At 37.5% G+C, this 71,284-nt stretch overlaps 3 protein-coding genes across 4 annotated transcripts in view; 1 reads left to right on the top strand and 2 right to left on the bottom strand.

Annotated features, from left to right (window-relative positions):
- The window catches only part of LOC139944250 (band 7 protein AGAP004871-like), a 6,649-nt gene extending 5,357 nt beyond the window's left edge, over positions 1-1,292 (bottom strand). Inside the window, exon 1 of the mRNA XM_071941227.1 lies at positions 1,073-1,292. Coding sequence (XP_071797328.1) covers positions 1,073-1,160 — 88 coding nt within the window. The 5' untranslated portion in view covers positions 1,161-1,292. The remainder of the gene's footprint in view (positions 1-1,072) is intronic.
- Positions 1,293-29,617: 28,325 nt separating this feature from the next.
- On the bottom strand, positions 29,618-53,378 carry LOC139944622 (eukaryotic translation initiation factor 3 subunit B-like). The gene is made up of 16 exons (XM_071941679.1): positions 53,189-53,378; positions 47,869-48,061; positions 46,503-46,622; positions 45,465-45,522; positions 42,888-43,016; positions 42,268-42,425; positions 41,607-41,738; positions 40,679-40,792; positions 39,739-39,952; positions 38,905-39,100; positions 38,582-38,660; positions 38,012-38,150; positions 36,728-36,853; positions 35,983-36,060; positions 34,584-34,692; positions 29,618-30,751 (listed from the first exon to the last, which is right to left on the bottom strand). Exons 1-16 carry the CDS (start codon positions 53,340-53,342, stop codon positions 30,648-30,650), a joined length of 2,103 nt encoding a protein of 700 aa, XP_071797780.1. The 5' UTR covers positions 53,343-53,378; the 3' UTR covers positions 29,618-30,647.
- Positions 53,379-54,226: 848 nt separating this feature from the next.
- Positions 54,227-64,784, top strand: LOC139944621 (serine hydroxymethyltransferase, cytosolic-like). Of its 2 annotated transcripts, none has more exons than XM_071941677.1 (8): positions 54,227-54,465; positions 57,726-57,964; positions 58,297-58,655; positions 59,654-59,866; positions 60,296-60,409; positions 60,808-60,930; positions 62,290-62,517; positions 63,030-64,784. In XM_071941677.1, the coding sequence occupies exons 1-8, from the start codon at positions 54,391-54,393 to the stop codon at positions 63,188-63,190; spliced, it is 1,512 nt and encodes a 503-aa protein (XP_071797778.1). In that variant the 5' UTR covers positions 54,227-54,390; the 3' UTR covers positions 63,191-64,784. The 2 variants fall into 2 exon arrangements, with proteins under 2 accessions (XP_071797778.1, XP_071797779.1); XM_071941678.1 differs by lacking the exon at positions 54,227-54,465 and adding an exon at positions 54,749-54,880.
- The last annotated feature ends 6,500 nt before the right edge of the window (positions 64,785-71,284 follow it).

The following is a 71,284-nucleotide window of genomic DNA, read 5'->3' as shown; positions in this document are numbered from 1 at the left end:
GGCATCCTTTGAATGTTCTTTGCAATGGACAGGGCACAAACGGCTCAAAAGCGAGGGATCGAGGGAATGAGGGAATTAAGATACATTATTATTTGTAGAAATATAAGTATCATTAGAGACTTTTATACAGTTATAGCGATATATATATTATAGGATTTGAGGCATTGCATGGTGAGGTACCAATGTACATATATATTTGGTTTGCGGTAACACCATGTGTGTATCTACTTGCCAGGTAGAGTTGTTCTTAGGGAGAACAGCAAGACAGTTCTCTAAGAACAACTCTACCTGGCAAGTAGATACACACATGGTGTTACCGCAAACCAAATGTACATTGATATATATATTAGTAACATGAATCTTTACAGCTATTTTTTTATTTCTCATGATATTTCTGTATAATAAAGAAAATCTCTATTGTAAAGTATTGCAAGCATACCCGGATCAGTTCGTGTCTCCCCCCTTTCTCCGTGTGCCCCAGTTTAAAATCTGGACTTTTGGGATGGTAATTTACCAAATTTAATTCATTTCATTATAATTAATAGGCCTAAATATAAAAAGGAATTTGACTCGAGAAAAACAACAAGCGAAAAATGGACCAGGAAGTGCCTCATAGAAGAAAACACGGGTTTAGCTGTACTGTACTTTATAGAGATATATTCGTCTGTAGTAAAGAGTTACTACAGATAATTTCAATATAACACGTTTAATAGAGACATTTCTCGTTTCAATGAAAGAAATATTAATATTTTCAATTCAAAAGTTCAGATTGTTAACAAAAACATACACAATGAGCTCGTCCTTGATCTTTGGTCGCTGTCCTTACGCTTTGCCCTCTCTCTGCATGGAGTGGAGAAAGGAATGTTATGTTTATTAATATTATGAGCGATGATTGACATACCTCGAGCTACGAATTCATTGAAAGTTGCCATTTAGTCTTAGAGAAAGACTGTGCTAGGGTCGAAACGTCAGGCTATAAATTGCATTTATATTATACCCGGTAGGACCTTTTGGTTGGTAAGGAACATTGTTTGCAACAGCTCATTCTATTCTTCTCAACAACTATACTTACCTGCCGTATGCAATCTATTTTTAGAGTCCTCCTCGCCTCTTCTCTCACTCGAACTCGAGTTTTCCATTTTGATGCTTTCCGATGCCATTATGTACAAGTATGTTCTTTGGTGTTCCAGTCCACACTTATGCCGTCCTGCTTCGATAACTTAACTGCTTGGAAAGCTACCAGTATGTGGCACTAAATACTACCAGACGGCTTGCCCTATGAATGCACGTAATCACATGTCAAATACCATTGCATTTGGTACTAATCATTTCCTGCGTATTTTATAAACACGCCCCCGTTCGTGACCCGCAAATCACGTCCACGACAAGTATTTTCCCAGTTGTAAACACTACGTTATCATTATAAGTAGGCATAGCCATAGAAAATGCTTTTTATATTATAACACGTATGATAATCTTTCAAGGCCTACCGCTAAAAAATATGTTTGGCGTATTGGTACAATCAAAGTTGCCGGTTTATCTTTTATTTCAACCATGGAGCTACCTCCATGCTTCTTCACGATTGCTGAAAGCTGTCTTTCTGGTCATGCTCGGGTAGACAAACGTTTAAAAATGTATGAACCATTGCAACTGTTTTCATGAGTGACCAAACTGCCGTAAAAAAACTACTTTTCTGCTGTTGTTTAAACCATGGAGACTTTTTTTGCTTCAAATATGGACCTATGCGTCGCAGTAGCGTAACAAGATCTTTTTTATGTGGGGGAAAAAGGGGGACAAAGACATACATTATTGGGTTGCAATTTGAAATTTTACCGATCGAATTCATTCGTGCATAAACATGACACTAACGGTCAAATAATAGTTAAAGCATAGAGCTTAAAGTTACTGTACATGTGAAAGTTTTTGCTAATTTTTCTTCAAAGTTGCAAAATAATTGATGAAAGAAAATACGTCCTTGCACAATTATTTATGTGCTTTCAGATGCCTAGAAAAGGGCTTTGGGCCTGAATTGTTTAAATATTTGAGTGAGAAAATACCTCTATCTAAAAAACTATGTTACTGCAGAGGAAGCCGTTTCTCACAGTGTTTTTTCCTTCTCCCCCCCCCCTACCAACAGCTCTCTATTTTTGTGCTAACAATTATTTTGAGTAATTACCAATAGTGTCCATACCTAGGACCATACCAAAATGTTAGGCCTGCAAGTTTATTACAACATGAACAATAACTTGACTTTCTCTACCTCTAAAATTGCCTTTTACAATAGCGTCGGCATCACTCTTGTAGGTCATCAAGGCTATGCTAATATAACTTCATTCCACTACGGTAATCAACATACGCTCGCTATCGTATTTATCTTCATACGTAACAAAGTGTGTACTTATAAATAAATTATTCACAAATTATCTTGACGTTGAAACTCCCGATAACTGCAAGAGTTCATGAATAACCAACAGGAACGAGAGAGAGATATGGGGAAGGGGGTAGGGTGGATTATCGGTGAGTGGTGTTGATACAAAACTCCATCAGTATTTGGTTTTCTACTTTCGTGATAAAAGCCACTTAAAACAGGGAGTAAATTTCTGCAGCATGAAATTAAAGTGGGGGACATGTAAACATAATTATCAAAATGAGCAAGGCTTTTAAAACATTAAGGGGGTCTGTATGTATACGTTTGGTATGTATACGTTTGGCCAATTTTTAAAAATAGGTCTTTTTGAGCCAGTTTTTTCGGTTTAAAAAACTGCAAGGGGTTAAACTTGTTCTTTTGACTGATTTGGGACCATTTTATTTTTCAGCCAATTTTTAAAAACGGGTCTTTTTGAGCCAGGATTATCGGTTTAAAAAATTGCAAGGGGTTAAACTTGCTCTTTAAACTGATTTTTAACCATTTTTTTTTTCGGCCAATTTTTAAAAATGGGTCTTTTTGAGCCAGGATTTTCGGTTTAAAAATCTGCAAGGGGTTAAACTTGCTCTTTAAACTGATTTTTAACCATTTTATTTTTCGGCCAATTTTTAAAAAAGGGTCTTTTTGAACCAGGGTTTTCGGTTTAAAAAACTGCAAGAGGTTAAACTTGTTCTTTTGACTGATTTGGGACCATTTTATTTTTCGGCCAATTTTTAAAAAAGGGGTCTTTTTGAGCCAGGATTTTCGGTTTAAAAAACTGAAAGGGGTTAATCTTGTTCTTTTGACTGATTTGAGACCATTTTATTTTTCGGCCAATTTTTAAAAATGGGTCTTTTTGAGCCAGGATTTTCGGTTTAAATAACTGCAAGGGCTTAAACTTGTTCTTTTGACTGATTTGGGACCATTTTATTTTTCAGCCAATTTTTAAAAATGGGTCTTTTTGAGCCAGGATTTTCGGTTTAAAAAACTGCAAGGGGTTAAACTTGTTCTTTTGACTGATTTGAGACCATTTTATTTTCCGGCCAATTTTAAAAAATTGGTCTTTTTGAGCCAAGATTTTCGGGTTAAAAAACTGCAACTTGTTTTTTTGACTGATTTGGGACCATTTTATTTTCGGCCAATTTTTAAAAACGGGTCTTTTTGAGCCAGGATTTTCGGTTTAAAAAACTGCAAGGGGTTAAACTTGCTCTTTAAACTGATTTTTAACCATTTTTTTTTCGGCCAATTTTAAAAACGGGTCTTTTTGAGCCAGGATTTTCGGTTTAAAAAACTGCAAGGGGTTAAACTTGTTCTTTTGACTGATTTGGGACCATTTTATTTTTCAGCCAATTTTTAAAAACGGGTCTTTTTGAGCCAGGATTATCGGTTTAGAAATTGCAAGGGGTTAAACTTGCTCTTTAAACTGATTTTTAACCATTTTTTTTTTCGGCCAATTTTTAAAAAAGGGTCTTTTTGAGCCAGGGTTTTCGGTTTAAAAAACTGCAAGAGGTTAAACTTGTTCTTTTGACTGATTTGGGACCATTTTATTTTTCGGCCAATTTTTAAAAAAGGGGTCTTTTTGAGCCAGGATTTTCGGTTTAAAAAACTGAAAGGGGTTAATCTTGTTCTTTTGACTGATTTTGGACCATTTTATTTTTCGGCCAATTTTAAAAAATGGGTCTTTTTGAGCCAGGATTTTCGGTTTAAAAAACTGCAAGGGGTTAAACTTGTTCTTTTGACTGATTTGAGACCATTTTATTTTTCGGCCAATTTTAAAAAATTGGTCTTTTTGAACCAAGATTTTCGGATTAAAAAACTGCAAGGGGTTAAACTTGTTTTTTGACTGATTTGGGACCATTTTATTTTTCCGCCAATTTTTAAAAACGGGTCTTTTTGAGCCAGGATTTTCGGTTTAAAAAACTGCAAGGGGTTAAACTTGCTCTTAAACTGATTTTTAACCATTTTATTTTTCGGCCAATTTTAAAAACGGGTCTTTTTGAGCCAGGATTTTCGGTTTAAAAAACTGCAAGGGGTTAAACTTGTTCTTTTGACTGATTTGGGACCATTTTATTTTTCAGCCAATTTTTAAAAACGGTCTTTTTGAGCCAGGATTTTTGGTTTAAAAATCTGCAAGGGGTTAAACTTGCTCTTTAAACTGATTTGGGACCATTTTATTTTCGGCAAATTTTTAAAAATGGGTCTTTTTGAGCCAGGATTTTCGGTTTAAATAACTGCAAGGGGTTAAACTTGTTCTTTTGACTGATTTGAGACCATTTTATTTTTCGGCCAATTTTAAAAAATTGGTCTTTTTGAGCCAAGATTTTCGGATTAAAAAACTGCAAGGGGTTAAACTTGTTTTCTGACTGATTTGGGACCATTTTATTTTTCGGCCAATTTTTAAAAATGGGTCTTTTCGAGCCAGGATTTTCGGTTTAAAACATTGCAAGGGGTTAAACTTGTTCTTTTGACTGATTTGGGACCATTTTATTTTTCGGCCAATTTTTAAAAAAGGGTCTTTTTGAGCCGGAAGTTTTGGTTAAAAAACTGCAAGGGGTTAAACTTGTACTTTTGACTGATTTGGGACCATTTTATTTTGAGGCCAATTTTTAAAAATGGGCTTTTTAAGCCAGGATTTTCGGTTTAAAAAACTACAAGGGGTTATACTTGTTTTTTGACTGATTTGGGACCGTTTTATTTTTCGGCCAATTTTTAAAAACGGGTCTTTTTGAGCCAGGATTTTCGGTTTAAAAAAATGCAAGGGGTTAAACTTGCTCTTTAAACTGATTTGGGACCATTTTATTTTTCGGCCAATTTTTAAAAACGGGTCTTTTTGAGCCAGGATTTTCAGTTTAAAAAACTGCAAGGGGTTAAACTTGTTCTTTTGAATGATTTGGAACCATTTTATTTTCGGCCAATTTTTAAAAATGGGTCTTTTTGAGCCAGGATTTTAGATTTAAAAAACTGCAAGAGGTTAAACTTGTTCTTTTAAATGATTTGGGACCATTTTATTTTTCGGCCAATTTTTAAAAACGGGTCTTTTTGAGCCAGGGTTTTCGGTTTAAAAAAATGCAAGGGGTTAAACTTGCTCTTTAAACTGATTTGGGACCATTTTATTTTTCGGCCAATTTTTAAAAACGGGTCTTTTTGAGCCGAATTTTCAGTTTAAAAAACTGCAAGGGGTTAAACTTGTTCTTTTGAATGATTTGGGACCATTTTATTTTCGGCCAATTTTTAAAAATGGGTCTTTTTGAGCCAGGATTTTCGATTTAAAAAACTGCAAGGGGTTAAACTTGTTCTTTTGAACGATTTGGGACCATTTTATTTCCGGCCAATTTTTAAAAATGGGTCTTTTTGAGCCAGGATTTTCGGTTGAAAAAACTACAAGGGGTTAAACTTGTTTTTTGACTGATTTGGGACCATTTTATTTTTTCGGCCAATTTTTAAAAACGGGTCTTTTTAAGCCAGGATTTTCGGTTTAAAAAACTGCAAGGGGTTAAACTTGTTCTTTTGACTTATTTGGGACCATTTTATTTTCCGGCCAATTTTTAAAAACGGGTCTTTTTAAGCCAGGATTTTCAGTTTAAAAAACTGCAAGGGGTTAAACTTGTTCTTTTGAATGATTTGGGACCATTTTATTTTCGGCCAATTTTTAAAAATGGGTCTTTTTGAGCCAGGATTTTCGATTTAAAAAACTGCAAGGGGTTAAACTTGTTCTTTTGAATGATTTGGGACCATTTTATTTTCCGGCCAATTTTTAAAAATGGGTCTTTTTGAGCCAGGATTTTCGGTTGAAAAAACTACAAGGGGTTAAACTTGTTTTTTGACTGATTTGGGACCATTTTATTTTTTCGGCCAATTTTTAAAAACGGGTCTTTTTAAGCCAGGATTTTCGGTTTAAAAAACTGCAAGGGGTTAAACTTGTTCTTTTGACTTATTTGGGACCATTTTATTTTTCGGCCAATTTTTAAAAATGGGTCTTTTTGGGCCAGGATTTAACGTTTAAAAAACTGCAAGGGGTTAAACTTATTCTTTTGACTGATTTGGGACCATTTTATTTTCCGGCCAATTTTTAAAAATGGGTCTTTTTGAGCCAGGAGTTTCGGTTAAAAAAACTGCAAGGGGTTAAACTTGTACTTTTGACTGATTTGGGACCATTTTATTTTTGGGCCAATTTTTTCAAATGGGTCTTTTTAAGCCAGGATTTTCGGTTTAAAAAACTAAAAGGGGTTAAACTTGTTTTTTGACTGATTTGGGACCATTTTATTTTTCGGCCAATTTTTAAAAACGGGTCTTTTTGAGCCAGGATTTTCGGTTTAAAAAATTGCAAGGGGTTAAACTTGCTCTTTAAACAGATTTTTAACCATTTTATTTTTCGGCTAATTTTTGAAAATGGGTCTTTTTGAGCCAGGATTTTCGGTTTAAAAAACTGCAAGGGGTTAAACTTGTTCTTATGACTGATTTGGGACCATTTTATTTTTCGGCCAATTTTTAAAAATGGGTCTTTTTGAGCCAGGATTTTCGGTTTAAAAAATTGCAAGGGGTTAAACTTGTTCTTTTGACTGATTTGAGACCATTTTATTCTTCGGCCAATTTTAAAAAAATTGTCTTTTTGAGCCAGGATTTTCGGTTTAAAAAACTACAAGGGGTTAAACTTGTTTTTTGACTGATTTGGGACCATTTTATTTTTCGGCCAATTTTTAAAAACGGGTCTTTTTGAGCCAGGATTTTCGGTTTAAAACATTGCAAGGGTTAAACTTGCTCTTTTGACTGATTTGGGACCATTTTATTTTTCGGTCATTTTTTAAAAATGGGTCTTTTTGAGCCAGGATTTTCGGTTTAAAAAACTGCAAGGGGTTAAACTTGTTCTTTTGAATGATTTGGGACCATTTTATTTTCGGCCAATTTTTAAAAATGGGTCTTTTTGAGCCAGGATTTTCGATTTAAAAAACTGCAAGGGGTTAAACTTGTTCTTTTGAATGATTTGGGACCATTTTATTTTTCGGTCATTTTTTAAAAATGGGTCTTTTTGAGCCAGGATTTTCGGTTTAAAAAACTGCAAGGGGTTAAACTTGTTCTTTTGAATGATTTGGGACCATTTTATTTTCGGCCAATTTTTAAAAATGGGTCTTTTTGAGCCAGGATTTTCGATTTAAAAAACTGCAAGGGGTTAAACTTGTTCTTTTGAATGATTTGGGACCATTTTATTTTTCGGCCAATTTTTAAAAATGGGTCTTTTTGGGCCAGGATTTAACGTTTAAAAAACTGCAAGGGGTTAAACTTATTCTTTTGACTGATTTGGGACCATTTTATTTTCCGGCCAATTTTTAAAAATGGGTCTTTTTCAGCCAGGAGTTTCGGTTAAAAAAACTGCAAGGGGTTAAACTTGTACTTTTGACTGATTTGGGACCATTTTATTTTTGGGCCAATTTTTTCAAATGGGTCTTTTTAAGCCAGGATTTTCGGTTTAAAAAATTGCAAGGGGTTAAACTTGCTCTTTAAACAGATTTTTAACCATTTTATTTTTCGGCTAATTTTTGAAAATGGGTCTTTTTGAGCCAGGATTTTCGGTTTAAAAAACTGCAAGGGGTTAAACTTATTCTTAAGACTGATTTGGGACCATTTTATTTTTCGGCCAATTTTTAAAAATGGGTCTTTTTGAGCCAGGATTTTCGGTTTAAAAAATTGCAAGGGGTTAAACTTGTTCTTTTGACTGATTTGAGACCATTTTATTCTTCGGCCAATTTTAAAAAAATTGTCTTTTTGAGCCAGGATTTTCGGTTTAAAAAACTACAAGGGGTTAAACTTGTTTTTTGACTGATTTGGGACCATTTTATTTTTCGGCCAATTTTTAAAAACGGGTCTTTTTGAGCCAGGATTTTCGGTTTAAAACATTGCAAGGGTTAAACTTGCTCTTTTGACTGATTTGGGACCATTTTATTTTCGGCCATTTTTTAAAAATGGGTCTTTTTGAGCCAGGATTTTCGGTTTAAAAAACTGCAAGGGGTTAAACTTGTTCTTTTGACTGATTTGGGACCATTTTATTTTTCGGCCAATTTTATAAAAATGGGTCTTTTTGAGCCAGGATTTTTGGTTTAAAAACTGCAAGGGGTTAAACTTGTTCTTTTGACTGATTTGGGACCATTTTATTTTTCGGACAATTTTGAAAAATGGGTCTTGTTCAGCCAGGATTTTCGGTTTAAAAAACTGCAAGGGGTTAAACTTGCTCTTTAAACTGATTTGGGACCATTTTATTTTTCGGCCAATTTTTAAAAACGGGTCTTTTTGAGCCAGGATTTTCGGTTTAAAAAATTGCAAGGGGTTAAACTTGCTCTTTAAACAGATTTTTAACCATTTTATTTTTCGGCTAATTTTTGAAAATGGGTCTTTTTGAGCCAGGATTTTCGGTTTAAAAAACTGCAAGGGGTTAAACTTGTTCTTATGACTGATTTGGGACCATTTTATTTTTCGGCCAATTTTTAAAAATGGGTCTTTTTGAGCCAGGATTTTCGGTTTAAAAAATTGCAAGGGGTTAAACTTGTTCTTTTGACTGATTTGAGACCATTTTATTCTTCGGCCAATTTTAAAAAAATTGTCTTTTTGAGCCAGGATTTTCGGTTTAAAAAACTACAAGGGGTTAAACTTGTTTTTTGACTGATTTGGGACCATTTTATTTTTCGGCCAATTTTTAAAAACGGGTCTTTTTGAGCCAGGATTTTCGGTTTAAAACATTGCAAGGGTTAAACTTGCTCTTTTGACTGATTTGGGACCATTTTATTTTTCGGTCATTTTTTAAAAATGGGTCTTTTTGAGCCAGGATTTTCGGTTTAAAAAACTGCAAGGGGTTAAACTTGTTCTTTTGAATGATTTGGGACCATTTTATTTTCGGCCAATTTTTAAAAATGGGTCTTTTTGAGCCAGGATTTTCGATTTAAAAAACTGCAAGGGGTTAAACTTGTTCTTTTGAATGATTTGGGACCATTTTATTTTTCGGTCATTTTTTAAAAATGGGTCTTTTTGAGCCAGGATTTTCGGTTTAAAAAACTGCAAGGGGTTAAACTTGTTCTTTTGAATGATTTGGGACCATTTTATTTTCGGCCAATTTTTAAAAATGGGTCTTTTTGAGCCAGGATTTTCGATTTAAAAAACTGCAAGGGGTTAAACTTGTTCTTTTGAATGATTTGGGACCATTTTATTTTTCGGCCAATTTTTAAAAATGGGTCTTTTTGGGCCAGGATTTAACGTTTAAAAAACTGCAAGGGGTTAAACTTATTCTTTTGACTGATTTGGGACCATTTTATTTTCCGGCCAATTTTTAAAAATGGGTCTTTTTCAGCCAGGAGTTTCGGTTAAAAAAACTGCAAGGGGTTAAACTTGTACTTTTGACTGATTTGGGACCATTTTATTTTTGGGCCAATTTTTTCAAATGGGTCTTTTTAAGCCAGGATTTTCGGTTTAAAAAATTGCAAGGGGTTAAACTTGCTCTTTAAACAGATTTTTAACCATTTTATTTTTCGGCTAATTTTTGAAAATGGGTCTTTTTGAGCCAGGATTTTCGGTTTAAAAAACTGCAAGGGGTTAAACTTATTCTTAAGACTGATTTGGGACCATTTTATTTTTCGGCCAATTTTTAAAAATGGGTCTTTTTGAGCCAGGATTTTCGGTTTAAAAAATTGCAAGGGGTTAAACTTGTTCTTTTGACTGATTTGAGACCATTTTATTCTTCGGCCAATTTTAAAAAAATTGTCTTTTTGAGCCAGGATTTTCGGTTTAAAAAACTACAAGGGGTTAAACTTGTTTTTTGACTGATTTGGGACCATTTTATTTTTCGGCCAATTTTTAAAAACGGGTCTTTTTGAGCCAGGATTTTCGGTTTAAAACATTGCAAGGGTTAAACTTGCTCTTTTGACTGATTTGGGACCATTTTATTTTCGGCCATTTTTTAAAAATGGGTCTTTTTGAGCCAGGATTTTCGGTTTAAAAAACTGCAAGGGGTTAAACTTGTTCTTTTGACTGATTTGGGACCATTTTATTTTTCGGCCAATTTTATAAAAATGGGTCTTTTTGAGCCAGGATTTTTGGTTTAAAAACTGCAAGGGGTTAAACTTGTTCTTTTGACTGATTTGGGACCATTTTATTTTTCGGACAATTTTGAAAAATGGGTCTTGTTCAGCCAGGATTTTCGGTTTAAAAAACTGCAAGGGGTTAAACTTGCTCTTTAAACTGATTTGGGACCATTTTATTTTTCGGCCAATTTTTAAAAACGGGTCTTTTTGAGCCAGGATTTTCAGTTTAAAAAACTGCAAGGGGTTAAACTTGCTCTTTAAACTGATTTGGGACCATTTTATTTTTCGGCCAATTTTTAAAAATGGGTCTTTTTGAGCCAGGAGTTTCGGTTAAAACAACTGCAAGGGGTTAAACTTGTTCTTTTGACTGATTTGGGACCATTTTATTTTTCGGCCAATTTTTTAAAATAGGTCTTTTTCAGCCAGGATTTTCGGTTTAAAAAACTGCAAGGGGTTAAACTTGTTCTTTTGACTGATTTAGGACCATTTTATTTTCCGGCCAATTTTTAAAAACGGGTCTTTTTAAGCTAGGATTTTCGGTTTAACAAACTGCAAGGGGTTAAACTTGTTCTTTTGACTGATTTGGGACCATTTTATTTTTCGGCCAATTTTTAAAAATGGGTCTTTTTGAGCCAGGATTTTCGGTTTAAAAAACTGCAAGGGGTTAAACTTGTTCTTTTGAATGATTTGGGACCATTTTGTTTTTTCGGCCAATTTTTTAAAATGGGTCTTTTTAAGCTAGGATTTTCGGTTTAAAAAACTGCAAGGGGTTAAACTTGTTCTTTTGACTGATTTGGGACCATTTTATTTTTCGGCCAATTTTTAAAAAAGGGGTCTTTTTGAGCCAGGATTTTCGGTTTAAAAAACTGAAAGGGGTTAATCTTGTTCTTTTGACTGATTTTGGACCATTTTATTTTTCGGCCAATTTTAAAAAATGGGTCTTTTTGAGCCAGGATTTTCGGTTTAAATAACTGCAAGGGGTTAAACTTGTTCTTTTGACTGATTTGAGACCATTTTATTTTTCGGCCAATTTTAAAAAATTGGTCTTTTTGAACCAAGATTTTCGGATTAAAAAACTGCAAGGGGTTAAACTTGTTTTTTGAATGATTTGGGACCATTTTATTTTTCCGCCAATTTTTAAAAACGGGTCTTTTTGAGCCAGGATTTTCGGTTTAAAAAACTGCAAGGGGTTAGACTTGCTCTTAAACTGATTTTTAACCATTTTATTTTTCGGCCAATTTTAAAAACGGGTCTTTTTGAGCCAGGATTTTCGGTTTAAAAAACTGCAAGGGGTTAAACTTGTTCTTTTGACTGATTTGGGACCATTTTATTTTTCAGCCAATTTTTAAAAACGGTCTTTTTGAGCCAGGATTTTTGGTTTAAAAATCTGCAAGGGGTTAAACTTGCTCTTTAAACTGATTTGGGACCATTTTATTTTCGGCAAATTTTTAAAAATGGGTCTTTTTGAGCCAGGATTTTCGGTTTAAATAACTGCAAGGGGTTAAACTTGTTCTTTTGACTGATTTGAGACCATTTTATTTTTCGGCCAATTTTAAAAAATTGGTCTTTTTGAGCCAAGATTTTCGGATTAAAAAACTGCAAGGGGTTAAACTTGTTTTCTGACTGATTTGGGACCATTTTATTTTTCGGCCAATTTTTAAAAATGGGTCTTTTCGAGCCAGGATTTTCGGTTTAAAACATTGCAAGGGGTTAAACTTGTTCTTTTGACTGATTTGGGACCATTTTATTTTTCGGCCAATTTTTAAAAAAGGGTCTTTTTGAGCCGGAAGTTTTGGTTAAAAAAACTGCAAGGGGTTAAACTTGTACTTTTGACTGATTTGGGACCATTTTATTTTGAGGCCAATTTTTAAAAATGGGCTTTTTAAGCCAGGATTTTCGGTTTAAAAAACTACAAGGGGTTATACTTGTTTTTTGACTGATTTGGGACCATTTTATTTTTCAGCCAATTTTTAAAAACGGGTCTTTTTGAGCCAGGATTTTCGGTTTAAAAAAATGCAAGGGGTTAAACTTGCTCTTTAAACTGATTTGGGACCATTTTATTTTTCGGCCAATTTTTAAAAACGGGTCTTTTTGAGCCAGGATTTTCAGTTTAAAAAACTGCAAGGGGTTAAACTTGTTCTTTTGAATGATTTGGAACCATTTTATTTTCGGCCAATTTTTAAAAATGGGTCTTTTTGAGCCAGGATTTTAGATTTAAAAAACTGCAAGAGGTTAAACTTGTTCTTTTAAATGATTTGGGACCATTTTATTTTTCGGCCAATTTTTAAAAACGGGTCTTTTTGAGCCAGGGTTTTCGGTTTAAAAAAATGCAAGGGGTTAAACTTGTTCTTTTGACTTATTTGGGACCATTTTATTTTTCGGCCAATTTTAAAAAATGGGTCTTTTTGAGCCAGGATTTTCGGTTTAAAAAACTGCAAGGGGTTAAAATTGTTCTTTTGACTGATTTGGGACCATTTTATTTTTCTGCCAATTTTTAAAAATGGGTCTTTTTGAGCCAGGATTTTCAGTTTAAAAAACTGCAAGGGGTTAAAATTGTTCTTTTGACTGATTTGGGACCATTTTATTTTTCGGTCAATTTTTTAAAATGGGTCTTTTTGAGCCAGGATTTTCAGTTTAAAAAACTGCAAGGGGTTAAACTTGTTCTTTTGAATGATTTGGGACCATTTTGTTTTTTCGGCCAATTTTTAAAAATGGGTCTTTTTGAGCCAGGATTTTCAGTTTAAAAAACTGTAAGGGGTTAAACTTGTTCTTTTGAATGATTTGGGACCATTTTATTTTTGGGCCAATTGTTTAAAATGGGTCTTTTTAAGCCAGGATTTTCGGTTTAAAAAACTACAAGGGGTTAAACTTGTTTTTGACTGATTTGGGACCATTTTATTTTTCGGCCAATTTTTAAAAACGGGTCTTTTTGAGCCAGGATTTTCAGTTTAAAAAACTGCAAGTGGTTAAACTTGCTCTTTAAACTGATTTGGGACCATTTTATTTTTCGGCCAATTTTTAAAAACGGGTCTTTTTAAGCTAGGATTTTTGGTTTAAAAAACTGCAAGGGGTTAAACTTGTTCTTTTGACTGATTTAGGACCATTTTTTTTTTCGGCCAATTTCTAAAAATGGGTCTTTTTGAGCCAGGATTTTGAGTTTAAAAAACTGCAAGGGGTTAAACTTGCTCTTTAAACTGATTTGGGACCATTTTATTTTTCGGCCAATTTTTAAAAATGGGTCTTTTTAAGCTAGGATTTTCGGTTTAAAAAACTGCAAGGGGTTAAACTTGTTCTTTTGACTGATTTAGGACCATTTTATTTTTCGGCCAATTTTTAAAAATGGGTCTTTTTGAGCCAGGATTTTCGGTTTAAACATTGCAAGGGGTTAAACTTGCTCTTTAAACTGATTTTTAACCATTTTATGTTTCGGCCAATTTTTTAAAATGGGTCTTTTTGAGCCAGGATTTTCGGTTTAAAAAACTGCAAGGGGTTAAACTTGTTCTTTTGACTGATTTAGGACCATTTTATTTTTCGGCCAATTTTAAAAAATGGGTCTTTTTGAGCCAGTAGTTTCGGTTAAAAAAACTGCAAGGGGTTAAACTTGTACTTTTGACTGATTTGGGACCATTTTATTTTTGGGCCAATTTTTTAAAATGGGTCTTTTTAAGCCAGGATTTTGGGTTTAAAAAACTACAAGGGGTTAAACTTGTTCTTTTGACTGATTTGGGACCATTTTATTTTTCGGCCAATTTTTAAAAATAGGTCTTTTTAAGCCAGGATTTTCGGTTTAAAAAACTGCAAGGGGTTAAACTTGTTCTTTTGACTGATTCAGGACCATTTTATTTTCCGGCCAATTTTTAAAAATGGGTCTTTTTAAGCTAGGATTTTCGGTTTAAAAAACTGCAAGGGGTTAAACTTGTTCTTTTGACTGATTTAGGACCATTTTATTTGTCGGCCAATTTTTAAAAATGGGTCTTTTTGAGCCAGGAGTTTCGGTTAAAAAAACTGCAAGGGGTTAAACTTGTTCTTTTGACTGATTTGGGACCATTTTATTTTTCGGCCAATTTTTAAAAATAGGTCTTTTTAAGCCAGGATTTTCGGTTTAAAAAACTGCAAGGGGTTAAACTTGTTCTTTTGAATGATTTGGGACCATTTTATTTTTGGGCCAATTGTTTAAAATGGGTCTTTTTAAGCTAGGATTTTCGGTTTAAAAAGCTGCAAGGGGTTAAACTTGTTCTTTTGACTGATTTAGGACCATTTTATTTTTCGGCCAATTTTTTAAAATGGGTCTTTTTGAGCCAGGATTTTCGGTTTAAAAAACTGCAAGGGGTTAAACTTGTTCTTTTGACTGATTTAGGACCATTTTATTTTTCGGCCAATTTTAAAAAATGGGTCTTTTTGAGCCAGTAGTTTCGGTTAAAAAAACTGCAAGGGGTTAAACTTGTACTTTTGACTGATTTGGGACCATTTTATTTTTGGGCCAATTTTTTAAAATGGGTCTTTTTAAGCCAGGATTTTGGGTTTAAAAAACTACAAGGGGTTAAACTTGTTCTTTTGACTGATTTGGGACCATTTTATTTTTCGGCCAATTTTTAAAAATAGGTCTTTTTAAGCCAGGATTTTCGGTTTAAAAAACTGCAAGGGGTTAAACTTGTTCTTTTGACTGATTCAGGACCATTTTATTTTCCGGCCAATTTTTAAAAATGGGTCTTTTTAAGCTAGAATTTTCGGTTTAAAAAACTGCAAGGTAATAAAATTGTTCTTTTGACTGATTTAGGACCATTTTATTTGTCGGCCAATTTTTAAAAATGGGTCTTTTTGAGCCAGGAGTTTCGGTTAAAAAAACTGCAAGGGGTTAAACTTGTTCTTTTGAATGATTTGGGACCATTTTATTTTTCGGCCAATTTTTAAAAATAGGTCTTTTTCAGCCAGGATTTTCGGTTTAAAAAACTGCAAGGGGTTAAACTTGTTCTTTTGAATGATTTGGGACCATTTTATTTTTGGGCCAATTGTTTAAAATGGGTCTTTTTAAGCTAGGATTTTCGGTTTAAAAAACTGCAAGGGGTTAAACTTGTTCTTTTGACTGATTTAGGACCATTTTATTTTTCGGCCAATTTTAAAAAATGGGTCTTTTTGAGCAAGGATTTTCGGTTTAAAAAACTGCAAGGGGTTAAAATTGTTGTTTTGACTGATTTGGGACCATTTTATGTTTCGGCCAATTTTTAAAAATGAGTCTTTTTGAGCCAGGATTTTCAGTTTAAAAATCTGCAAGGGGTTAAACTTGTTCTTTTGAATGATTTGGGACCATTTTGTTTTTTCGGCAAATTTTTAAAAATGGGTTTTTTTGAGCCAGGATTTTCAGTTTAAAAAACTGCAAGGGGTTAAACTTGTTCTTTTGAATGATTTGGGACCATTTTATTTTTGGGCCAATTGTTTAAAATGGGTCTTTTTAAGCCAGGATTTTCGGTTTAAAAAACTACAAGGGGTTAAACTTGTTTTTGACTGATTTGGGACCATTTTATTTTTCGGCCAATTTTTAAAAACGGGTCTTTTTGAGCCAGGATTTTCAGTTTAAAAAACTGCAAGGGGTTAAACTTGCTCTTTAAACTGATTTAGGACCATTTTATTTTTCGGCCAATTTTTAAAAATGGGTCTTTTTAAGCTAGGATTTTCGGTTTAAAAAACTGCAAGGGGTTAAACTTGTTCTTTTGACTGATTTAGGACCATTTTATTTTTCGGCCAATTTTTAAAAATGGGTCTTTTTGAGCCAGGATTTTCAGTTTAAAAAACTGCAAGGGGTTAAACTTGCTCTTTAAACTGATTTGGGACCATTTTATTTTTCGGCCAATTTTTAAAAATGGGTCTTTTTAAGCTAGGATTTTCGGTTTAAAAAACTGCAAGGGGTTAAACTTGTTCTTTTGACTGATTTGGGACCATTTTATTTGTCGGCCAATTTTTAAAAATGGGTCTTTTTGAGCCAGGAGTTTCGGTTAAAAAAACTGCAAGGGGTTAAACTTGTTCTTTTGACTGATTTGGGACCATTTTATTTTTCGGCCAATTTTTAAAAATAGGTCTTTTTAAGCCAGGATTTTCGGTTTAAAAAACTGCAAGGGGTTAAACTTGTTCTTTTGACTGATTAAGGACCATTTTATTTTCCGGCCAATTTTTAAAAATGGGTCTTTTTAAGCTAGGTTTTTTGGTTTAAAAAACTGCAAGGGGTTAAACTTGTTCTTTTGACTGATTTAGGACCATTTCATTTTTACGGCCAATTTTTAAAAATGGTTCTTTTTGAGCCAGGATTTTCGGTTTAAACATTGCAAGGGGTTAAACTTGCTCTTTAAACTGATTTTTAACCATTTTATGTTTCGGCCAATTTTTTAAAACGGGTCTTTTTGAGCCAGGATTTTCGGTTTAAAAAACTGCAAGGGGTTAAACTTGTTCTTTTGACTGACTTAGGACCATTTTATTTTTCGGCCAATTTTAAAAAAATGGGTCTTTTTGAGCCAGGAGTTTCGGTTAAAAAAACTGCAAGGGGTTAAACTTGTACTTTTGACTGATTTGGGACCATTTTATTTTTGGGCCAATTTTTTAAAATGGGTCTTTTTAAGCCAGGATTTTGGGTTTAAAAAACTACAAGGGGTTAAACTTGTTCTTTTGACTGATTTGGGACCATTTTATTTTTGGGCCAATTTTTTAAAATGGGTCTTTTTAAGCCAGGATTTTGGGTTTAAAAAACTACAAGGGGTTAAACTTGTTCTTTTGACTGATTTGGGACCATTTTATTTTTCGGCCAATTTTTAAAAATAGGTCTTTTTGAGCCAGGATTTTCGGTTTAAAAAACTGCAAGGGGTTAAACTTTCTCTTTAAACTGATTTTTAACCATTTTATTTTTCGGCCAATTTTTATAAAAAGGGTCTTTTTGTGCCAGGATTTTCGGTTTAAAAAACTGCAAGGGGTAAACTTGTTCTTTTGACTGATTTGGGACCATTTTATTTTTCGGCCAATTTTTTAAAAATGGGTCTTTTTGAGCCAGGATCTTTGGTTTAAAAACTGCAAGGGGTTAAACTTGTTCTTTTGACTGATTTGGGACCATTTTATTTTTCGGCCAATTTTTAAAAATGGGTCTTGTTGAGCCAGGATTTTCGGTTTAAAAAACTGCAAGGGGTTAAACTTGCTCTTTAAACTGATTTGGGACCATTTTATTTTTCGGCCAATTTTTAAAAACGGGTCTTTTTGAGCCGGTGTTTTCGGTTTAAAAAACTTCAAGGGGTTAAACTTGTTCTTTTGACTGATTTGGGACCATTTTATTTTTCGGCCAATTTTTAAAAATGGGTCTTTTTGAGCCAGGATTTTCGGTTTAAAAATCTGCAAGGGGTTAAACTTGCTCTTTAAACTGATTTCTATCCATTTTATTTTTCGGCCAATTTAAAAAAAAAGGTCTTTTTGAGCCAGGATTTTCGGTTTAAAAAACTGCAAGGGGTTAAACTTGTTCTTTTGACTGATTTGGGACCATTTTATTTTTCGGCCAATTTTTAAAAATGGGTCTTTTTGAGCCAGGAGTTTCGGTTTAAAAAACTGCAAGGGGTTAAAATTGTTCTTTTGACTGATTTGGGACCATTTTATTTTTCGGCCAATTTTTAAAAATAGGTCTTTTTAAGCCAGGATTTTCGGTTTAAAAAACTGCAAGGGGTTAAACTTGTTCTTATGACTGATTTGGGACCATTTTATTTTTCGGCCAATTCTTAAAAAAATTGTCTTTTTGAGCCAGGATTTTCGTTTTAACAAACTGCAAGGGGTTAAACTTGTTCTTTTGACTGATTTGAGACCATTTTATTTTTCGGCCAATTTAAAAGAATTGGTCTTTTTGAGCCAGGATTTTGGGTTTAAAAAACTGCAAGGGGTTAAAATTGTTCTTTTGACTGATTTGGGACCATTTTATTTTTCGGCCAATTTTTAAAAATGGGTCTTTTTGAGCCAGGATTTTCAGTTTAAAAAACTGCAAGGGGTTAAACTTGTTCTTTTGACTGATTTGGGACCATTTTATTTTTCGGCCAATTTTAAAAAACGGGTCTTTTTGAGCCAGGGTTTTCGGTTTAAAAAACTGCAAGGGGTTAAACTTGTTCTTTTGACTGATTTGGGACCATTTTATTTTTCGGCCAATTTTTAAAAATGGGTCTTTTTGAGCCAGGATTTTCGGTTTAAAAAACTGCAAGGGGTTAAACTTGTTCTTTTGACTGATTTGGGACCATTTTATTTTTCGGCCAATTTTTAAAAATGGGTCTTTTTGAGCCAGGATTTTCGGTTTAAAAAACTGCAAGGGGTTAAACTTGTTCTTTTGACTGATTTGGGACCATTTTATTTTCGGCCAAATTTTAAAAATGGGTCTTTTTGAGCCAGGATTTTCGGTTTAAAAAACTGCAAGGGGTTAAACTTGTTCTTTTGACTGATTTGGGACCATTTTATTTTTCGGCCAATTTTTAAAAATAGGTCTTTTTAAGCCAGGATTTTCGGTTTAAAAAACTGCAAGGGGTTAAACTTGTTCTTTTGACTGATTTAGGACCATTTTATTTTCCGGCCAATTTTTAAAAATGGGTCTTTTTAAGCCAGGGTTTTCGGTTTAAAAAATTGCAAGGGGTTAAACTTGCTCTTTAAACTGATTTGGGACCATTTTATTTTTCGGCCAATTTTTAAAAACGGGTCTTTTTGACCCAGGATTTTCGGTTTAAAACATTGCAAGGGGTTAAACTTGCTGTTTAAACTGATTTTTAACCATTTTATTTTTCGGCTAATTTTTAAAAATGGGTCTTTTTGAGCCAGTATTTTCGGTTTAAAAAACTGCAAGGGGTTAAACTTGTTCTTTTGAATGATTTGGGACCATTTTGTTTTCCGGCCAATTTTTAAAAATGGGTCTTTTTGAGCCAGGATTTTCGGTTTAAAAAACTGCAAGGGGTTAAACTTGTTCTTTTGACTGATTTGGGACCATTTTATTTTTCGGCCAATTTTTAAAAATGGGTCTTTTTGAGCCAGGATTTTCGGTTTAAAAAACTGCAAGGGGTTAAACTTGTTCTTTTGAATGATTTGGGACCGTTTTGTTTTTTCGGCCAATTTTTTAAAATGGGTCTTTTTAAGCTAGGATTTTCGGTTTAAAAAACTGCAAGGGGTTAAACTTGTTCTTTTGACTGATTTAGGACCATTTTATTTTTCGGCCAATTTTAAAAAATGGGTCTTTTTGAGCCAGGATTTTCGGTTTAAAAAACTGCAAGGGGTTAAAATTGGTCTTTTGACTGATTTGGGACCATTTTATTTTTCGGCCAATTTTTAAAAATGGGTCTTTTTGAGCCAGGATTTTCAGTTTAAAAAACTGCAAGGGGTTAAACTTGTTCTTTTGAATGATTTGGGACCATTTTGTTTTTTCGGCCAATTTTTGAAAAATGGGTCTTTTTGAGCCAGGATTTTCAGTTTAAAAAACTGCAAGGGGTTAAACTTGTTCTTTTGAATGATTTGGGACCATTTTATTTTTGGGCCAATTGTTTAAAATGGGTCTTTTTAAGCCAGGATTTTCGGTTTAAAAAACTACAAGGGGTTAAACTTGTTTTTTGACTGATTTGGGACCATTTTATTTTTCGGCCAATTTTTAAAAATGGGTCTTTTTGAGCCAGGATTTTCGGTTTAAAAAATTGCAAGGGGTTAAACTTGCTCTTTAAACTAATTTGGGACCATTTTATTTTTCGGCCAATTTTTAAAAACGGGTCTTTTTGAGCCAGGATTTTCGGTTTAAAAAACTGCAAGGGGTTAAACTTGTTCTTTTGACTGATTTGGGACCATTTTATTTTTCGGCCAATTTTTAAAAACGGGTCTTTTTGAGCCAGGGTTTTCTGTTTAAAAAACTGCAAGGTGTTAAACTTGTTCTTTTGACTGATTTGGGACCATTTTATTTTTCGGCCAATTTTTAAAAATGGGTCTTTTTGAGCCAGGGTTTTCGGTTTAAAAAATTGCAAGGGGTTAAACTTGCTCTTTAAACTGATTTGGGACCATTTTATTTTTTTCGGCCAATTTTAAAAACGGGTCTTTTTAAGCCAGGATTTTTGGTTTAAAAAACTGCAAGGGGTTAAACTTGTTCTTTTGACTGATTTAGGACCATTTTATTTATCGGCCAATTTTTAAAAATGGGTCTTTTTTAGCCAGGAGTTTCGGTTAAAAAAACTGCAAGGGGTTAAACTTGTACTTTTGACTGATTTGGGACCATTTTATTTTTGGGCCAAATTTTTAAAATGGGTCTTTTTAAGCCAGGATTTTCGGTTTAAAAAACTACAAGGGGTTAAACTTGTTTTTTGACTGATTTGGGACCATTTTATTTTTCGGCCAATTTTTAAAAACGGGTCTTTTTGAGCCAGGGTTTTCGGTTTAAAAAATTGCAAGGGGTTAAACTTGCTCTTTCAACTGATTTGGGACCATTTTATTTTTCGGCCAATTTTTAAAAACGGGTCTTTTTGAGCCAGGATTTTCGGTTTAAAACATTGCAAGGGGTTAAACTTTCTCTTTAAACAGATTTTTAACCATTTTATTTTTCGGCTAATTTTTGAAAATGGGTCTTTTTGAGCCAGGATTTTCGGTTTAAAAAACTGCAAGGGGTTAAACTTGTTCTCATGACTGATTTGGGACCATTTCATTTTTCGGCCAATTTTTAAAAATGGGTCTTTTTGAGCCAGGACTTTCGGTTTAAAAAATTGCAAGGGGTTAAACTTGTTCTTTTGACTGATTTGAGACCATTTTATTCTTCGGCCAATTTAAAAAAATTTGTCTTTTTGAGCCAGGATTTTCGGTTTAAAAAACTGCAAGGGGTTAAACTTGCTCTATAAACTGATTTTTAACCATTTTATTTTTCGGCCAATTTTTATAAAAAGGGTCTTTTTGTGCCAGGATTTTCGGTTTAAAAAACTGCAAGGGGTAAACTTGTTCTTTTGACTGATTTGGGACCATTTTATTTTTCGGCCAATTTTTTAAAAATGGGTCTTTTTGAGCCAGGATCTTTGGTTTAAAAACTGCAAGGGGTTAAACTTGTTCTTTTGACTGATTTGGGACCATTTTATTTTTCGGCCAATTTTTAAAAATGGGTCTTGTTGAGCCAGGATTTTCGGTTTAAAAAACTGCAAGGGGTTAAAATTGCTCTTTAAACTGATTTGGGACCATTTTATTTTTCGGCCAATTTTTAAAAACGGGTCTTTTTGAGCCGGTGTTTTCGGTTTAAAAAACTGCAAGGGGTTAAACTTGTTCTTTTGACTGATTTGGGACCATTTTATTTTTCGGCCAATTTTTAAAAATGGGTCTTGTTGAGCCAGGATTTTCGGTTTAAAAATCTGCAAGGGGTTAAACTTGCTCTTTAAACTGATTTCTATCCATTTTATTTTTCGGCCAATTTAAAAAAAAAGGTCTTTTTGAGCCAGGATTTTCGGTTTAAAAAACTGCAAGGGGTTAAACTTGTTCTTTTGACTGATTTGGGACCATTTTATTTTTCGGCCAATTTTTAAAAATGGGTCTTTTTGAGCCAGGAGTTTCGGTTTAAAAAACTGCAAGGGGTTAAAATTGTTCTTTTGACTGATTTGGGACCATTTTATTTTTCGGCCAATTTTTAAAAATAGGTCTTTTTAAGCCAGGATTTTCGTTTAAAAAACTGCAAGGGGTTAAACTTGTTCTTTTGACTGATTTTGGACCATTTTATTTTTCGGCCAATTTTTAAAAATGGATCTTTTTGAGCCACGATTTGCGGTTTAAAAAACTGCAAGGGGTTAAACTTGTTCTTTTGACTGATTTTTAACCATTTTATTTTTCGGCCAATTTTTAAAAATGGGTCTTTTTAAGCTAGGATTTTCGGTTTAAAAAACTGCAAGGGGTTAAACTTGTTCTTATGACTGATTTGGGACCATTTTATTTTTCGGCCAATTCTTAAAAAAATTGTCTTTTTGAGCCAGGATTTTCGTTTTAACAAACTGCAAGGGGTTAAACTTGTTCTTTTGACTGATTTGAGACCATTTTATTTTTCGGCCAATTTAAAAGAATTGGCCTATTTGAGCCAGGATTTTGGGTTTAAAAAACTGCAAGGGGTTAAAATTGTTCTTTTGACTGATTTGGGACCATTTTATTTTTCGGCCAATTTTTAAAAATGGGTCTTTTTGAGCCAGGATTTTCAGTTTAAAAAACTGCAAGGGGTTAAACTTGTTCTTTTGACTGATTTGGGACCATTTTATTTTTCGGCCAATTTTAAAAAACGGGTCTTTTTGAGCCAGGGTTTTCGGTTTAAAAAACTGCAAGGGGTTAAACTTGTTCTTTTGACTGATTTGGGACCATTTTATTTTTCGGCCAATTTTTAAAAATGGGTCTTTTTGAGCCAGGATTTTCAGTTTAAAAAACTGCAAGGGGTTAAACTTGTTCTTTTGAATGATTTGGGACCATTTTGTTTTTTCGGCCAATTTTTGAAAAATGGGTCTTTTTGAGCCAGGATTTTCAGTTTAAAAAACTGCAAGGGGTTAAACTTGTTCTTTTGAATGATTTGGGACCATTTTATTTTTGGGCCAATTGTTTAAAATGGGTCTTTTTAAGCCAGGATTTTCGGTTTAAAAAACTACAAGGGGTTAAACTTGTTTTTTGACTGATTTGGGACCATTTTATTTTTCGGCCAATTTTTAAAAATGGGTCTTTTTGAGCCAGGATTTTCGGTTTAAAAAATTGCAAGGGGTTAAACTTGCTCTTTAAACTAATTTGGGACCATTTTATTTTTCGGCCAATTTTTAAAAACGGGTCTTTTTGAGCCAGGATTTTCGGTTTAAAAAACTGCAAGGGGTTAAACTTGTTCTTTTGACTGATTTGGGACCATTTTATTTTTCGGCCAATTTTTAAAAACGGGTCTTTTTGAGCCAGGGTTTTCTGTTTAAAAAACTGCAAGGTGTTAAACTTGTTCTTTTGACTGATTTGGGACCATTTTATTTTTCGGCCAATTTTTAAAAATGGGTCTTTTTGAGCCAGGGTTTTCGGTTTAAAAAATTGCAAGGGGTTAAACTTGCTCTTTAAACTGATTTGGGACCATTTTATTTTTTTCGGCCAATTTTAAAAACGGGTCTTTTTAAGCCAGGATTTTTGGTTTAAAAAACTGCAAGGGGTTAAACTTGTTCTTTTGACTGATTTAGGACCATTTTATTTATCGGCCAATTTTTAAAAATGGGTCTTTTTTAGCCAGGAGTTTCGGTTAAAAAAACTGCAAGGGGTTAAACTTGTACTTTTGACTGATTTGGGACCATTTTATTTTTGGGCCAAATTTTTAAAATGGGTCTTTTTAAGCCAGGATTTTCGGTTTAAAAAACTACAAGGGGTTAAACTTGTTTTTTGACTGATTTGGGACCATTTTATTTTTCGGCCAATTTTTAAAAACGGGTCTTTTTGAGCCAGGGTTTTCGGTTTAAAAAATTGCAAGGGGTTAAACTTGCTCTTTCAACTGATTTGGGACCATTTTATTTTTCGGCCAATTTTTAAAAACGGGTCTTTTTGAGCCAGGATTTTCGGTTTAAAACATTGCAAGGGGTTAAACTTTCTCTTTAAACAGATTTTTAACCATTTTATTTTTCGGCTAATTTTTGAAAATGGGTCTTTTTGAGCCAGGATTTTCGGTTTAAAAAACTGCAAGGGGTTAAACTTGTTCTCATGACTGATTTGGGACCATTTCATTTTTCGGCCAATTTTTAAAAATGGGTCTTTTTGAGCCAGGACTTTCGGTTTAAAAAATTGCAAGGGGTTAAACTTGTTCTTTTGACTGATTTGAGACCATTTTATTCTTCGGCCAATTTAAAAAAATTTGTCTTTTTGAGCCAGGATTTTCGGTTTAAAAAACTGCAAGGGGTTAAACTTGCTCTATAAACTGATTTTTAACCATTTTATTTTTCGGCCAATTTTTATAAAAAGGGTCTTTTTGTGCCAGGATTTTCGGTTTAAAAAACTGCAAGGGGTAAACTTGTTCTTTTGACTGATTTGGGACCATTTTATTTTTCGGCCAATTTTTTAAAAATGGGTCTTTTTGAGCCAGGATCTTTGGTTTAAAAACTGCAAGGGGTTAAACTTGTTCTTTTGACTGATTTGGGACCATTTTATTTTTCGGCCAATTTTTAAAAATGGGTCTTGTTGAGCCAGGATTTTCGGTTTAAAAAACTGCAAGGGGTTAAAATTGCTCTTTAAACTGATTTGGGACCATTTTATTTTTCGGCCAATTTTTAAAAACGGGTCTTTTTGAGCCGGTGTTTTCGGTTTAAAAAACTGCAAGGGGTTAAACTTGTTCTTTTGACTGATTTGGGACCATTTTATTTTTCGGCCAATTTTTAAAAATGGGTCTTGTTGAGCCAGGATTTTCGGTTTAAAAATCTGCAAGGGGTTAAACTTGCTCTTTAAACTGATTTCTATCCATTTTATTTTTCGGCCAATTTAAAAAAAAAGGTCTTTTTGAGCCAGGATTTTCGGTTTAAAAAACTGCAAGGGGTTAAACTTGTTCTTTTGACTGATTTGGGACCATTTTATTTTTCGGCCAATTTTTAAAAATGGGTCTTTTTGAGCCAGGAGTTTCGGTTTAAAAAACTGCAAGGGGTTAAAATTGTTCTTTTGACTGATTTGGGACCATTTTATTTTTCGGCCAATTTTTAAAAATAGGTCTTTTTAAGCCAGGATTTTCGTTTAAAAAACTGCAAGGGGTTAAACTTGTTCTTTTGACTGATTTTGGACCATTTTATTTTTCGGCCAATTTTTAAAAATGGATCTTTTTGAGCCACGATTTGCGGTTTAAAAAACTGCAAGGGGTTAAACTTGTTCTTTTGACTGATTTTTAACCATTTTATTTTTCGGCCAATTTTTAAAAATGGGTCTTTTTAAGCTAGGATTTTCGGTTTAAAAAACTGCAAGGGGTTAAACTTGTTCTTATGACTGATTTGGGACCATTTTATTTTTCGGCCAATTCTTAAAAAAATTGTCTTTTTGAGCCAGGATTTTCGTTTTAACAAACTGCAAGGGGTTAAACTTGTTCTTTTGACTGATTTGAGACCATTTTATTTTTCGGCCAATTTAAAAGAATTGGCCTATTTGAGCCAGGATTTTGGGTTTAAAAAACTGCAAGGGGTTAAAATTGTTCTTTTGACTGATTTGGGACCATTTTATTTTTCGGCCAATTTTTAAAAATGGGTCTTTTTGAGCCAGGATTTTCAGTTTAAAAAACTGCAAGGGGTTAAACTTGTTCTTTTGACTGATTTGGGACCATTTTATTTTTCGGCCAATTTTAAAAAACGGGTCTTTTTGAGCCAGGGTTTTCGGTTTAAAAAACTGCAAGGGGTTAAACTTGTTCTTTTGACTGATTTGGGACCATTTTATTTTTCGGCCAATTTTTAAAAATGGGTCTTTTTGAGCCAGGATTTTCGGTTTAAAAAACTGCAACGGGTTAAACTTGTTCTTTTGACTGATTTGGGACCATTTTATTTTTCGGCCAATTTTTAAAAATGGGTCTTTTTGAGCCAGGATTTTCGGTTTAAAAAACTGCAAGGGGTTAAACTTGTTCTTTTGACTGATTTGGGACCATTTTATTTTCGGCCAAATTTTAAAAATGGGTCTTTTTGAGCCAGGATTTTCGGTTTAAAAAACTGCAAGGGGTTAAACTTGTTCTTTTGACTGATTTGAGACCATTTTATTTTTCGGCCAATTCTTAAAAAAATTGTCTTTTTGAGCCAGGATTTTCGGTTTAAAAAACTGCAAGGGGTTAAACTTGTTCTTTTGACTTATTTGGGACCATTATATTTTTCGGCCAATTTTTAAAAATGGGTCTCTTTGGGCCAGGATTTTCGGTTTAAAAAACTGCAAGGGGTTAAACTTGTTCTTTTGACTGATTTGGGACCATTTTATTTTTCGGCCAATTTTGAAAAATGGGTCTTTTTGAGCCAGGATTTACGGTTTAAAAAACTGCAAGGGGTTAAACTTATTCTTTTGACTGATTTGGGACAATTTTATTTTTCGGCCAATTTTTAAAAATGGGTCTTTTTGAGCCAGGATTTTCGGTTTAAAAAACTGCAAGAGTTAAACTTGTTCTTTTGACTGATTTGGGACCATTTTATTTTTCGGCCAATTTTTAAAAATGGGTCTTTTTGAGCCAGGATTTTGGGTTTAAAAAACTGCAAGGGGTTAAACTTGTTCTTTTGACTGATTTGGGACCATTTTATTTTTCGGCCAATTTTAGAAAATTGGTCTTTTTGAGCCAGGACTTTCGGTTTAAAAAACTGCAAGGGGTTAAACTTTTTTTTTTAACTGATTTGGGACCATTTTATTTTTCGGCCAATTTTTAAAAACGGGTCTTTTTGAGCCAGGATTTTCGGTTGAACAAACTGCAAGGGGTTAAACTTGCTCTTTAAACTGATTTTTAACCATTTTATTTTTCGGCTAATTTTTTAAAAAGGGTCTTTTTGAGCCAGGATTTGCGGTTAAAAAATCTGCAAGGGGTTAAACTTGTTCTTTTGACTGATTTGGGACCATTTTATTTTTCGGCCAATTTTAAAAAATGGGTCTTTTTGAGCCAGGATTTTCGGTTTAAAAAACTGCAAGGGGTTAAACTTGTTCTTTTGACTGATTTGGGACCATTTTATTTTTCGGCCAATTTTTAAAAATGGGTCTTTTTGAGCCAGGATTTTCGGTTTAAAAAACTGCAAGGGGTTAAACTTGTTCTTTTGACTGATTTGGGACCATTTTATTTTTCGGCCATTTTTTAAAAATGGGTCTTTTTGAGCCAGGATTTTCGGTTTAAAAAACTGCAAGGGGTTAAACTTGTTCTTTTGACTGATTTGGGACCATTTTATTTTTCGGCCAATTTTTAAAAATGGGTCTTTTTGAGCCAGGATTTTCGGTTTAAAAAACTGCAAGGGGTTAAACTTGTTCTTTTGACTGATTTGGGACCATTTTATTTTTCGGCCAATTTTTAAAAATGGGTCTTTTTGAGCCAGGATTTTCGGTTTAAAAAACTGCAAGGGGTTAAACTTGTTCTTATGACTGATTTGGGACCATTTTATTTTCCGGCCAATTTTTAAAAAAATTGTCTTTTTGAGCCAGGATTTTCGGTTTAACAAACTGCAAGGGGTTAAACTTGTTCTTTTGACTGATTTGAGACCATTTTATTTTTCGGCCAATTTAAAAAAATTTGTCTTTTTGAGCCAGGATTTTCGGTTTAAAAAACTGCAAGGGGTTAAAATTGTTCTTTTGACTGATTTGGGACCATTTTATTTTTCGGCCAATTTTGAAAAATGGGTCTTTTTGAGCCAGGATTTACGGTTTAAAAAACTGCAAGGGGTTAAACTTGTTCTTTTGACTGATTTGGGACCATTTTATTTTTCGGCCAATTTTTAAAAATGGGTCTTTTTGAGCCAGGATTTTCGGTTTAAAAAACTGCAAGAGGTTAAACTTGTTCTTTTGACTGATTTGGGACCATTTTATTTTTCGGCCAATTTTTAAAAATGGGTCTTTTTGAGCCAGGATTTTGGGTTTAAAAAACTGCAAGGGGTTAAACTTGTTCTTTTGACTGATTTGGGACCATTTTATTTTTCGGCCAATTTTAGAAAATTGGTCTTTTTGAGCCAGGACTTTCGGTTTAAAAAACTGCAAGGGGTTAAACTTTTTTTTTTAACTGATTTGGGACCATTTTATTTTTCGGCCAATTTTTAAAAACGGGTCTTTTTGAGCCAGGATTTTCGGTTGAACAAACTGCAAGGGGTTAAACTTGCTCTTTAAACTGATTTTTAACCATTTTATTTTTCGGCTAATTTTTTAAAAAGGGTCTTTTTGAGCTAGGATTTGCGGTTAAAAAATCTGCAAGGGGTTAAACTTGTTCTTTTGACTGATTTGGGACCATTTTATTTTTCGGCCAATTTTTAAAAATGGGTCTTTTTGAGCCAGGATTTTCGGTTTAAAAAACTGCAAGGGGTTAATTATGTTCGTTTGACGGCTTTTGCTGGGCAGTGGTTTAGCTTTAGCATGGAGCATAGAGTAAGGACCAGTTGCATGGAGGCAGCCCCATGGAGTTTATAAGGAGCGGGACGTCATGGCGACTGGCTTTGGTCTCAAGGGCAAGTAATTATGCCATTAGGGTGGTTCCATCAGTCCCTTTCAAAGGGCAAACAAAAGTTAAGTTTAAAGGAAAACAACACCATCATTCGAGAGGGAAACCTGGAATTGATAAAGGTAGGCCCACTCTATCCATGCACACTGCTGACTAACCATGGGCTTGGTTATAAGAGTTGTCAACATTGCAAATCCCCGAGTGAATTGTCTTGTGAATAAAGCTTTGTTTCTTCTTCTCACGTGTGCAGCAACGTATGCAACAACGAAACAAAACAAATGTCAAATATAGTCGATGTCTTTAACAGTCAATCCTTCCCCATGGGGTTCTTATTCGTCTATTACAACAATCGGGTCGCAGTAAGGTGCTTCTGACTTTTAGCAATTTACGTTTAAAACAGTTAAGATCAATCCCATCTCTTTGTAAAATTGGACCGTATTTCTTTTCCTGAGCACTATATTTCTATTTAAGACTCTTTAAAGAACCTCAACCCAATGAGGATACTTTGGGAAGCAATTTCGCCATCAAGTACCTTTTCAATTGTACACAGGATGGTTCCGAAAAAGCGCACTTTAGAGAAATGGAACACACCATGAATCATGCATGATCTGAACATACCTGGTATTAAACGCAGTGGACACGTTTGTGAGTCTCACTTGGTGGAGGGTGTATTCCAACACTATGCATTGAATAACAAGTCTGTGAAAATCGACTCACTTAGTCATCAAGCAAGAGACTAATGAAAGACAAAACACCCTTGTGGCAAAAATAGGTATTTTTAGGTATTCTTTCAAATGCCTAAAAGACACACAATTTTGTTCATAAATTTGAGTGAGAAATGACCTCTTTCTCAAAAACTCTATAGAGGTAGCCCTTTCTCACAATGTTTGCTCGTTACCAAGCCGGTTAGCAACTACTTTGAGTAATTACCAAGTGTCCAGTACCTTTAGTAAGCGGCTCAATGAAATTAGGCCATGAAGCCACAGACACACATTTAACTTCAGTTAAAGAATGTGATTCCTTTACAAAATGTTTGTCTACTTCTACTAAGAGGTATTTTATTGAGGATCAAGACAACCTGAAGGGAGAGGGATATATTCCATAGAAAGAAGTCAGTTCATATCCATGAGGTAAAACTTGACAACACAAGAGCATCAACAATCTGAAACAGGCACTGTAGCTTTCCACAACCTTTGAAACCGGCTTCGTGAAGATCTGGGTTCCCCCTCTGTTAAAAAAGACTCTTCCATTGGAATTCAAAGACAAAATATCCCTGGGTCCCTGAACTTTTGAAGAACTTAAAAATGGTGTTCCAAGTCCTGAGAAACGACATTTTGGGTTCGGCTTTAAGTTATCGATGCCTTTATACTTCGGCATGATTTCAAAATCCGATTCAATTAATTTCAAAATTGTATATGACCCAACTTTTCGATGTCTAAAAGCAAGTTTCAATTTTAACAAGAAAAAGGAATAGTTTAGTCTAGTATTTAGATATGTATGCTATTAAATATCCTAAGGAAGTTAGCTACTTGTAGTGACCCTATCAAAAAGGGTAAAATTGTGTCCTTAAAATTTACTTTCTATTAAGCCAAAGAATAACAGTCAGACTCGGAGCTCAACCTCAACAATAATGCAGAGATTGCGCGTGACTTTTAAGGCTAGTACAATTAAAGATTAATATTAAACAAACTTCAATAAAATCGATCTTACTTTTCAAGCAAAAGAGCTTATCCGAATTCCCCTTAAATGCTTATCCCTTCAATATGATGACGTACATATACGAAAGTTACTACCACAGACGACTTTCAAAAAGCAATCCAGAGGCAAATGGTTACGTCTCTCCGAACCAAAAGCCACACAAAACAACAAAAGAGCGAATAATAATAATCCAACACGATAAAATTTATGTCCCTCTGCCGCAAAAACAAATCTCTCGTCGGTTTGCAGATGAGCAAGAAGAAATTGTTCAAAGTAGTAGCGAGAATGGATGGAAAATCTCCGCCACTAGAGGGAGACAGAGAGAGATTTAAACGGGTACGTGTCTCGGAAGGCGGCCTGAGGATTACTCGTATTCGAATTCGTTGACTTCAAGGATTTCTTCACTTACAAAGAACTCGACCACCTCTTCCTCTTCCTCGCTAGCATATATGTTGTCCGTGTCTACCCCTGGTGGGAAATAAAATAGAAAAACGGAATTGACGTCAGAGCTTAATTATATGTTTCAAGGTTGTAGCTACCACGGTCGGAGCCGGTCGGCTATCACCGGCCCCAGCTTTTGCCGACCGGGATCCAACAAAAAATATCAAACTCCGACCGGCATAAATTTATGTAAAACTGTTTTAAATGCCATTGAAATAAGTAAAAAATAAAGAAAACAATCATGTAAAACTCCTAATTAGATGTGTATTTTATTTCTGTAAAAACAATCAAAACAATTTTCTCTCCAAAACCGCGATCTTCTCCGTGATTGTTGCTTAAAAATAAGCCGCTTGAATGCTGCGAGTTCATGGAGTACTAAAAAAAGCACGCACAATCTCCGGCGTGCGTGGTGTATCCATGATGCACAAAACCACATGGTAATACTCACACGGTCGCCCACTGGTTCATGCAGCATGCACAGCACATAACACACACAGTCCGAAGTCCATCTTAACCAAGATTCCGCACGCTGTGATTGGCCATTGATGGCTGTTAATAAATCCATATTCATGATCTTCTTGGCTAGCCTTCTTCACAACACACGCTCACGAACGGAGTAAAGAATTGGCGAACGTTGCGCATCACGCCTGCAGACTGTATGCACAATGCACAGCCTTGGAGGAATTCTAGTAACATGGACAACTTCTGCCAACAGAGGGCGTTGCGGGCCAAAGTTCATTGAATTATTTCTCAATGTGTGTTGTTGACCGATCGTTGATTCACGAAGATTTTGTTGCAAACAGAGATCAGAACATGTTCAAAACAAACAATTCTCAAACAACAAGTTCATTCAAATGGTTGTTGATAGTTTAGGGCATAAATTAAGAGATAAAGTCGTCCAATTTTAGGGACTTCACTTCCGTGTTTTTTATATTTTTTTGGTACCATACAAAAGTGAAAAAACCTGCGGGCGATCAAGAATTTTGGTTGACTCGCCCGGCGGGCGGTTGAAAACAAAGTTATTCTGATGGGCGGACAATGTTGGTGGAGTCGTCGAAGTTGCATTACATTTTTATTTAGAATGTTATTAAGATGATTTTCCTGTCTATTAATACTTGTTGAAAAAAAAACCGAAATGACAAGAATCAATTTTTGAGTTTATTGAATGCACTTCGTTGAGAAATTGTCAATGAATACAACTCAGTGAAATATGGCTTTTCTATTTTACTAATGTGCTCCTTTTTGAAATGGAATAGTCTAGATTTTGCGACAGTGATCGGACATGTGTCCCGTCATCCTGTGTTTCTGAACTTGTCTCTCCACTCTGCATTGCCTTCTGAATGAATATATGCAACTGCAAGCTTTTCAATTGATAAACAGAATATTAATTTTATTTATTTTACCCTCACATTTTACTTTAAAGCCATCATCAGGCATGAGAATGGGTGATGATAAAAAAAAAGGAAAAAATTCAGTTGATTGGAAATGTCAATATTCCATCATTTTTGTGTGCGAAGCAATATTCCATCATTTTTGTAAGTCCCTTACGGCCGGGGTCCAGGGCCCGCTTAAGGGCCCTGGGAGCTCTGGCTATTTTAGAAGCTCTGTGGTGGTCTCTAATGCATTTCTGGCACCTATTTTTCCAGGTAGAAGTGAGCTACTTTTGTGTGATTTTTCCTTTTTTATTTTTTTATAATAGGTTTAAGGGAAAATAAAATGTAAAGCTCACACAATTCAAACAATTTTGGGTTCGCCTGCGATTTTATTACAATTCCGGAAAAAGAAAGGAACAAAAAAAAAAAAAAAATTATCCCTTATTTCTGCTCTTGAAAATGCTTTTTTTCTCACCAACAACCATTTTTATAGGTTCTTGATTTGAAATTCGGTTGCGTAAAAGAAATTCTTTTGCAGTTAAATGTTTGTGATTTTAACGATCCGTCGGCGACGCACATTTTAAAATATATATAGGCCTATATACTTGGCGAGAGCGATGTGTTTTTGAGAAAGAGGTTGTTATTCAGCATAGGGTATAACTGGAACGAGGTTGAGATTAGACCCCAACATAGAAATAGAACCAATGAAGAAAGCACGTCGTCCGGACGCACAGTGTGTTCGCTGGTTCCCAATATATCTGTCGCTGTTGTGAGGCAATAACAGGTACCAGTTTCCCATGGCCTGCCGGCGATCTCAGATTCGTGCCGCGCCGCTCATTGGTTCGTGTACAAACCTGCACGTACACAGTACACATGGTGCAAACACGTGCATTGTTTTTTTCAGTAGACTTTCAAAAGTCTCCACACGTGTTATCTTTGCTGCAGCAGCAAGCGCATTACACGCAAACATTATTGAACCGTACCACTATAAACGAACCAAGGAATGCGGCAAGTTTATACATCGGTCGCTGCTGCTCCATTATGCATGCGCGATGCCAGGAAGACCACAAGCCGTAAACTGAGCCAGTTGCTGGACGGCAATTTATTGTTTAGGTGCCGTTTTTTCATGAACGCCGTACGTGTGGATCCGCGATAAGAACAATTACAAAGGTAAACTGGACATTGTCTGACTAAAGAAGAGGGATTAGAGAAATCCAAATGTATACCCCCCAAAACCTACCCCCCGAATTTTATAGCAAATTCACATTGAACTCGGAGACCACATATTTTGAAGTGAAAAATCCGGAATTCCGGAAAAATCCGGAAGATTCTCATGCCTGCATCATACACTTTCGGTAAACAGTATTGTCCAAGTCCCACACTTCGTGTATCACAACTTATATATAAAATAACAATCCTGTGGAAATTTAGGCTCAATCGGACATCGGAGTCGGGAGAAAATAACGGGAAAACCCACTCCTGTTTTCGCGCCTTTCGCCGTGTCATGACATGTGTTTATAACAAATCCGTAATTCTCGTTAACGAGAATTTATATTGTTTTACTGTTTTCTCAAAAAGTAAAGCATTTCATGGACTAATATTTCAAGAGAAGTCTTTCACCATTACCTTCTGTAAACCCTGTAAATTATTTGTAAATCTGTGAACTTTTTTTTTTCTGTACCGAAAGGGTCCAATGGCTTTAAAACTTAATAAGTATTTATTTTCTCTGGCTCCCTGGACATGTTTTTTCCTTTGACAATGGCTATGTCAAGGCACAAATAGGCAAGAGAGAGCCTGGGCGGGAACCCATCAAAGCTTAAACAAAACCTAAAAATCTTCAGCTTCCAAAGACGCTGCCCTGTTGATCCCACCGGGTTGTGAGGCGCTACGCTGCCCCTACATGTACACCCACCCTCTCGACCATGCTCTCGACAAAATTAGCCGGCATCCAATTTGCCCTAGCTACAACCTTGATATGTTTATCGAGTATAAGCCTGGGCGACTAGTGTCAAAGTCACGATTATTGATTGCTTAGTCGAGTGGTGACTACCGTTACTCAACAACTTGGTTAATCGTGCCGCTACGACCACGTCAAAATCAGACTAATTGACATAATCCATTTCGCTTCAAAGTTGCGACTTTTGATTGCTAAGTCAACTACTCGATACAATCCTGCCATCACAACTACTACAAAAATACCTGCAACTAACTGTTTGGTGAACCACTTGTAACGCTCACGACTATTCACAAGATAGTTTACGTACAAGACACAATCAGACATCAGTCAAACAATCCTTTCAGTGTGAATTGTACTATACAGCGCCCGTGGCAAACAATAATATGCCAAATATGCCATGCACTGTTTCCTTGTGACTTGGAATATATGCCCAAACATTCAAAAGTTTGCTATTTATGTACAAACTGGGTCACATCAAGTGCGGATACTGGTCTTTTGAAACTCAGGAAGGTAGTAAATGCATTCTTACCGTCTCGTAGCTCCATACGTATGTGCCTGTTTTGTTCGTAGCGTTCCTTCTGGGCTTGGCGGAACTGGCTAAACTCATCCAGCATCTGCTGGCGTTTCTCTATCAACTCCTGTTGGCAGAATTGTAACAATAGTTTTATACACTTATTTATTTCATTTTAATATTTAATTTATTTATTTATTTAATTTTATAATTATTTTGTTAAGCGCTTGCCTCCATTTTATGGAATGGACACAATATAAATGAATAAATTATGAATATTATTATTTATCAGGTAGATAGAAAGTACAACAATGAACACTAATTAAGTAAAACCATTTAAAATAGGGCAATGAGCAATTAAAACACTGATTAAGGAAAAAGAAAAAGCTGGAGCCCAAAGGAATGCCTTTAAAGAAACACAGTTCCTGTCTAGAGGCTCCAGCTGGTCCTAAAGAGCACAACAAATTGAAATAAAATATATATAAATATACAAACAGCAACAACAAAAACAATACAATACAAATAGGTATACAAAATACATATACAATGGCATACAATAAAAGTTGAGTGCATTTCCAAGACCAGTCTCAATGAAACATTATCATCAAATTTAAGCAAGAGTTCACCACTATTGGCAAACCAGACGAACACAATACATGCAAAACATTGGATAATAAAAGCATTTGTATCATTTGTGCACTTCTGGATGAGGTTCTTATTTCATCCCTAACAAAATCTCTGTTTATGATTGGTTTAGAATGAGTTACATGACATGTCTTATTTGTTTTACTGGAAAGCCACACAAGCACATCTCACTTGTAAGCAAGCTTTACCCATTAAACAAAATTTACTACATCCATAGCAACTTTAATATATTTATATTTATTTCAAAAAAGCACATTAATTAGATTAAAACATTTTAAAACACAGCAATGAACAATTTAAATACAGGAAGGAAAAAGAAACAGCTGGAGCCTGAAGGATTGCCTAAAAGATCCAAAAAGTTCCTGTCTAGAGGCTCTCCTCTCCAGCCGATCCCAAATAGAACAATAAAATAGAATAATGGAAGTATAAAAATATTAAAGTATTCTAGCAGCAATAAAAGCAAAAACGTATACAAAATATACATACAAAGGCTTTCAAGAAAGTGTACTACACCCATACCAACCAGGGCACACAGTGTGTCTAGGTCCACAGTGTAAAAAACTGTATACATAACGTCCACAGACTATTTCTTGTTCCTTTTGGGGAATGATTTACTTCTTTTAAACAAAATTGTAGTGCTCTCGAGAAAATCGTGAAAGCCGAAAAAACACAATGAGAACTCACAACTCTGGTTACAGAACAGAATCATTTTGCTAATGATTTCACAGCCACTACTGCGTCTGGTATGACAGTGTCTATAGGATGGACTTACCTTGGAGGCCTTGGAATGGCTCATACGATCCTTCAATTCAAACTGCTTGTTGTACGTCTTCATGTTCTTCTTAATGTCCTAGAGGTAGAAGATAAGAATAAGAATTAGAACCTTACCGCTGGCAGCCATATTGTCCTCTTTATCAAACAATGTTACCAAATTGAGGTTCTGATGACAAAAAAGGTCTGGCCCCATTTTGGTTGGATAAAGAGTAATCACTATTGCTGATTGCACATAGGGGACCTGACGAAGATGGTGGCAGCAGGATAAAGGTAAATATTGGACAATAAATTACAATTTTTCTATGTTTTGTCTTTAAGCTTACACCAAGGTGTATAAAGCACTCTGGAAAAACCCCGCAGGCACATCACTCGGGTGGGATTCAAACCCACAACATTTGCATTGCTTAAGCAGATGTCAATTTTTCTGATGCATCCAAGGGCAAACAAATCAGAAAACAGACTTAGTTAGGATGCATATCATATTGAATTACTAGTTCTTATAAAGCGCATTTTACTAGTTCTTATAAAGCGCATTTTAAATAACCTTATCAATGTGCTTTACATTAGTGCCCTGGTAATTGGGAAAATAACATCCCTTTAATCTTTCTCAGCTCCCTGGGGAGTATACAGCCCGGGCTGCAGTAAGGCCTTTTCATACATAAAATCAACCCCTACCCTCGCAGGTACCCATTTGTACCCCTGGCAGGGTAGGACTTGTAACGGGTCCTGATAGCAACATTTACCTTGATTTGTTTGTCTTTAAGCAGCGATGGTGGACAAGGACGCCAGAGCAGCTGACAGAAGCGATCCCGGTTACATTTTTGCAGCAGACGACCCTGGAAGCTCCACACCCAGTAGGCGTTGTCGACCTGCAAACCCAAAAAGCAGATATCTAATGTTATGTTGCTCTCTTAAAGGCACTGTCCAGTGTTGGTAATTACTCAAAATAATTGTTAGCATAAAAGCTTACTTGGTAAAAAGCAATGGAGAGCTGTTGATAGTAGAAAACATTGTGAGAAACGGCTCCCACTGAAGTAACATAGTTTTCAAGAAGGAAGTAATTTTCCACTAAAATATTTTAATTTGATTTCGAGGCCTCAGATTAAGATTTTGAGGTCCCGAAACCAAGCATCTGAAAGCACACAGCTTCGTGTGACAGGGATGTTTTTTTCCCATTGTTATCTCTCAACTTTGACGACCAATTGAGTTCAAATTTTCACAGGTTTGTTATTCTGTGCATGTGTTGAGATACACCAAGTGAAAAGACTGGTCTTTGACAATTACCAAAGGTGTCCATTGTCTATAAGCTCATAAACAAAACAATGATAATACAAAAGAGGACTGAAGTATTCACATATTTAGGTAAACAGAGGTGTGCAACTCAATACATGGGAAAATTATGAAAAGCTCTACTAAAGGTTTTGTGAACGAATTGCTAACAATAAAGTCAATATACGGAATCATGTTCACTGGTTCCAGCACTGACTTAAAGGCAGTGGACACTATTGGTAATTACTCAAAAGTATTATTAGCATAAAACCTTGCTTGGTGACGACTAATGGGGAGAAGTTGATGGAATAAATCATTGTGAGAAACGGCTCCCTCTGAAGAGCCATAGTTATCGAGAAAGAAGTAATTTTCCACGAATTTGATTTAGAGACCTCAGATTTAGAACTTGAGGTCTCGAAATCGACCATCTAATCGCACACAACTTCGTGTGACAAGGGTGTTTTTTCTTTCGTTATTATCTCGCAACTTCGATGACCAATTGAGCTCAAATTTTCACAGGTTTGTTATTTTATGCACATGTTGAGATACACCAACTGTGAAGGCTAGTCTTTGACAATTACCAATAGTGTCCACTGCCTCAAGTGCCCTGAATATGATGACCATTTTGGTGAAAACCTTTAAAGAACAAGGGTTTATGCTGCAATTCTTTAAAAATAAGTTGCACATAAGTTGATAATACTTATGAACAATATGTGGAGGGGGCGTTTAGTATTTCTATAAATAAATTGAACCCTGACCTTGTGACTCCACCAGCTGACCCCTGTGACTACGTAGCGTCCAGTGGGATCCCACTCTACGTCTGTGGCCATGAAATGCTCAGTCATATTCATGACGGTCATGTCTGCAGCATCGATGAACTCAAAGGTGCCGTTCATACTGCACAAACAAATATATAAACAGAAAATTAGGAACATCTTAGCTTTCAAATTCAATGAAATACAGTCGTTAACAAATGGTAGTAATGGTTCTCTTTAAAAACCTTTAAAAAACCAGCGCGTTGTAACTTTTGTAAAGGCCCTATCATTGTTTAATTTGACATCGGCTACTATGGGCATTTTGATACAAAAACATGGCCGCTTCGGTCTTTAAAAAGTTGTGTATTGACCGGACTGAGTTGCGACATTAAGGGAACATTTTTTGGCGTCATCTGGTTGCTGGACACCGGTCCAAATATAGCAAAATTTAATCAGAAGTTGCCACAACTGTTTCAATAAACAGCTCTGGGTTAACATGGACACAAGCAAGAAAATGTTTGTCTCTGGAGTTCATCTGTTTGAGGTAAAAGGAAACCAACATTATCTACATACCTTCTTAGACCAGCAAGCACCACAAACTGACCGGTAGGAGCCCAGAAGATGGTGTTGGCCTGTTTTCTTTCCAGGCACTCTGTCAAAGAAAATAAAAAAATACTTGATAACCCTCATACTATGTGCGTTTATGAAGAATGAAGAAACCACTGAGTTCTCTGAAATTATTGTTTAGAGCACAAGAGCTGATCAACTTGGTCATACAGTGAATATTTTAACAGACTATTCAAGTTATTTAATCACCGCTTTTGTGATTTATACAAGGGCAAACAAATCAGAAATCAGACTAAAGTAGGAAGAATTTAATGTCTGTGAAAACTTACTGACGAGTTCCACCTTCCCCTTCTCGTGTATCTTGTAGAAACTCGCGGATATGCGCGGGGATTCCCCGTGGAGGCAGCAGAATCGGGAGCCAGTGGGTTCCCAGGCGAATGCAGTAATGGTCTCTTTGACCTCGACCTGATCCACAGGGATCTGCTTCTCTCTCATACGAAAAAGCTCAAAGTTCCACAGTGACACCTGGAGGATGGAATAACAAAATAACAAATATATCGATAAATATTTTGCAGTAACACCACGTGTATATCTACTTGCGGTACAGTTTGTTCTTTAGAGAACTGTCTTGCTATATATTCTACTACCGCGGAGTAGGTTTTCGGATTTGTATCTTGGGAGACTCCTAAGTTCTGAAAATAACTGATCTGCTTTTTAACTACTACCTGGGAAAAGGTAGCAAATCAGCCAGGACTACAAGTACTACTTATAGAGGATGGTTATTTACTTCACTACCGCAGAGAGAGTTTTTAATTGGTCTCAACAATTTGGCTAGCTTGCTCTAGTTATCGCCAGGAGACTGTAATAGATTTGTGGTTTGAAGGTAATATACAGGAATAATGGACCCCTCGTTCAATGTGCAGCGCACTCACACGCGCCTATCCTGTTCGCCATTGTGCGAGTCAGAACTGTGCACAAACATGCACAAAAGATTTTTCCTCCAAAAAGATGGAAATGTTTAACGCGCAATGTTCAGTCTATCTCCCCAGTGTACCCTTCTCCACATCCATTTTACATTCTAAAGGTTACTCTTTAGTGTGTAATTAACTGAATTTGTAGAGAGAAATGAAACAATACCCATGAAAGATTTTGATAGTCCTGACCTTTTTATTCTTGTTGGAGTAGCGGTCCACCTTGACGCAGAGGTAGTCTCCCTGTTTCTGCCAATGGATCTTGCAGTCAGCGACGTTGAACAACGTCTTGGCTCGGAGCTCCTTGCGGGAGGGGATTTCAACCAGGGTGACCCTAGCCGGGCTTTCGCTCACCTCCGGTACCCAATAAGCCAGGATGTTGTCGGCTGGGGACCAGGCAAAATCCCTGTGGATGGAAACATGGGTTAACATGGTGTTACATTGTAGCTAGATAGACGACTCTTTAGAGACACTGTTACAAGTAGGACTAGTTACAAATTTAACCCATCCGGGGGTGGGTTTCACAAGACTAGTCTTATCCCAAGTTAGGACAAGTTACTTAGGACTAGCCATATGTTTTTTATATCTCCTAGGACTAGTCCTAACCTAACTCTTTGTGAAATAGACCCTTGGCCTAATAGGTTGCTCCAGTAAGGACAAATCAGCTTTTCCTTACTCATGTCAATAAGAGAACTGTACGTGAGTATTGTCTCGACAATATGGGGGAAGCGAGAGTGAATCTCATGATTGTGGGTAAATAATCTTTGAGGGCAGCAAATATAAACTGGTAATTTTTGACAGTTCGAGCATAACTCGTTTCTAAAGTTTCTGTTTGTAAACGCTATTGCCACCTAATAAACTTGGACGGATTCAACATTCGAATGACTCGCCATGTATTTGGCTGAAACTACTGGAGACTGTTATTGTACCTTACTTTAAAATGTCTAAATATCTGCGCAACATTGACAAAAACCCCAGTTCATATCCCTTTCATTCAGAGTCCTTTGTTTTGGAAAGCGGGACCACATCAATCAAAACAAACACAAAAGTCTCAATTTGGATCGCATAAAAGCTTCCTAGTTGGAAATGAAGCTGCACAACCCATCTCTCTTGCGTGTGACCCTTGACCTACCTGATATCCGTTATCTTCATACTCTTCTTCTCCAGTAATCCAAAAGATGGCGTTTCATAGATGCTTAGCATGTCCGTAGATTGCTTAGCGAAGTACTTGCCGTCATGACTCCACCTGGAGCGCACAATCAGACAAATATAAAATGGAATTTAAAAGAAGTAAAACTTTAAAATTTTAACAGATTTTTAAAACTGGGCCCATGTTTTTGTTACACCCTTTTGTGATGTTGGACACAAATGGTCATCCCTGATCCATGTGCCATTACAGGTTAAACTTGCATAGTTGTGTATCCATTTTTAAATCAAATTTATGGTAAAAATTGATTGAGTATTAGATAGTTATTTTTCTTTAGTCAAGGAATTTATAAAACTGTTATAGACTGTGCAAGTCTCACATGAGCTCAAATTTGGTTAGGGCCACTTTGATCCCCTGTATATGGCTTCAAGGAAACTCGCGCATACCCTTAAAAGCCATGTTGATAACATTAATGGTCAAATAGTAGGAGGGTTAAAAAAAAGGTATTTACACACAAGGACACATTCTGCATGGCACCTAGACTTAATTCCCAAATTCTTAAAAGAAACGGGCCAGTGAGTCTGAGCCCTCCTTATTCTAGGCCTGTAACCTACAAAACATAACAACTCAGGAGAGTTACAGACTCTGTGCATCACCAGAAAGACAACATAATTTGGGCCATTTCTTTCTCCATCGGTGATTGCTTATTCTTATTTCAAGAAAATTTAAAGGCTCAAAGAGTTTTTTTTAAACAGAGACAGAACCAAACTTCAGTGATCTGGAGGACTATGTTGAAAATGTGTGAAGGATGTCAGTAAATTGTGGTTTTTCTTTTGCAATTTTTGTTCATACCAATTATCTGAATGGTTGGTTGAGGAAAAAAACTGAGAAATTCCATTCATGCATTACTCACTTGAATATCGGCCAGTGTGCTGCATTCTCACAGTGGAAACCTCTCTTCTTCTTGCCAGTGAGTACATCCCATATAATAATGGCTTGAGGCTCGTCTCTCATGTCAATCAGTGGGCTGAATGTCACAAGGTATCTGAAAACAAAAAAACATATTAACATATAGTACAGGAATCGGAAAGGAGAATCATTTGCTCTGTGAAATATTCCCCTTTGAAATGAAGTCATTCTACAGCTGACTTCAAACAATGTGTTTACCTACTTTTTAGCATTGTTTGTCACAATTTTTTTTCGGACTCACACAATATTAGGATGTATTTTCACCATTGCATCAAAATTTTAAGAAGCCATTCGACCAGGGGGTAACATCATGGCTGTGCTTTCCAGAAGCAGAGAATCATTGATACAGAAGCAGGACAATTCACGCTTATGTCAAGTGTATTTCACAGATAAGCAGGGAATATTAAGGCAGTGTGCCTGCATACTCAACTTTTCTTGTCATTCTTTACAGAAATTCGTTTGCCCCGTAAGCACAGAATGGTGATCATTGCACAGAATTTGACGGTAAGCAGACCCATGAAATGTTGCCCAGCTGGCCATTGAACCAGGCCAGCGGGGCCAGCAGACCATTTATAAAGGACAGTTTACCTGGACACACGACTTACCTCTCACAGGGGGAGAAATCAATCAGCTGAACGCCGGGGTGAAGAAACTTCTTGATCTGCTCAAACTTTGGTCCTCCCCACAGGGCAATACCCCTCTGGTGGAAGGTGGAGAGGTAGGTGCCTTGAGGTGACCACCTTACATACGTCTCTGTCCAATGCTAGAAATAAATAAATAATAATAACAATAATGGAAACTCTTAACGCGCTCATGGTGTTGCTTTACAATAAACGCCCTAAAAGCAATTAGGCCTGTGCTGGGCAATCAGATATCAGGGTACACAAAAAAAGGCGTCAATATCCGAATCCATTTTATTGGTTCCATTACCCGAAACATGAGGGGAACTTTTCAAAATCGTAAGAGTCAGTGAGAGGATTTAAAAAAAAATTCATAAACATTCTAGATGAATAATAAAAAGGGTAAACATAACTTAGTTCTTTTATATCTTGACCTTTATGGCGCTAAAATGAAGAATGAGCTCCGAAAATGCTGGCAAACAAACGCAAAGAACTTACTGCCCACAGGTTTTCCAGTTTTGTACAGCACTGCACGTTTGAAATATAAAAAAAAAACAGCTCAGTGAAACAACTTGAAAAACAAGTCTTTGATGATGTTCTCTTACCTTTCGCTCTTCCACAAGAGTGGCATCTGTGGAGGAGTTTGCAAAGATGGAGGTCTTCTCCCCACCGTCAAAGATGACGCTGTACTGGTCATTGCAGTCTTGCTCCTGCAGCCAGGACCTCATGTTGCCCTACAAGAGCATCAAGTCAAATTAAGAAGGTAATGAAAGGGACTGGACACATTTGGTAATTATCAAAGACCAGTATTCTCACTTGTTGTATCCCAACATGTGCATACAGGGGTTGCCCTTAACTTTTTTTTCAACTGGCCAGCAGGACCAGTTGGCTTGATTTTTCACTGGTCCGCCAGGTTTTTGACTGGTCCGTCAAATTTTTTTATATGTTTTTTTAACTAAAAAAATACTGTTGTATACCAACTGCTCGATTTTTAATCGCCGCTATTTCAAAATTCAACATGAATTGCAACGTCAACTTAACTGCACTGGAAGCCATACTTTATTTATGTGTACCAAGTTATTGTGTTCGTAAGGGGGCTCACTAATTTGAGAGTATTTTTTCTTTAAAAAAAGTAATAATAATCTTATTAAAATTAATTTAAAAACAGGTCAAATTATTTGTGAGAGCAAATTGGAAAATTTAACATGATCTTTATTTAGGTAATTTTTTAGTCTACGGTTTATTGTAAGCATTGGACATCGAAGTATTCTCAAGTACGAAGAACATTTGTATGAATTTGTTTTTATTGTTTTACTTAACAAAAAAAACCACTTTAAAACCGACTGTTAAAAATATTAACTTTTTATGTATTGCCTTCAAATCTACAGTGGGGAGGGTTTACGTGCGATCGCTTAAGTTATTTTATCATGTATAAACATTGCCTGTTTGTACTTTTAATATTAAGTATTCATAAACACAATACATCGTACCGACAACCGAAGTTCCCAAAATCTTCCCACTTTCGTCCAGAAAAAAAACAACAAAAAGTAGACATCAAAATAGTTGCAACATCCATGGAGAAGCATACGGCGTTTTACGGTATTTTTTTAATTATGTGTACGGAATGGTCGGTGCCGTTGTCTGTTTTGTGAAGAAAAAATTCATTTAAAAGCAGCAAAAACAACTGCGCCTTTGTTAAACCATGGAGGTGTTGCATTCGAGAACCCAAGTATTTCTTGAAATTTGAACCTGCAAAAAAAAACAACGAAGCAACCGCGCATTATATTTGACCAATAAAACCATGGAGCAAAACTAGATCGCCCACCGATCGCCCGCAAAAAAAAACAAGCCCCAAATAACAAAAAAAATTAAGCAAAATCAGGACGGAAGAACCATACTAATCCCAATTAAATACTCCTTTTTGCTCATCAAGAGTATCCTAACTTTGTAATTTTTGTTCAATGAAGCCTCACCGTCTCGCTCGTTTTTCGTAAACACGCTAGACTCTTTTCCCCACACGGAAATCTGCTCCGTTGACGACGACGACCATGCTGCTGCTGACAGAATGTGTTTTGCTTTGTGGTCTTTTGTCAAGGCGATTGAAGCTAGTTTTGTAAGCTATCGCGTACTTTCACCAATAGAGGGCGTCTATTCTCACACTATCGAATATTCTGAAACGCCCTCTAGCGATCAATGTTTCTTACACTTTTTGGCACACGTGAACTAATACGAAGACTACAAGCATTTACGTTGCATGATGGGATTTTGCGCTGTGTGTACATGTGTATGTGTTATCGTGGGAAGTTTGCCAGCGTTCAGCGGCACTTCGGGTGATTTTTTTACGTTTTATCCAAACCTTGAGTGAATGTTTTTATGTTTTATTCGAGCCTAAAAACATTTAAATAATAGTCATAGTTCTGTAGTACCGCTGCCGATATTTTTGACTGGTCAGCCGGACCAGTTGGCAAGGTGTTTCAGCTGGTCCGCCGCGATTTCTACTGGCATTTGGCCAGCGGACCAGCGTTAAGGTCGAACCCTGGCATACAATAACAAGCCATTTCCACAACTCTAATACTACTGATGCAAAGAGGCATCGACTTAGCTCATGAGATGACCAGACTCGACTTTCTGTCCCAGAGCTAGAAGGAAGGCTGGGGATAACTCATTCGCCATGGCATGCCCCGCATCTCTGGAATGAGCTTCCTGCCAGTCTGAGAAAAGTGATTTCAATGCCTGTATTCAAAAGTCTCCTGAAGATATTCCTGTTCCACAACCAATCCTTATTAGTTTGTTTTGTAATCCTCGTCTCCTGTACAGCGCTCTGTTCTTAGTATAGCGCTATACATGTATTATTATAATTTATGATTACCATTGAAAACAAACACATCTAATTGACTCAAAAGCAAAATTGTCCGTTTCATTAACTATGGCCTTTTTGTAGAACAACGAAAAAGGTCAACTTTCAGAAACAGATAGGTGTGGTCAAATTGGCGCTGACTATCCAAAAGAACAATGAAGAGTCATAAAGCCAAACCACACCTCATTGTTCTACCACAATTGTAACACGAGAAGTTGCTATGAAATGAAGCACTTCTGCTGACTGAAATGTGGATATAAGGATAATCTTTGCTGACTGTTCAATAAAAATAATCAACACCATTCAGAAGATAAAATTTACTCACAAAGTCTTTGTAAGGCTCAGGCTTAGGTGGCTCCCATTTATCCTCAATCTGGGCATACCTAACGACAACAAAAAAATCACAATTTTCACATAGTTAATAGTGGCAGGTGCAAATATTTTGCCTTGGACAGTCCCAGTACAACAAAATAACACAAAATGAGTGGTTGGATTTTGATGGGTTGCAGAAGGTTAGGGTTTGTGTGAAGGTTGTGGGTGTGGCTTAAGGGTTCCTCGCAAATCCGGTTGGGGCACTGTGTCCTTTACATGATCGCCGTTGTTTTCCCTCAAATAAGTCCCTGGGTTTCCCTCACACATCTTAAAAACAATTATGGTCACGCCCCTTGCTCAATGGCACAAGTGTCATGAGCAGGATTTGTATCCACACTCTGCTGCTGACAACACCAAAGCTTGGATGCGGTAACCACGACTGCTCGGACACGACACGCCACAGGCTCTTTGATGGACAATTTGTCTGTGAGATATGTTGGAGCTGAGGCCTTGAGGCAACAGAACTGAGCAGCAACACGTTAAATATGAATTTGTGATTGTAACAGTATCAAAAAAATTCTCTGTAAATCACTGGGCCACTAAAACAGTGTAGAGTGTCATGGCCGAGTGGTTAAGAGCATCGAACTCAAGTTCTGGTGCATTTTCACCGGATTGTGGGTTCGAATCCCGGTCGTGACACTTGTGTCTTTGAGCAAGATACTTTACTATAATTGCTTCTCTTCACCCAGGGGAATAAATGGGTACCTGCGAGGGTAGAGGTTGATATTGTGAATGAAAAAGCCTTTGGAGCGATATAACTGTTGCCCAGGTTGTATACTCCCAAGGGAGCTGAGAAACATTAAAAAGGGATGTTATTGGCCCTATGACCGGGGCACTAATGTAAAGCGCTTAGAGAATTAAGTATTAGTTATTAGGCGCTATATAAATCGAAAGTTATTTATTATTATTATAAAACAGAAAACAAAAACACTGAAAACAATGTTAAATAACCAAATCTATTAAAATTAAAGTTTAATCAAAGCAAACTTACTTGTCTATATCTGAGAACAGGTTGACCGAGAACATGTGAGTCTTATCCAACCGGTATCCGTTCATCTGCTTAGCGGCTTCCATTGCGTTCGCCGGTGAGGAAAATTCCAAAAATATGAACCTGAAAAGAATGACAAGTCAAAAATATTTAAAATAATGACTTGAAAAAGAAGGAAAAAAACCATTCCTCTTCAGGCCTGATGCTTCCAATTGTGAAAGGTCAATGGGCACTGAGATATTTTCTCCTCGGTAAAAGGCACCTGAATCTGGAAGTTGTAAAGTTTCTGTATTATAAGAACATTTCAAGGGACACCAAGGCAATGACCAGGAGCCATGGAGGGCAGCAATCAGAACTGTGTGCTTTGTTTTTGAAAGGGCAAGGGCACCAAGATATTTTCTCTTTGGGAAAGGGAAATCTATGAGGAAACTGTGAATTTTGATTGGCGTCTTCCAAGGGCACCAAGGCAATGACCAGGTGGCATTGAGACAGTCGTCTGCGATGCCTCTGTGAAGTAACAGGCCTGGCCCTCATGAGGTATAAGGCCTGCCTCTACTTGTCTTTAAGAACATATGCTGATGCTGGTTCTTCAAAGAGGAACATGAGGAATGAATAGCAAAAGTTTTTCCCATTTGCTACAAGATTGTACAAAGATGATTTTTTTGGTTCAGGAATTTGTTTTTTAAATAGACCTTAACTTTCCCATAAAATCTAGCACACCGTTCACTGCTGTTGGACACAATGTAAGCACACTTAGTGCAATTATTGATTTGTATTATTCAGTTTGATCTTTGTTCCTCGATGGCTATTTGTGTTAACGAAAACCGATTAAGATAATTAAATTGAGAGCTAACATCGTTTGTGATTTAAAAAAATATATTTACAGCTGTTAGCAAATAAATGACAAACCAAACCACACCATCTAGCTGTTTGAACTACTCAAAATGATGATCTTAACATGAATAATTCACCTATACAAACTAAAGATGGTATTTATGATGCGATGGTCAAAACATATACACGCTCTCTAAAATGTATGTTGTGCAGTACACTAAAATACCTTTTAAAAACTTGACTTTATTCATAATTTGAACAAAGCTCAAACATTGTGAACAAACTCTAATAGGCATAGAACGATTGAAGTGTGCTTTGTCACAACATACAGGCCGCCCTGGCTGTAGTTAAAATGTTGAGACAACATAGCTGCTACAACTTGAATACTTACATTTTTTACAATATAAAAATATGGCGTATTGAAAACGTGGAAACCTCAAAAAACTTAAATTATTCTAAGGAAACCACTGTCTTGATGTGTGTTTGAGCTTTGCTCTGACTTTAAACTTCCAACTTTCAACCGTTGTTGACTTACCCCTTGGTGAGGCCATTTTCATCTGGGTAATGCTCGGTGATGATTTCACCAAACTTGCTGAAGATTCGTCGGATGACGTTCTTGAGTTTTGGCAGTCGGTCTTGACCGACATTTGGGATGTTGTCAACAACGATGACCGAGTCGCTGCCGATGGCTCGTTGAGGGCGCTGCTTCAGGATATCCCCGAGAAGTTCTAAGAACAAAAATTTTTGAGAAATTACTTAAATTTTTTAAATACAGGCGTTCTGATCAATAAAAACTGTATTTATAGACCTTTCTTTTGCAATCACAGCCGAGTTTTTGCCAACCCAGGTTGGAAAATTAGGAAAAGCAATAAATGCGAATCAAAAACAGATCACTACTGTTCGTAAAAATGTAAAAAAAACATTGAATACAAACAACTAATTAGGTCTATTGAAGGTATTTTATTACACTGGAAAAGTTGGCAGAAATCGTGACTTTGGTTAAAACATCTATTGAAATGATTGAGTGTTTTACTAATATTCAGTTGACCATCTTTGCCAACCAAGGCGATTTGTTTATCAACAAAAGAAAGGTCTTTAATCCGAGTTGTTAATGGAAGCTTGAATTTAGTAAACTTTTAGGTCCAATTAATCAATTTGTCCAAGAGTCAATCCTTTTTGTACACAATTCCGATACACAGGTCAGCACCATAATTTACAGAAAACTTCAAATAAATTTGAGAGCCTCTCAACTAGGGCCAAACAAAATAAATGTTGTGTTTACGGTAACCCGACCGACCTGAATTTTTTGCGGCCGAATTGCCGACCTCAAAACATTTTTCTAAATATTTTGTGAGTTGGTAAAATTTAAAATGAGAATTTTAACATGTTGCCTCACTTTAAAACTGTTTATTACGACTTACCAGTGTAATAATGCATTTTTGCAAAAATCATGGCGATATCAAAACTTGTGCACCCGGCCCACGCCTAGCCTAGCTTACTGTACTGCCACAATTTTTTCTGTGAAAGGTGCACGCGCCACCCGATGCCCGGCCCCGACGCACCCGCTGTGTTCACAGCGTACTTCGGGGCGATCCAATGTCACACGAAACGAAATTGGGCCCCTGGCAGCCGGCCGCACATTGGACACCACAACAAAACACGGTACAACAGTACAGTACAGCTAGCTGTCAGTGGTACATCACTAAACGAAATTGGGCCCCTGGCAGCCGGCCGCATATTGGACACCACAACAAAACATGGTGTAGCTGTCAGTGGTGTACAGCACGTGGGTGACCGGCCGCGTACGTTTACAACACGTTTTACACTACGGACAGACTGCGAATGAAAACTGCATCAAAACATGGCGTCGACGTCAGGCAGTTCTTCGTGCGGTAACATGAACAAATTGTTTAGCTTGAAAACAGAAAAGTGCCTCCATCAGCCAGCCAAGTTGAAGCTGGTAAACATCGATGTCAGCAAGACATTTCTCAATATTTTCGAAGATCACCATGGGCCAAACTTTTATCACGTTTGTGCTCACAACACACATTCAGATCAGATCAGGCTGACATTCAAAATAATAAGTTTGACCCTCAAAAGTGTTTATTCATTTTGCTATATTATTTTGGGGAAAATGTGAGTTGTGAGTTTCGGCTCTGTTGTTAATGTTATGGTACACCTTGCACCACTGAGCCTACTGAGTGACATCATTTTCACCCAGCAACCCGGAGGTTCGTCAGTCTGGGTAAAGTGCAAGTAAGTGTACAACAATGGAATGAAAAATGTGAACAAAATAACCACACCTCAAATTGAAAGTTGGTAAAACTGATGTCAGCATTTAAAACATGGCCCTGATTTAATGGTAAGATAAAAAAGTTTCCTTGTAACTTCTAAAGCGCTTGCAACTTGACCTATGTTATGTTTTTTCTAAAACAACTTATAAACTTTTATATTCTACCACTTTCCAACATGAGGGTTTATAACTTGATGAGTCGAACAAGGTTAGTATAATTCATGGTAACGGGTTTAAAATATTAACAAATAACTCAAAATTCAAGAACTTAAAAATAAAAATAAAATTACAAAATAAAATTATTTTCCTACCTACCTACCTGGAATTTTTTAGGGCCGTTACCGTAAACACAACATTTATTTTGTTTGGCCTAGTTTCCATTTATTGTTTTGTTTTGTGCTTACTTTGAGAAAAAAAAAAGGTAAATCGTGAAAAGAAACAAACTTTTGGCAACAATAAATTTATTATTTCTGTAATTTTTTGCTTATCGTCCAAAAAGGCATTGTGGTGAGGCGCACAAAGTTCCCATTTCATTCCCACTATGCCTGAACATTGTGCGAAATCAACCAACCATTACTTGCTACACCCTAGTCTTTTGCAAATAAATGAAACTAGTTTGTGATTGTGTTTAACTTTACAATAATGTGCTTTGAAGTTTTACATTTTTTAATTACTTTATTCACTGGTTTAATGTATATTCTTACAATTTCTTCTAGCTTTTTAAGATTCTTGTTTAATTAATTAATAGTATATATAAGTTTCACAATAACTAATTGACTTGTAGCAGGTAGGCCTGCCATAATTATAATTGCATTTATATTAAAAAAGAGAGAGGTTTTTCCCAGCATTGTTTTCAAATAAGGGCCTACATCTTCCGAAATCACATTAATTACAAAATTTGAATCAGACAAAAATATGTCAAGACTTGGGATAGCAGAAAATTACACTGTCAGCAGACACAGTAGCACAGCACAGTAACGTCAATGATTTTTGTCAGTGTCGTCATTCAGTAAATAGCATTGTTAGAGGTAGTGTGATATTTACATTTCCTATTCTGGCCTCACACAATAAAAGAGGTTTTTCAAATTAATGTTACTTCAACCTGTCATACTGTCCGAGCTTCCAATTACTCCTGTAGGTCAATAAAACTCTCTTCTTCTAATTTTTGGACATTGAGTGCGCGTTAAGGGATAGGGCGGCAAGCTTAACAGTGCAAGGGGTCTTACATTTTAACAATCTTTTTACCTCAGTCTGCGACCAGAAGAGCCTGCATGTTTGTTGTCTATTGAAACGCATAACTAATTAACGAAAGCACCTATGACAGTGGAGTTTGCACCATTGAATTTCTCCTCAGAAGAACTTTAATTTGATGTAAAACTGAAATTTATTTTGAAATAACATTTTTGTTATTGTCAATGCTAGGCCTACAGTAGACCCAGTAACTGGGGCGCTGTACTCCTTTTCAACAATTTTTGACTTTATCTGTCGTACTAGCGCCCCAGGGAATGGCACAGAATTTTAACGAATACCCAGTTTTTCGCGACACCCAGCCACAAAAAATGCCTCAAAATGACAAAAAGACCAAACAAACTAGCTCAAAAATCGCCTACTCTATTCTCGATACGTCTAGGATGTAACATCAGGCATTTAATTGTACTCACGATCATTTTTTAAACTCCAAATCGATGATTTTTAACTCCGCATCGTGGAGCGATTGACAAGTCTGCGATTTTCGGATGTGTATGGTAACGAAACATGGCGTCGCGTTGTGGGTGGATGTCCATCAACGGCTGTTTAATGCTACACTTGTTACAGGCGTTGCATCGAATGCTATACATTGTACACGGGGATGGGTACAGGCGCTGCAGCTAGCGAGTGCCCACGTGCGTTCAATCATGGTCAACGTAACTTACACGGTGCCGGGTTGTTGGAAAATTATCAGAAAGGGGGTGAAAGGTTCTCAGAAAGGGAATATTGTCTGAAAGAGGGGATTTTTCTGGTCTGAAGTCTGCTGGATGAGGCTGGATGGTTCTGGATGAAGTCTGCTGGTCTGGATTTTTCTGGTCATCGCCCCCCCCCCCCAAAAAAAAAAAAGGAAAAAAAAAAAAAGGGGAAAAAAGATGATAAATAAATAAAAAAAAAATTCTACAGTGACACTGGCAGCACTAAACATTATAAGAAGCAATTTAACCGTGCACAAAAATCGTAGGCCTAGATGAAGTACAGCGGTTTTTATTTATTTATCATATTTTTCCCCCTTTTTTTTTTTTTTTTCTTTTTTTTGGGGGGGCGATGACCAGAAAAATCCCCTCTTTCAGACAATATTCCCTTTCTGAGAACCTTTCACCCCCTTTCTGATATTTTTCCAACAATCCGGCACCGTGTAAGTTACGTTGCCCATGATTGAACGCACGTGGGCACTCGCTAGCTGCAGCGCCTGTACCCATCCCCGTGTACAATGTATAGCATTCGCTGCAACGCCTGTAACAAGTGTAGCATTAAACAGCCGTTGATGGACATCCACCCACAACGCGACGCCATGTTTCGTTACCATACACATCCGAAAATCGCAGACTTGTCAATCGCTCCCGATGCGGAGTTAAAAATCATCGATTTGGAGTTTAAAAAATGATCGTGAGTACAATTAAGTGCCTGATGTTACATCCTAGACGTATCGAGAATAGAGTAGGCGATTTTTGAGCTAGTTTGTTTGGTCTTTTTGTCATTTTGAGGCATTTTTTGTGGCTGGGTGTCGCGAAAAACTGGGTATTCGTTAAAATTCTGTGCCATTCCCTGGGGCGCTGGTGCGACAGATAAAGTCAAAAATTGTTGAAAAGGAGTACAGCGCCCCAGTTACTGGGTCTAGGCCTACAGTATGAATTTGATGAGGGATGTCTGTCGATCATCTCATCAGTTCATCATGTTCATGTGTTTTTTTAAGGTTTGAATTAAATTCATTCACTGGGGGGAAAGACGGCCAAGTTTCAGCCAAAAAAGCCTGCTCCTACGCTCACAAAAGGCTAAAAAAATTGATAACTTTCCGTACAGCGCCACCACTTTTTCACTAATTTTTACAATAAGGGATATCTCATTGAGGTAATTTAGATACTATAATTATTATAAAAAGTGGTAGCGCCATAAGGAAACTTTTCCCCAAAACATTGCTCAAAACGAACCATGATCGACTCACATTAATGGCCAAGGACTGGCTCAGTTAAAACGTGGGTCAAGGGTCACCAGGTCAATTCACTTAATTTTTAATAAATTAAAAATCCATGTTTTTCACAGGCAGACAGGCTTTTTACGATTTTGAGACATAATAAGAAATAGGGTCAAGAATACAGAGGAAGTCCGAGTGTTGTCGATTTACCGAGTTTGTAATTCGTACTGCGCCTTCATGTCATGAAAAACGGACAAGTTTATGGTCATGATGGTTGCACTTCTTTACTCCCACCACACTTCCTTGCAGTTGCAGTTGCAGTGTTGCACTGACTGACTTGTGACTTTGCGCGAAACATACGGTTAATTAGCATGAACAAAAATTACAAAAAACACTATTTACCATCATCTTTCACAGTATCAACGAAGTCCTCTGGATCGTCGAAGTTCGGTTCTAATTCTTCACCGTTCTGTTCGGCCTCATTGGGCGCATTTTCGTGAGATTTGTCCATTTTTCGACCTCCTTGTCGTTCTCTTTCAGCGCTCCCCTCCGCCATTTTGTTGCGCACATGGACATAAAGGCCCCCTAAGTTCTATACATTTTAACATCATTGTTAAACGAATCTCGGATATTGTAGAGGGCGCTGTGACAAGTTAGTGGTCCCTATTTTTATAATGGTACAATCATGAGCAATACACTAGAAAACCGAGACAGAGATTTTAGAAACTAAAATTTGTATTTTTTGTGTGAACAATTCCTTTGAAAAGCATGGATAAAATTTGCCTAACTTCCAATCAATGACCAAAGATATTAAAGGAGTTTCCTCCACGTTGTCGTTGGTTATGAGATACGATGAATGAATAAAAATTGACGATGTTACTTTATTTCCAATTTCCCTTTAAATTCTCGATAGGTGGGGGTGGTCGTAACTCGTCCCCAAAATGTCTTAAGAAAAGAATACGCATTAGAATAGCCTCTTTGTGCGTGCGGGGACGAAGTTGGATTGCGCAATAATGGGTTCGAGATTCTGACGTGCTACCTTGGCGCGCCAATTTTCTACACTGGCTAGTCTTGGTTCCAAGACCATTGGTGTTGCGCGGTCACACACAACCAACGTTCCGATTATGCACGGCAAAAACTGTCCACGCTTGTAATGAACGAACGCTAGCGGGCGCTGTTTCTCTGATTTACGGATCTCACCATGTCCTGTGCTCACCATGGTGAGATCTAAATCAGAGAAACAGAGCGCCCGCTAGCGTTCGTTCATTACAAGCGTGGACAGTTTTTGCCGTGCATAATCGGAACGTTGGTTGTGTGTGACCGCGCAACACCAATGGTCTTGGGACCAAGACTATACACTGGCATGACTGGTGACCAGACTCAATCAATTCTCGAATCATTTATAGAACCCGGGTACCAGTAGCTCCATGCGCAAGAAGTGGCGCGAGAATTTCCCACAGGCCCACATGTACATGTTGGGACAATTTGCATAGATACAAGATAAATCGATTGTATTTAATCTATTATTGGTCAATCGTTGTCGGCTGATCAGAATCTAGTTATCTTTACTCCAGAGTCGCTTAACTGATTTGAACCAATTGACAATGAGTCAAGTTTCAGTGCAACCATCGGCAGTTGATTCAACGAACGCAAAGAGACAGAAGCTGTGTGACGAGACGGTGAGTTCCAATGTTTTTTCGGTATAGTGTCAGGACTGTTGTGGCATGCACGATCGTAGTGACAGAAGTTGCTTTGTCCAAAGCGCTAATCACGCTCAAGAAATAATTGCTGTGGAAAGGGCTAGCGAAATCTCAAATCATGGACTCGCATGATTCCATTTATAACGTTCCACTAAGCAAGGTCATTCACTCTTTTAAGACATGCTAGGTGCCCGCCCCTTCCCCTCGTGGTGGAAAAGTACCTCAGCCCCAAATGAAAACCATGCCATACCTCACGCTCATGCTCCCACCACTACTATGTACAAAGCATAGGGCTTTTACAGTAGCACACTAGGTGCATTGACAATGTGCAGTTATTTCTGTTGATGTATTCACCTGGTCGGTATTCACCTCAGTCAGTCTGGTCTTGTATACAGTATGTATTTTATTTTGAGTTGTTTCTCAATCTTTTAAATAAGCTAATAATAATCATAATAATAATAATAATAGTAAAATGCATGATTTTAAATGGTTTAATTTTAAAACATAACACTGCCTGACAACAAAATAATATTATATGGTCTAATTAAAAAAGTACTGCATTTTGACTTTGAGCAAGATATTATGCACGTATCAATTGTAGTCCCGGCCCTGGGGGACCCGGGACTAGCGGCGACTTGGCCGGGGATGTAAAAATGGCTCGGCGTGATAGTCCCTGCCATGCCCCGCTACGGCCCGGCCGGGCGGGGCACTTGTTTTTTGTACATCCACGGCTATACACAGGCCCCGGCATGCGGGGCATGTTATAACAAACCCCGCACGATCCCGGCCCCAACATGCGGGGCATTTATAACAAACCTCGCACGATCCCGGCCCCGACATGCGGGGCATTTATAACAAACCCCGCACGATCCCGGCCTCGACATGCGGGGCATTTGTTACAAACCTTGTGCTATCCCGGCCCCGACATACGGGGCATTTGTTACAAACCTTGCACTATCCTGGCCCCGACATGCGGGGCATTTGTTACAAACCTTGCACTATCCCGGCCCCGACATGCGGGGCATTTGTTCTGACTGATGGCTATTTACCCCTTGCTTGCAGCAGAGAGCCGCGGATCGGAACGCTCAACTGCAAATTAATGTGCGTCTATCATTTCCACTGTTTTGGGGGTCAATACCTTGTCAACCTCGTTTCCAGGTGTACGATTTTGCCGTGCCATTTTTTATATTTCCCAGAATGCTTTGCTCGGTCAATACCCGTTATTTGCATAATAAACATGATTATTTTTCAACACAAGGAAGCCGTACATATGATGTAGACCAGTAGCTGACATTTTCACTTGCGATCGCTGTTGTGCTTGATGAGGTCGTATTGATCAGGACTGAAAATTTAAAACGTCTTCGTTTTTAAAATCAGCTTTCATTATTGATGCATACATGCATGTTTTTGTTTATATTTCAGTTCCCAGGTTTTATAAGCCCATGATAAGGATATCTGTTGTTTGATTTTATGTTTTTTTGACAATGGGGTCCTTACTCTGGGATCTAGAGTAGAGTGGGCCAGTGCATGTAACGTAACCGTGGGATGATCATCAACAGCACTTTTTTGACAGTTAATATTGCATGAACATCACACAACACACGTACACACGTGCGCGCACACAGAACAGTCAGTTGTCAAGTTAGCACATTGCCTGGTACCCAACAGATATTTTTGATCACGATTACCCACTGATCAGTGCGATTACCAGTTTAATAGACTGTGCAAGTCTCGCGCGTACCGGAACGAGAAAATACGTTAAACAAAGAACATATTATAATTGTTTTTCTTTTTTAAATCAAATGTTTGTTTTAAATTATATCTATGAAGAAATGTGAACAATAGAAATACTCATTTCAAGTTTTATAAAATGTATTTTAACTTTTGTATTGAATACAAAAATAATTTGTTAAATATTACGTTTACCGCAAAGCCCTGAAATGAAACTGGTTACATCGGCCTGTGTGCGTGCGTAAACGGATCGGATCGAACCGTGCCACACTGCTGCTGGCTGTGCGTCCGTCGACGAAATATGGACAGCTTTTCATTCAAGGCCGGCTAGGTATGTCCCCGCTATTGTCCCGGTAGGGCGGGGAAACAAATTGTACAACCTCGCCAAAGACCCCGCTATTGTCCCGGTAGGGCGGGGAAACAAATTGTACAACCTCGCCAAAGACCCCGCTATTGTCCCGGTAGAGCGGGGAAATAAATTATACAACCTCGCCAAAGACCCCGCTATTTTCCCGGTAGGGCGGGGAAACAAATTGTACAACCTCGCCAAAGACCCCGCTATTTTCCCGGTAGGGCAGGGAAACAAATTGTACAACCTCGCCAAAGACCCCGCTATTTTCCCGGTAGGGCGGGGAAATAAATTGTACAACCTGGGCAAAGACCCCGCTATTTTCCCGGTAGGGCGGTGCACGGTTTTTGCACATCCCCGTCTATGTCCCGGCTACCTCTGCCAAAGTCCCGGGTCCCCCAGGGCCGGGACTACAATTGATACGTGCATTATTATCAACAAGGAGTCTTGAGTTTAAGTTTAGAAAATCAGATGTCATGATGATGGAGGAGACTTATTATAAATATTACACTTAAATAGGGGTTTCCAGTTTTGCACAAAAAGGTTTACTTTAGTTAGTTTAACCAAAGGATTATAATATATAAAATAATACTAATCTAGATTTTTAATAGGCCTACAAATAAGCATAAAATGATTTTTTCCTTAAAACATAACAACAATGACCTAGAATTTAAGAAAGACTATCATAACATGTGAAATTTATACTAGCGGTGCCGGTAGGTTGTAAAATAAAATTGGAAAAAAAAGCTTAATTGAAAACGATTTAATATGGCCATAAAAGCTTGGGAATTAATTGAATTGATGGGTTGTGTATGCATTATGCTAATTTTTATGAGAACGGTGACATATGTTTGTGTGTGCCTTTGGGGTGTGTGCAGGAGCTATCTGGCTGTGTGCACAGCATCTATTCACATTTATTCAAATGAGAAACACAGGCCTCGGACCTGTGGTACAGTGTTGATTTCAAGCCCTGTAATGCATTGCCATTAATTTTTCTATATAAAGCACTACAATACAGTTTTTATTATACTCTCAAGTAATGCATCACAGTCACTGTACTATATAACTTGAGTCTCACTTGAGTTACATGACAACATTTCAACATATTTATTTTTATTTCGGACATTGAAAAACGAGTCAAATCTTGTTTATTTTACAGAAACAATCGGGAAGTATGACTACAAACGGACAGACCAACGGAGCAGGAGGGGAGTGGTTCGGAAGTGAACCGCTGGCGACCAACGACCCGGCAATCGCAGAAATCATCGTCAAGGAGAAACAGAGACAGAAGTGTGGGCTGGAACTGATTGCCTCAGAGAACTTCACAAGCCGTGCTGTGCTGGAGACACTTGGATCGTGTCTTCAGAACAAATACTGTGAGGGTTATCCAGGAAAGAGGTGAGTTTCAATGAACTTTCAAAGTAATTTTTACGAAGGGTGTTACTGTATAATAATAATAATAATAATAATAATAATAATAATAATAATAATAATAATAATAATAATAATAATAATAATAATAATAATAATAATAATAATAATAATAATAATATGAACAAATAAAGTTCAGGCCGGAAAATTGCTGCGTAAAAAGCTTGTGAGAGATCTGTAGCAAAACTAAACAGGCTTTAAAGAAAAGTAGTTTTGACAAATGATTTGTTTGACTGTTTCGCTGATTATATTGACGCATGTTTTAAACTCTTTATTTCATTCATTCCCCACTAAAAAAGGTACTATGGAGGCACCCAGCACTTTGACGAGTTGGAAAACCTATGTATAAAGCGTGCACAGGAGGCCTACCGCCTAGACCCCGCAGAGTGGGGCGTCAACGTCCAACCCTACTCTGGCTCGCCAGCGAACTTTGCAGTGTACACCGCCCTTATTGGGCCCCACGGTCGCATCATGGGGTTGGACCTGCCGGACGGTGGTCATCTGACCCACGGGTTCATGACCAGTAAGAAGAAGATTTCGGCAACTTCCATGTACTTTGAGTCTATGCCATACAAGGTGGACCCCGCCACGGGTTTGATCGACATGGATCGCTTGGAGGAGAACGCTAAATTGTTTCATCCACAAATGATTATTGCAGGTAAGCAACCGGTATTGACAATTTCGTTCTAAAAAGGGCACATCAGTTTTCCTCTGGTAAGGGGCACTTCTATGATGACAATTTAAATTCCTGAAGCCCTACCTGCCCTCGATCTAACACCACTCGGTGCCTGCCCTCGATCTAACACCACTCGATGGAAAACAATTTGTTGACAGCTCTGCCAGACAAACTTTATCTCATTCAGACGAAATCAACAGCTTCTTTCTAGACAAACTGTAAACAGTATTTCAACTGATATTAGTAATGAAATAGTTTGTCTGCAATCCCTTTCCAGACTTTAAACTAAGTGGTTGCTGGAGAATAGCAGTTCGGTTGGAACAGAGCCAATATCGCCCTTTTTCAGGAGGGGGGGGGGATCAATCTGATAAAAAATTGTTTTTAACACATTTTATAATTGACACTTGGCACAACATTCCTCAACATTATTGTTATTGAGACAACAATATTTACCAAATACAACAGTTGTTTACTGTTTGTCTGAAGATTCAGTGAATAGATTCCATCTGTAAACAAGATAGCTTGTGTCTGGCTGAAAGTTGAAATCATGCTTGTCAAAAAGGTATACAGCTGGTTAAAGTCTGCACTTTCGAAAGGGACTTGAAAGTCAAAGAAAATTTATAATTTAAGATAATTAAGTGCTGTTTCATTTAATTTCATTCACCAGCAAACATTCAAATACAAAAACCATATACAAAAAATTTCAGATATTTAACAGAGTACAGAGCAACCCCGTGGCAGTTACATGTAGTCTGAGGGAAAACCTCCATCACAATAGTCTAGGCCAGGGTTTAAATTTTGCCTGCTATTTTGAATCAACTTGGCTGCTGTGCTAAAATACCCCCAACCCAATGGCCATCCAGTCAAGATGAAGTGAGGGGTAATTTGGGACACCCCTTGGGCGTGAAAAGCGCTATATAAAAGCTAACTGTTATTATTATTATTAATTAGTATGATTGTCTTTAAAATCTCATTGTTAGGCATCAGCTGTTATTCACGTAACCTGGACTATGCTAGATTCCGTAAGATCGCCGATCAGCACGGAGCATACCTGATGGCTGATATGGCTCATATCAGCGGGCTCGTTGCCGCCGAGGTCGTTAACAATCCCTTTGAGCACTGTGACATTGTCACCAGTACGACCCACAAGACGCTGCGTGGACCCAGGTCTGGCATCATCTTCTTCCGCAGAGGTAAGATTGACATCAGCAAGTGAGGAATGAAATATTAATAAGCAAACATTCCTATAGAAATTAAAAGTAAAGCCCCACCAAGGTACAGACAAAGCAGTTGGGTTACCGTAGCCAACAATGAATGGATAAAAACAACCACCAAGGAGCCCAATACATTAGGGTTTAAACTGATGAAAAAAATATCATGCTCTTTTGACAAAAATAATCAGAATAGAGGAAAGACTTGAGGAGACAAAACAAAGTGAAAAATGTTCTTCCTTCAGACTGTTTTGAAAACTGCAATAGAAATTTGTAAAACAACACCCAAAGTTTATGTACAGGGTGTGTACAAATTTGTTCATTTTGTTAATTGACTATTTGAATACTAATATCATTGTACCTTTCTCTGCGATTGTCAACTCTGATAACTTGTCCTTTTTGGTGTGTTAGGTCTCCGTAACACGCTCAAGAATGGTACACAAGTCATGTATGACATAGAGAGGCCAATCAACGAAGCAGTGTTCCCAGGTCTGCAAGGCGGCCCTCACATGCACGCTGTCGCTGGTAAGTTTGACAAGTTTACCAACCTTAATAGTATAGGGCTCATATCCCTCACTCAGAAGCTTAAAATATGAGACAAATTCCTTTGCATAGCACCATGTAATAGTCTGCAAGGTGCTGGGCGTAATATGCTGCCAATCAAACCTGGAACACCGGGAAGAACCCCTTCTCTTTTCGATGAGTTCACTGGGTTCTTTTATGTGCATTACACAACACACGGGACCAATGGCTATACGTCCTATCTAAAGGACGCAGCAAAACTGGTCAAGTGTCTTGCTTAAGGACACAAGTGTCCTGACTGGGACTCAAATCGACACGCCGCTAAGCAGCAACAGTTGTACCATTAACTATTTACCTGAACATTTATAACAAGTTAATTTTACTGTTTCCTATTTCTTCAGGTGTTGCCGTTGCTCTTAAACAGACTATGAATCCAGAGTTCAAGCAATACGCAGCCAATGTCATCCAAAATGCCCAGGTCATGTGCAAGAAACTTGTAGAACTTGGATACAAGATTGTCACAGGTACTTATAAATCACTGTTACCTTAGTCTGTTGCTTGTGTATTTGACTGGCAAAGCATCGAACAATTGTTTCCCCCCCCCCCCCCCACCACCACTCCAGTTATCAAAAATAAACTTTCAACAAATCTGCCGGAAATGTATGGAATCATAACATTATTTACAACAGGCTGGCAACCGACTACGGGAGACACTTTTAAATGGACCCTTCCAAAAGTGCTCTTTAGTTTATAGTAATAATGGGGCATGGGCGGTTCGGTTCAGTTCATTCGATTATGAAATATACTTAGCAGCAGTGCTATGGTATTGATGCAAATGATCAAATAGATAGCAGCTGAAAAAATCGTACAGCATGTTGCTTCATGTGATGTTCTGAATACAAGTCATACTATACACAGATAGACTTTGACCTCCAGTGTCAATATGGTAGTGTTTACTCAACACATGTCCCGTTAGGAGGAGTCTTAAAATAGATCATTGCTCACCCGACTTTTTTTTCCTTTACTTGTTGAACATCCGATCAGGGACACAGAAAATCTGCTCGCAAAAACACAAATGATAATGGTTAGCTGTAAAGACATGGTATACATGTAGTTTGGGATTTCTTGCCCATGAAAATGTTGATTTGGATGGTGAAATCACCATCCTGGTTCATGTAGACAGGTTAAAGACCTTTCTATCACAATGTCACAGACCAAGTTTTTACCAACTGAGCTTGGAAAACTATAAAAAGTCAAAAATGCAAAGAAAAAACAGATGGCCACAGTTTATAGCAATGTCACACAACTGTTCAAAAATAGTGTTGAATTTGTTGGATACAAAGCAAACAATTATGAGAGATGTTTTATTTAATTAAAAATATTGAATTTGGTCAGAACATCTGTTAAAACTATTTGCTAACATTCAGTCATCCATGCGAACCAGCGCGGTTTGTTTATCAACAGTGGAAAGGTCTATCTTATGTTGATCAGCTATTTTGAAATAAAATCAAAGATGTCTGCCATTCATACTTTTACAGCTTATCAAAATGTTTTTCCTTTTTCTAAAAGTATTTTGAAGTCAATATATCTCTGTTAGCAGTGATATATTGATGCACAATTTATTTAACTGGAGGTTGTTCATCCAACTACATTTGCCCGGCCAGCCGTGTTGCTCAAAATTGTGCTAGATATTTTTGCATTTTTGTAATCTTAACAAAAAATTCATCGTCTGTTCCCTGTAGATCCTTTGATTGTGCAAGTTTTTAAATGTTTGTAGGTAAATAAAATTAAATAAAACAGCACTTTATCTTTAGGCGTCAAGATGACACATTTTGTTATGGGATTCTAACAAAGTTCTACAATTTTGTATTCCTGTCCGAAAGGTGGCACTGACAACCATCTTCTCTTGGTTGACCTCCGACCTACCCAAGTGGGAGGAGCTCGCTGTGAGAAAATTCTTGAGGACATTTCGGTGGTGTGCAATAAGAACACGTGTCCAGGAGACTTGAGCGCTTTGAAGCCAAGCGGCTTACGATTTGGAACTGCCGCCCTGACTTCTCGTAATTTGACTGCCGAGGACTTTGAGAAGGTGGTGGACTTCATTGACAAAGGTGAGTAGTAATATATCAATGGAAAGTAACAACTCTTGTCCTGTTAATGCCTCCATTCCCCCTGGTCATTGCCTTGGTGCCCTTGAAATTCCAGTAAGTAAAAATTTACAACTTTTTCATTGGGTGCTCTTTACCAAGGAAAAAATATCTTGGTGCCCTTGCCCTTTCAAAAACAGAGCATGCAGGCCTGCAATAGTTAGAATTAGTTTAATTTTTTCCCCTTCGTTTTTTCACTTAACAGTCGGAATAGCTCTCCCCTTTAAACAAGTATAGTGGAACATGCCACTGGGGGAAAATGGTTGTTTCAATTCAATATGCCAATACAAACTAAACATGGCCTTGTTCAAACAATATCTGTGTTAAGTGCAGATAGAAGTACTCAATGTGATTGTTAACAAAGCCATGAAATTGGGCCCTGTATTTGATTAAAAACATTGATAATCAAAATGCAGCCACTTTGTATTTTTACATCGGATTGTTGATTAACAAGCTTTTGGTTTCTTCAAACACAGGCATCAAGCTGACCAAGGAAATTGAGCCACTCTGCGGACCTACCTTGAAGGAGTTCCGTGAGATGGTGGCCACCAACAAGGAGGTCCAAGCCAAGATTACCGTCTTGAGAGAAGAAGTCGAAGCCTTTGCCAGCAAGTTCCCTCTGCCTGGATTTCAGTAAGCCGCGCTCTGGCAAACTCCACAACGGTAACCACCCCAAAGATGTCCGTTTGTAAACAAGATTGGAGGAAGTTTAACGTCATTTATTCATCCTCTGAGAGGAAATAAGAGAGAGAAGAAAATTTCAATGCAAAGTAATGTAAATTTAAAAGTTTGGTTCATTGGATTGACTCGCTTTTTGTAACATATTGAGCATAGTCCACAGGGCTTAATTTTGTAACGCTTGTAAGTACTAACATTTATGTGTTATCATGAACATTCTCTCTTAACAGTGGTCCGCTAGCCACATTGGATCGTCAAAAAACACTGAGATTCCGGGCTTGGTTTCACAAAGCGCTAAGATTGATCTTAAAATGTGTATCAAACTTAATTGCTTAGCAAAGTGTGATGTCACAATACAAATCACTTTGGCAGTATCCCTTATTGAGACGAATCACAGAGTTTGAAAAGTGTCCAAATAATGTGATATATGAACTGAAAGGACAAGCAAATTGGTCCCACTAGCTAGTCACTGAAAAAAAGTAATGGCAAACCCTGATCATGCTTAGCAGAAGCAGGTTTCTGCCATTAATGCCTGGTAACCAACATTATTGACACTGATGTCATGCTGATTTTTTAGCTAAGCAACATTTTCTGCTCACTTACTAGCGTTATGTAATTAAGCCCATGAATGAAATCTCATGTGTGCCACACTTAATATGTGTGTGTTTCCATTGTTTCATCTTTTATTGTCCTAAGATGACGGCTGGACTTAGTCTGTTGTTGCCTCTGTATCATTTTGTTGCATTGGAGATTCCTGTGCCTTAATTTTCATGGATTTTGCAGCGTGCAGCTATTTTATTTTCTAAAAAAATAATAAATGTTAACCATGCGTTGTGTAATTTAATATTTTCCTAAGTCAAACCTACTGAACAGTACGTATTCTTTAAACAGTACTCTAATAGTCGGTACTGTGACCCTAAGTTTACACAATTTAAGTCATGGTGTGAAAAAAGTTATGGAAATTTTCACTCTTGGTTAAATTTCACTTCATTTTATCAGAACCATGTGATATTATTGAGTGCTGGTGCAGCCAAACTGAGGCCAGTGGACAAAAATAGTCTGGCCCCTGTTGTAAAATGAAAATCAGTATTCATTATTGCTCCTGCATATAGGGGACATGACCAATATGGTCATCTGAATTATCTTGCACAGCCTTACAAATGTGTATTCATTTTCATTTCATTTGTTATTCATTTGAACCATCACAAAAATGCTTTGTTTGATTCAGTTAGGATAGTTAAATTTGTACAAATTTTCCATTTCCTAAAGAAATCATTTAATCTACTGAAATAAATCTTAAAAATCATCGATAGGTCACAAATTTAAATATGAATTCGTCCAAAACTTAAAACTTTGTTTATTTATTTAAGAATTGGTTGCATGTTCACTTTTCATTCTTAATTGCCCAGTAGTGCAGTGTATAACTATTTCTATGGCGTCACTTGTTTCAAAAGGTTAACAAAATTGTTTACATTATTGTAGAACAGAAAATTATGGACTCGATTGTTGGACAAAATAAAAGCTGTAATTTGCAAGGTTGTGAAACACCCAAATCAGTCTTGAATTCATTAAAAGTTATTTTTGTATAAAACGAGTGAGTATACAAGCCACAAAAAGTTGTTGGCCAAAAAACATCTTCTGTCGTCGTTCAACAACTTCGGACAAAGGTTGTATAATGACCGTTGGAAACATGAACGGTTTATGTTAGTCATTCTTGTGTAATGTAAATCACAATGGGTTCAAGATAAATCTTCTAATCTGGTTTACTGAAGATTTGATGATAAGTCGGAATGATGATAAGGTGAATCCTGTAACGTTTGTTTGCAGTCTGCAATATCAAAATAAGTCAAATTTTTAAAGGTAAAAAACATTTGTTTGAGAAGTTGATTATCTAAGTGCTTTATGTGCTCAAGTCATAATCTTAACGACGACTAATACAAAGTTCTGCCTTATTGGTAGTAAAATAACTTAAATAGGAAAACAGAGAAGTAGAACTAGCTGTTGCAAACAACAAACTTCATTCCCAAGTTCAGCGGCAGCTACTTGGGATGAGTGTAGTCTGTGAGAGTTTTGTAACACGGTGGAAGTGACTTTGATTTGGAACTTAAATTTGTAGAAGGAATCGAATCACAATGATGACTTGTGGACAAGTCATTGTCTGCTGTGGTGAGACAGTCGAGTTGTGGCGGTGCTCTCGCGAAATCACTGGTCTCGCGCGAACTGCAGGTTGCAAATTTCTACTTCCCGTGGGACCAGAGTCGTGAGAGCAGTAAGTCTTGCGGGGCCACCAGCAGTCTCACGAGAATACCGCATGAATCACAGGAAGATTTGGAATAGAGTCGCTATCACTGTGACAGACATTTAACGACTTGTTCACAAGTTTAATCACAATGGGGTCCATTTGATTTTTCTCTTATCCCATTTTAGAATGAATGAATAAGTAAACTAGGTTCCGGAGATAAACTAGGCTGTGCCTTGCAAACAATAAAGGGTACATGGGTAGAGATTATTGATATGAATGGTTCAGCAGCCTGTGTGTCATTGGCTGCTGGTGACGCATACTCCTAAGGAGTTGAGATGGTTTCAGGAATGCTTAGGTTTGCACTGGTGGTTTCTGGTGTGGTTGGCTGCAGATAGCAACACAGCACCTTGGAAACCATATGATTACGTGATACTAGGATGTGATACGAATTGTGTGTCATTATTTACAAAGTTTAACATTAGCATTACAATGCATTATTGCTATTAGTCCCAATACTTATACAATATAGATATCAGAACTGTTGTCTTAGTGATTGCGAAAATGAATGTGTCACATTTTTTTTGTCACCAGCACAGTAGAAGTCATGTAATTTAAAATGTGCCATAGATCGGCTATAAATAACACGCCTGGCATCCGATTATCAAGTCAGAAGGCGCTTGTGATGAATAATTTTATGTAGGTGAGGTGGCACATATTGCTGTCAGACACATAAGAAACACTGCACCACCGTGGCAAGGTTTGTGGCTTGGTGCTTGAGTAAAAGGGTTTTTGGTGAAAAGGTAATTTGGTTTGTGGTGCTCGGGTTCTAAGGTTAGTGGTGCTTGGGTTCTAAGGTTTGTGTTGATTGGGTTCTAAGGTTTGTGGTGCTAAGGTTTGTGGTGCTAGGGTTTGTGGTACTTGTGGGTGCAAAGTTTTTGGTGCTTGGATTATAAGGTTTGTGGTGCTTTGTGCCAAAGTTTGTGGTACTTTGATGCTAAGGTTTGTGGTACTTTGTGGTTCTAAGGGTTGTGGTGCTTGGATTCTAAGGGTTGTGGTGCTTGGATTCTAAGGTTTGTGGTGCTTGGATTCTAAGGGTTGTGGTGCTTGGATTCTAAGGGTTGTGGTGCTTGGATTCTAAGGGTTGTGGTGCTTGGATTCTAAGGTTTGTGGTGCTTGGATTCTAAGGTTTGTGGTGCTTGGATTCTAAGGGTTGTGGTGCTTGGATTCTAAGGTTTGTGGTGCTTGGATTCTAAGGGTTGTGGTGCTTGGATTCTAAGGTTTGTGGTGCTTGGATTCTAAGGTTTGTGGTGCTTGGATTCTAAGGGTTGTGGTGCTTGGATTCTAAGGGTTGTGGTGCTTGGATTCTAAGGTTTGTGGTGCTTGGATTCTAAGGTTTGTGGTGCTTGGATTCTAAGGGTTGTGGTGCTTGGATTCTAAGGTTTGTGGTGCTTGGATTCTAAGAGTTGTGGTGCTTGGATTCTAAGGTTTGTGGTGCTTGGATTCTAAGGGTTGTGGTGCTTGGATTCTAAGGTTTGTGGTGCTTGGATTCTAAGGTTTGTGGTGCTTGGATTCTAAGGGTTGTGGTGCTTGGATTCTAAGGTTTGTGGTGCTTGGATTCTAAGGGTTGTAGTGCTTGGATTCTAAGGGTTGTGGTGCTTGGATTCTAAGGGTTGTGGCGCTTGGATTCTAAGGGTTGTGGTGCTTGGATTCTAAGGTTTGTGGTGCTTGGATTCTAAGGTTTGTGGTGCTTGGATTCTAAGGTTTGTGGTGCTTGGATTCTAAGGTTTGTGGTGCTTGGATTCTAAGGGTTGTGGTGCTTGGATTCTAAGGGTTGTGGTGCTTGGATTCTAAGGGTTGTGGCGCTTGGATTCTAAGGTTTGTGGTGCTTGGATTCTAAGGGTTGTGGTGCTTAGATTCTAAGGTTTGTGGTGCTTGGATTCTAAGGGTTGTGGTGCTTGGATTCTAAGGGTTGTGGTGCTTGGATTCTAAGGTTTGTGGTGCTTGGATTCTAAGGTTTGTGGTGCTTGGATTCTAAGGGTTGTGGTGCTTGGATTCTAAGGGTTGTGGTGCTTGGATTCTAAGGGTTGTGGTGCTTGGATTCTAAGGTTTGTGGTGCTTGGATTCTAAGGGTTGTGGTGCTTGGATTCTAAGGTTTGTGGTGCTTGGATTCTAAGGTTTGTGGTGCTTGGATTCTAAGGTTTGTGGTGCTTGGATTCTAAGGTTTGTGGTGCTTGGATTCTAAGGTTTGTGGTGCTTGGATTCTAAGGTTTGTGGTGCTTGGATTCTAAGGGTTGTGGTGCTTGGATTCTAAGGTTTGTGGTGCTTGGATTCTAAGGGTTGTGGTGCTTGGATTCTAAGGTTTGTGGTGCTTGGATTCTAAGGGTTGTAGTGCTTGGATTCTAAGGTTTGTGGTGCTTGGATTCTAAGGGTTGTAGTGCTTGGATTCTAAGGGTTGTGGTGCTTGGATTCTAAGGGTTGTGGTGCTTGGATTCTAAGGTTTGTGGTGCTTGGATTCTAAGGTTTGTGGTGCTTGGATTCTAAGGGTTGTGGTGCTTGGATTCTAAGGGTTGTGGTGCTTGGATTCTAAGGGTTGTGGTGCTTGGATTCTAAGGTTTGTGGTGCTTGGATTCTAAGGGTTGTGGTGCTTGGATTCTAAGGTTTGTGGTGCTTGGATTCTAAGGTTTGTGGTGCTTGGATTCTAAGGTTTGTGGTGCTTGGATTCTAAGGTTTGTGGTGCTTGGATTCTAAGGTTTGTGGTGCTTGGATTCTAAGGTTTGTGGTGCTTGGATTCTAAGGGTTGTGGTGCTTGGATTCTAAGGTTTGTGGTGCTTGGATTCTAAGGGTTGTGGTGCTTGGATTCTAAGGTTTGTGGTGCTTGGATTCTAAGGGTTGTAGTGCTTGGATTCTAAGGTTTGTGGTGCTTGGATTCTAAGGGTTGTAGTGCTTGGATTCTAAGGGTTGTGGTGCTTGGATTCTAAGGGTTGTGGTGCTTGGATTCTAAGGGTTGTGGTGCTTGGATTCTAAGGGTTGTGGTGCTTGGATTCTAAGGTTTGTGGTGCTTGGATTCTAAGGGTTGTGGTGCTTGGATTCTAAGGGTTGTGGTGCTTGGATTCTAAGGGTTGTGGTGCTTGGATTCTAAGGGTTGTGGTGCTTGGATTCTAAGGGTTGTGGTGCTTGGATTCTAAGGGTTGTAGTGCTTGGATTCTAAGGGTTGTAGTGCTTGGATTCTAAGGGTTGTGGTGCTTGGATTCTAAGGGTTGTGGTGCTTGGATTCTAAGGGTTGTAGTGCTTGGATTCTAAGGGTTGTGGTGCTTGGATTCTAAGGGTTGTGGTGCTTGGATTCTAAGGTTTGTGGTGCTTGGATTCTAAGGGTTGTGGTGCTTGGATTCTAAGGGTTGTGGTGCTTGGATTCTAAGGTTTGTGGTGCTTGGATTCTAAGGTTTGTGGTGCTTGGATTCTAAGGGTTGTAGTGCTTGGATTCTAAGGGTTGTAGTGCTTGGATTCTAAGGTTTGTGGTGCTTGGATTCTAAGGTTTGTGGTGCTTGGATTCTAAGGGTTGTGGTGCTTGGATTCTAAGGGTTGTGGTGCTTGGATTCTAAGGGTTGTGGTGCTTGGATTCTAAGGGTTGTGGTGCTTGGATTCTAAGGTTTGTGGTGCTTGGATTCTAAGGTTTGTGGTGCTTGGATTCTAAGGGTTGTGGTGCTTGGATTCTAAGGGTTGTGGTGCTTGGATTCTAAGGTTTGTGATGCTTGGATTCTAAGGGTTGTGGTGCTTGGATTCTAAGGGTTGTGGTGCTTGGATTCTAAGGGTTGTGGTGCTTGGATTCTAAGGGTTGTGGTGCTTGGATTCTAAGGTTTGTGGTGCTTGGATTCTAAGGTTTGTGGTGCTTGGATTCTAAGGGTTGTAGTGCTTGGATTCTAAGGGTTGTGGTGCTTGGATTCTAAGGGTTGTGGTGCTTGGATTCTAAGGGTTGTGGTGCTTGGATTCTAAGGGTTGTGGTGCTTGGATTCTAAGGGTTGTGGTGCTTGGATTCTAAGGGTTGTAGTGCTTGGATTCTAAGGTTTGTGGTGCTTGGATTCTAAGGTTTGTGGTGCTTGGATTCTAAGGTTTGTGGTGCTTGGATTCTAAGGGTTGTGGTGCTTGGATTCTAAGGTTTGTGGTGCTTGGATTCTAAGGTTTGTGGTGCTTGGATTCTAAGGGTTGTGGTGCTTGGATTCTAAGGTTTGTGGTGCTTGGATTCTAAGGGTTGTGGTGCTTGGATTCTAAGGGTTGTGGTGCTTGGATTCTAAGGTTTGTGGTGCTTGGATTCTAAGGGTTGTGGTGCTTGGATTCTAAGGGTTGTGGTGCTTGGATTCTAAGGTTTGTGGTGCTTGGATTCTAAGGGTTGTGGTGCTTGGATTCTAAGGGTTGTGGTGCTTGGATTCTAAGGGTTGTAGTGCTTGGATTCTAAGGTTTGTGGTGCTTGGATTCTAAGGTTTGTGGTGCTTGGATTCTAAGGGTTGTGGTGCTTGGATTCTAAGGGTTGTGGTGCTTGGATTCTAAGGGTTGTGGTGCTTGGATTCTAAGGGTTGTGGTGCTTGGATTCTAAGGGTTGTGGTGCTTGGATTCTAAGGTTTGTGGTGCTTGGATTCTAAGGTTTGTGGTGCTTGGATTCTAAGGGTTGTGGTGCTTGGATTCTAAGGTTTGTGGTGCTTGGATTCTAAGGGTTGTGGTGCTTGGATTCTAAGGTTTGTGGTGCTTGGATTCTAAGGTTTGTGGTGCTTGGATTCTAAGGGTTGTGGTGCTTGGATTCTAAGGGTTGTGGTGCTTGGATTCTAAGGTTTGTGGTACTTGGATTCTAAGGTTTGTGGTGCTTGGATTCTAAGGGTTGTGGTGCTTGGATTCTAAGGGTTGTGGTGCTTGGATTCTAAGGGTTGTGGTGCTTGGATTCTAAGGTTTGTGGTGCTTGGATTCTAAGGTTTGTGGTGCTTGGATTCTAAGGGTTGTGGTGCTTGGATTCTACGGTTTGTGGTGCTTGGATTCTAAGGGTTGTGGTGCTTGGATTCTAAGGTTTGTGGTGCTTGGATTCTAAGGGTTGTGGTGCTTAGATTCTAAGGTTTGTGGTGCTTGGATTCTAAGGTTTGTGGTGCTTGGATTCTAAGGTTTGTGGTGCTTGGATTCTAAGGGTTGTGGTGCTTGGATTCTAAGGGTTGTGGTGCTTGGATTCTAAGGGTTGTGGTGCTTGGATTCTAAGGGTTGTAGTGCTTGGATTCTAAGGGTTGTGGTGCTTGGATTCTAAGGGTTGTGGTGCTTGGATTCTAAGGGTTGTGGTGCTTGGATTCTAAGGGTTGTGGTGCTTGGATTCTAAGGGTTGTGGTGCTTGGATTCTAAGGGTTGTGGTGCTTGGATTCTAAGGGTTGTGGTGCTTGGATTCTAAGGTTTGTGGTGCTTGGATTCTAAGGTTTGTGGTGCTTGGATTCTAAGGTTTGTGGTGCTTGGATTCTAAGGGTTGTGGTGCTTGGATTCTAAGGGTTGTGGTGCTTGGATTCTACGGTTTTACGTGCTTGGGTTTTAAGTTTTCTGGTACTTGGGTGCTAAGGTTTGTGGTGCTCGGGTCCTAAGTTTTCATGTACTTGGGTGCTAAGGTTTGTGGTGCTTGGGTCCTAAATTTTCTGGTACTTGGGTGCTAATGTTTGTTGTTTTGGTGCTAAGGTTTGTGGTACTTGGATGCTTCGGTTTGTGTTGCCTGGGTATAAGGCTACAGTAGAGACTACTCTCTTTATCTTTGAAAATCTGATAAATTGAAATATTCCCAGGCGCAAATATTATTCT

The sequence above is a fragment of the Asterias amurensis genome, chromosome 11, assembly GCF_032118995.1.
Source record: "Asterias amurensis chromosome 11, ASM3211899v1".
NCBI lineage: Eukaryota > Metazoa > Echinodermata > Asteroidea > Forcipulatida > Asteriidae > Asterias > Asterias amurensis.
The sequence above is the reverse complement of the archived record's forward strand: the minus strand, read 5'-3'. Positions and strand labels throughout refer to the sequence as shown.

Bases quoted from the DNA above. Each gene is read 5' to 3' on its own strand.
- LOC139944622 (XM_071941679.1), bottom strand. From the start codon at position 53,342: ATGGCGGAGGGGAGCGCTGAAAGAGAACGACAAGGAGGTCGAAAAATG. The intron at 38,661-38,904 runs GTAAGTTTTCAC...TTTCTTTGACAG, and splicing joins GGGGAAGGTGGAACTCGTCA to AGTGCCTGGAAAGAAAACAG. The intron at 36,061-36,727 runs GTAAATGTTGCT...TTCTACCTCTAG, and splicing joins TTAAAGACAAACAAATCAAG to GACATTAAGAAGAACATGAA.
- LOC139944621 (XM_071941677.1), top strand. From the start codon at position 54,391: ATGAGTCAAGTTTCAGTGCAACCATCGGCAGTTGATTCAACGAACGCA. The intron at 58,656-59,653 runs GTAAGCAACCGG...TCTCATTGTTAG, and splicing joins TCCACAAATGATTATTGCAG to GCATCAGCTGTTATTCACGT. The intron at 62,518-63,029 runs GTGAGTAGTAAT...CTTCAAACACAG, and splicing joins GGTGGACTTCATTGACAAAG to GCATCAAGCTGACCAAGGAA.